At 36.1% G+C, this 72,089-nt stretch overlaps 1 protein-coding gene and 1 long non-coding RNA gene across 4 annotated transcripts in view; one reads left to right on the top strand and one right to left on the bottom strand.

The window, feature by feature from the left end:
- LOC103096231 (uncharacterized) overlaps positions 1-6,488 on the bottom strand; it is a 36,256-nt gene extending 29,768 nt beyond the window's left edge. Inside the window, exon 1 of the long non-coding RNA XR_457942.3 lies at positions 6,318-6,488. This is a non-coding gene — a long non-coding RNA (uncharacterized LOC103096231). The remainder of the gene's footprint in view (positions 1-6,317) is intronic.
- An 8,489-nt stretch (positions 6,489-14,977) lies between these two features.
- On the top strand, positions 14,978-61,702 carry CNOT6 (CCR4-NOT transcription complex subunit 6). 3 transcript variants are annotated; one of them, XM_056811715.1, is made up of 13 exons: positions 14,979-15,358; positions 23,291-23,409; positions 37,506-37,619; positions 40,164-40,350; positions 42,469-42,554; positions 47,046-47,150; positions 47,234-47,302; positions 48,225-48,382; positions 49,292-49,446; positions 50,309-50,463; positions 51,033-51,263; positions 53,139-53,341; positions 57,615-61,702. In XM_056811715.1, exons 3-13 carry the CDS (start codon positions 37,508-37,510, stop codon positions 57,825-57,827), a joined length of 1,674 nt encoding a protein of 557 aa, XP_056667693.1. In that variant the 5' UTR covers positions 14,979-15,358; positions 23,291-23,409; positions 37,506-37,507; the 3' UTR covers positions 57,828-61,702. The 3 variants fall into 3 exon arrangements, with proteins under 3 accessions (XP_007474234.1, XP_056667693.1, XP_007474233.1); XM_007474172.3 differs by lacking the exon at positions 23,291-23,409 and having other exon boundaries at positions 14,978-15,358; positions 47,046-47,135; XM_007474171.3 differs by lacking the exon at positions 23,291-23,409.
- Positions 61,703-72,089: the final 10,387 nt, after the last annotated feature.

Genomic DNA, 72,089 nt, shown 5'->3' with positions numbered 1-72,089 from the left:
GAAGCAAAAACAGGATCTTCAGAAGTAGCTGAGCACAAAGTTCAGAGGAGGTTCAGGTTTACAATGGAGCAAGTATGTAGAACCAAAGTAAATTGTGAAATGTCTTATCAGTGATCCCATTCACTTTATCCCATTATGTTTTGATGGAGTTTATCATCTTCCCTGCAGATTGCACCAGTGAATTTACTGAATCCTGTTTTAAGTTCTTATGTGCTCTTGAGAGGGTCCTGTTTTTATCATTCTTTTTTCATGTAGGAATAAATTACCTGTACTGTGCCTGATTCATATTGTACATTGAGCACATTTTTTACTTTCTCTGTTGGGGAAAGCCTTAGATATAAGCCATAAGTAAGAAATTATCCCTGGAAGTGCCAGGGAGGAATTGAAAAAATTGAAGATGAGAAAAGAAAGCCTTCCTCCCCCATTAGCAGTTAGGACCCCACCCCCACCCCCAAGACCTTAACTTAGCCAATCCCATGCCTGGATCCAAGAGAAGGAAAGATGAGTGCCAAGACATGTTGGTGACTCAGCAGTAGTTCCTCAAGGTTACACATATTTTTATGGCAATTTATTTATCAAATAAATTAAAGCATATGTAACCTGGAGCTTCACTCATCCCTCCCACAATCCTGGTTCCAAGGTTGCTGCTGATTAAATTCCTGATCCTATGGGGTCACCTCCAGCAACTGAAACAGGACAAACAACACAGAACAGAAACAAACATTTCCAGGCCCATTTTTTAGAGGCAGATAAAAGAAAAGGAGCCAGAGAAGGATGTTCCTTACCCTCTCATCAATTCAGTTTATGGTGTCCATATTGGACAAAGGAGATAAAAGTTGCCCAAAAGGAGTAGCAGAAATGGTGAACAGCTGTCTTACCATCCTATTTAAAGATATAGGCAATCAAAAAAAGACTCTCCCCATCCAAATGGTAGGAACTCAGGGACCATAGGCTCTATATTGGCCAAACTGGGAAGGCTCAAAAGGTCTCTCTCAAGGATATTGCCATGTTAGAACTGGATAGGGCCAGAGAAGCTCAGATTGAATGTATAAAATACTTTACAAATGATAAAGCATTGCATAGGTTCATAAATCTAGACCTGGAAGGGACCTCAGAAGTCAGCCATTGTCCAACCCCTTTGTTTTACAAAGGAGGAAACTTATAGACAGCAGTTATTATCCTTATTATCATTATATAGGGTGTAACCAGGAATAGCCTAAAGACATCTCCCCATACTAGGTGGAGACATCCCTGATGAGATGAGTGATGACATCTCCTTAATGGAGTATGAATGTGAAGCTTGCTCAATATGAATAGGCTAGAAAATGAGGTCTTTGCTCTGTCTTTGATTCATCTTCCTATGAAAGGGATAGACATCCCTATTATAACACTTGAAATTCAGGGTAATTGTTGATAGAGCTCTTCTGCTAACATCAGAAAGCATATGTTTACACAGACCAGCCTTCAGACCCTGGAATGTGAAATCTGTACTTTCTCCCAGGAAATCCCTTGGCCACAAAAATGGAAGCTATGGAAAAATAGTGGCATCAAAGCCAAAGAATTCTTGGAGAGGGGAACCATTTGACCCAAGAGGTGCCAGAATCCAGGGGTAGTGGTGGAGTGGGGAGAATTCCTGGACTTAGACTGTTGGAGAGGGGAGAGGAGAATTTCCTGGAAAACTCGAATGTTCCTTATCAAGGCCAAATTCCCATTCTAGAAAAGAAAAAAACAAACAAACATGTGGCATTAGAGCCATAATGTGGAGGCACAAATTTCTATCCTGTCTACCACTTCTACAGTAAATGATGTAAACTGTTCAGGTCCTGTGGAAAAGAGAAACTGACTCGATAGTTACCACTGATACTGTTCTCTTCTGAAGGAGTCTCAACTATAAGGTGTGAGTATCTAGAGGATAGTATAAGACTCTGGAGGAAGGTAAGAGTCACTGGAGAGAGAGAAGAATAGGCTTTCACTCTTTAAGAACTCCTCTTTATCCTTTTTGCAGTTATTCTATGGTATTAAATAAAGGCTATCCTTTAAATTCAATTCAATAAATAGTTGTTATATATCTACTATTTTTCAGGCACTGTGCTAAGTATTGGGATGCAAGTAAGGAAAAGAAATCTGGTCCCCATCCTCAAAGAGTTTACAATCTGATAGAGAAAGACAGGCTACCAGAGATACCTGGCATGAGAGAATGCTGGTCCAGCAGGGCTGCTTTTGAAAAATGGAGAGCTCCATAGAAAGTTCTGAGCTGAGCACTCTCTAAAGAAAAGATCTGGTTGTGGTATATGATGGTAATGGAATACCATTGTGCTGTAAGGAATGATGAACAAGATTTCAGAAAGAACTGGAAAGACCTACATGAACTGATGCAGAGTGAAATAAGAAGAATTAAGAGAACATTATATGGAGGAACTGAAATATTGTGGAATAATAAAATGTGATAGACTTTGCTACTAAGAGTAATACAATGAATGATTCAGGACAATTCTAAGGGACTTATGAAAAAGAATGCTATCTACCTCCAGAGAAAAAACTGTTGGGACTATAATTGTAGATGGAAACATATGATTTATCACTTGTTTATTTGGGTATATGATTTGGGGTTTTGGTTTTATAAGATAATTCACTTACAAAAAATGAATAATATGAGAATATGTTTTGCATGATAACATATTTATAACCCAGATTGAATTGTTTGTCAGCTCCTGGAGGAGAGAGGAAAGAGGGGAGAGAGACAACATATATCATATAACTTCAGAAAACTTATGTGGAAATCTGTTACTAAAATAAAATTAATTCATTTAAAAATAATTAATTAAAAAAACATAAAGGAAAGACTTGGGATGAGTTTAGTGCTCTATCCTCCAGCACTCCAATCAAAGAGGAGAGGCAACTGAGTGAATATGAAAAAGTGAGTCAATCAGTAATGTTGATGAGATTGTAGGTGACCCTGGGAATCCAAAAGATTATCCTGCATATACAATAGATTTTTATAGTTTGAGTGCTTGCATGGGAACAAAGAACGCTTTCATTGTCATCCATATAGACTAAGATGTGAACTGTGTCCTGATGTTCCCGGGGGGATACCCTGGGTAGGGGCACAAGACAAAGACAAATTAGTGATAAGTCTCCCAAATCTGTGTAAACCTGAAGATTGTGGTTCTGGGCCATGGGCTCCAAATATTAAACTTGCAGGCTGTATTTCTATGTACCCCAACCCCTGGTCTTAGGCAGTAATAATGTGTCATGTGGGGAGCAGTGATGTGTCATGGGATGTTACTTAACTTTTTTTTTTAATTAGGAAAAGGTAGTCTATGTGTATTGAGAGTGGGTAGGGATGTTATTGGGAAATTTCTGTAGTAGGAAAAAAAGCAAAATGCTTTTCCAAAATATTTTTAGATGGGGAAAAAAGTGCTACATGCCTTGTGTGCACTTTTTTCAATTCTATACTAGCTGATGCACCATAAAAGCTCTTTATGTTTTAAATATCTAACTTGCTATAGTTTGTGTCCTTCAGACACTGCTGACATAGCACTCTAAGCCAAATCTGGGAAGCTAGCACTTTCACTCACTTTTTGGGAGATAGAACAAATTTCTATACAGGACAAGAAGACCTTGAATCTCCTTAAGGATTCATATCTCTAAGGGAGAGTCACAGAAAGACAATTTGGAACTTTAGCTATGGACAAACCGGAGATTGGCATGACCTAAACACAAGTTTTCACTGTTTCCTAAAATAAGGGAGCTCTTCAGATGGTATCCCAGGAGCACAGAACTTTGCATATAGTAGTCTCTTAATCAATATTTATTGAATTGTTAGGCAAAAAGCAGCTGGGTGGTTGTCACCACAACAAAAAGGGCAGAAAGAAAAGCAAGGGTATATGACTGCCATCCTGTGATTCCTCTTTGAAATTGCTTTGGTTTTATGAAACACAAGAAATTTGAGAAAAAAATAGAAAATCCCCTAGCCGGGGTGTCAGAAGCTCTGGGATTTAGGCCTTTCTTTGACCTCTGATTCACTGTGGGACCTTGAGCAAGCCTCTTCTCTTTCAGCCTCAGTTTCTTCAACTGTAAAAGAAGTGGGGGAAGACTTACCTTTGGTGATTCCCTAAAGTTCTGCTGCTTGTTTATTCTACGGTTGGTGGTGAATTGGGATAAGAGACAAATGACATATTGTCTTGGTAGTGCATGGAGGCCCTACTAAGGTGGGGAGACTCAAGAAATTAGGCTCCCTATTATCACTGCCCCCCCAATGCTATTCACATATGTACTGCCTTTCTGAACATCAGCTAGTCCCCACTAACTTGAAGAACCACAGACAATTGCACCATCTGGTGGCTTTGGGGTAAGATTGCACCATATTCCTTAGCATTTACCAGGTAATAAGAGCAAAACCCCCAAATTTAAATTACATCACTTCTTCCTACAAGGATCCTTGAACTTCGGACATGAGCATGCCCAAAAAAAGAATAGAGAAGCTCTCTGAAGGTGTCATCAAAGTCACAGCTACTACTGATCTCATGGCAAAAAGTCATCATGGTTCAACCCATCAGGATTCCTTCCAGTGAAGACCATGGGAAGCTCACAGCATATTCCAGCATATAAGACTTCACCAAAACAGATTTTGGACAAATTACAAAAGAGCTACCTCAGGAAATAGGGAGCTCCCAACCACTGAAACTTTTCAGGGAAAGACTAGATGACAACTTCTGGAGATATCTGTTCAGGTATAAATTAGAGTAGATTATTTCTGACAAATCTTCCATTTTTGAGATTCTCTGAAGCAGAGGAATTTGTCCAGCATATATGTTCTCTTTTGGCTTCTATTTTATAAAGCTATCATTTATTTTACACACTTGTGTACTATGCCTATCGCCAATTGTGGTTAACACTCAAAACAAGAGAACATTCATAAATTGTTTCTGAATGAAATTTGATGTCTAAACTTAAATACTTATGGAAGAAGTTTTGCCTCTATGATGTAAACCTCAAAATTTCTCAGACTTATGAATGTTGGAAATTTCCCCCATTGGGGAATCTTCTACTTAAAAAGTTCCCTAGCAGATAGTGAGAATTCTACTTGAATGTGAGGGCTCCTTGCCTTGGGAATATCCCTACTCCACCCAACTTAGGACTGCTTTAGGACAGAGAGCTCCTTGAGAACAATTAAAGTGCTTTGGTCCATGCTTATGGAAGGGACAGGAAGTTCTTTGAGTCATGACTATTTTAGAATTGATACAATGGGATACTAAGTACCTATAAAGGTGGGGCAACTTGTAAACTACTTAAACCTAAAAGGGTGATAACTTATTCAGAGGTTTTTTCTTAATGAAATTTGTCGACACAGCAGTATTTTTTTCTGACTTACTAAAGAGATTAAAACTACTCAGCTGTGAATTCAAAATGGGCTGTCCTTTAGAAACATCTACAGTGATTGGTAGATGTAAGGATTTAGGGGAGGTGACATAGGAGATTTTTGCCCTTAAAGATAAGAGCTCAGAGAAGAGCTGGATCTGATTCTGAGGGAGCTCATTTTGAGAAGACTCATTCTGAGGATCACGAATGCTGACTCTCATTCTGAAGGAGAGCTCCTTGAGGAGCTCCTCTGAGGGGCTCTGTAGGAGCTCTGGAGGCTCTTGAGAGAGGCCCTTTGAAACAATCTCTGGCTGGAAGACTCTTTGAGGAAGGACGCTGGCCTGGTGTCACTAGTATCCTTGTTTAGTCAGACCTTGTGGTGAGTGTTAAAAAACTGACTGATTTCTCTTTTAAGACTCAGGTCTAGGCCATATTGGCTTGAGACCCTTCATACTTATTCCTTTCTTTCTCTCTCTTTCCTTGATTACTCATTGTATTGTTAATTAAAATCTCTATAAAACCCAATTGACTTGGGTATTTGAATAATTGGGAATATTTCCCTGGCGACCACCTTATATTTGATTTTAAAACCAAGACACTGTAGTGAAACATATTTCTGCGGTCAAATTTACTCACCCTCTCTTATATCTATCACAATTATATCTTCCACTATTTTAATCACTACAGTTTAAGACCTCAACCATTTTAAATCTCACGATGACACATCTTTAATAAATAAAAACTTGCTTAAAAAAAAAAAAGACCTTACCATAGGGTCACTTAATACAGAGGGATAAATAATAAAATCAGGAAAGGTACACAGGGATAATGGACCCCCTGGGCCTTCACATGATCTACTGGGAAAAGAGTCTTGCCTCTTGACTCTTTCTTGCTCTATGACTAATGAGTGTTAGGCTGAGCTGAATAGGAACCCATTAATGCTATTCTCTCTCTACCTTTTTATCCACTGGCTGTCGCAAGCATCTTTAAGGGGGCCTCCTTCATAGAGTACTCCTCAAATTGACTCTCTTCTCCATCCCTGAAACACCAGTGGTTCTTTGTTAGCTCCTAGATCAAATATAAAAACCTTGATTAATTTCTTAAAATCTTCCTACTTTTCTAGTCTGCTTACACATGATTTTCCTCCACATAATCTGCAATTCAATAACTTTGGCCTCCTAGCGGTTCTTTTCACATAATTCTTCCCCTCCCCATTCTGTGAACATTTTTACTGGCCATTTCTCAAGTAAATTCCTTAAGATCAGGGACTGACTTTTGCTTCTTTTTGTATCTTTGGCACTTAGTGCAGGGCCTGGTCATAGTCAATACTAATAAATGTTTAGTATTGGTTTATTGGAATGCTTTTCCTCCCTCATCCCTACTTCTTGGCTTTCTTAGCTTTCTTCAAGTCTCAATTAAAGTCTCACCTTCTTCAAGAAGTATTCCCTAAGTCTCCTTAATTTCAGTGCCTTCCCACTGAGACTATCTTCAATTTATTCTGTATATATCTTTTTATACATAGTCTCTTCCCTTAGACTTAGAGCATAGACTAGCATTAGCGAACCTTTTAGAGATCATGTGCCCAAACTACGCCTTCAAGCTACCTTTGAGCCCCCCGCAATACCCCAGACAGCAGAGGGAGGAAGTGCTCACACTGGACAGCTGGGCAGAGGGGTGGAGTATGTGAACATTGTCCTCAGGCATGGTGGAGAGGGGGAAAAGAGCAGCCCCCTCTGGCATACTGGGGCACACGCATCGTGCCTTCACCAACATAGGCCTAGACTTTATGACCTTTTTTATCTTTCTTTGTATCCCCAGCACTTAGCACAGTGCCTGGCATGTATTAGTCACTTAATAAGTGTGAAGTGACTGACTAATGACAGTAATTTCTAGTTCCCTAACTTTACAGTTCAATTATATACCTCCTTAATAATGGAAATACAATCAATCTCCTGGAGAGCTTGAGACCAACTCTCAAAGAAGTCTTCCTTCTCCTCAGACCCACATAAGTATTAAGAAATGGAGTTCAGACTCCATGGGAACTATAGTTCTAGTCCAGTCCAGTAGAAATAGTCCTTATAGTAATGGTATTTGATCTTTGTTTGGCTGATTTAAGTGAAGAAAAGGAAAAAAGAGGGGCTGAAGAAAGGAAGATTATAGCACAGAGCTTATATTCTACTTCCTAGAATGTATTTGGGTCTACCATCTGTTCAGAACTACTGCTTCCAAATTCTTACTTTCCTCTGAATTGACCCTTACCCACATAAGAGTTGGACAAATTTAGTAACAATGTAAGAAGAAGAGACAGTGACTTAGAGGAGACTATAAACTAAATAACAAGGAATTCAAATAAGCAAGCATTCTATTATGCACTTCTTAAAACTATCACCTCCCATGCTTCCAGTCCTGAGGGGTGTAATAGCTTGCTTATATCCACTCCCTCCAAACTGCTTCATCAGCACAATACCAAAAAGCCAGGGAACAGAAATGGATGTTAGTGACTCACCTAGGGCATGAATGCTGAAATCTTGGTGCATGAGAGAGCATTGTCTCCAGGCATAGGTACTAGACAAGCATGGGCAAAGCACTATAGGATGGCCTGCCCTGGGACAAGAATATCCCTTTATTTTGAGATTCAAGGAGTGTATGGCATTGGGAGAGCTCAGGTTCCAAAAGAAAATTCCCTCACAGAAGTGGTGAAATGCTATTACTTCAGGCATGATTCTAACACATGACATTTTTACCCTATAACTTTTTGCTCCCCTTTATTATTTTATTGACACTTTGTAAATTTTCTAAAGTAATTTCTACTATTTTAATTAATGGTAATATAGTATTATATTACCATTATCATTATAGTATCACAATCATTGGAAAGCATTTATTAAGTCCTTACCTATGTCAGCCAATAGGCAGTCAAGTTGCTCTCTTTGTGCTAGATACAAGCTCAAGGACTCTGAAGGAACTCAAATTGTAATGGAACCCAACATGCAAATAATGATGTACCTATAAGCTATATACCAGTGATGGCAAACCTTTTAGAGACTGCATGCCATTCCCCACTCCTGACTGAGTGCTGCATGCACCCTGCCCCCCTTTACCCCACAGAGGGGAAGAAGAAAGTGTTCCCATTGGACTGCTGGGAGGAGGGGTGAGTAAAGTAAGGAATGTCTTCAGCACAGGTAAAGAGGGGGAGGGAAGCGGCCCAAATGCCCTGCTCTCTGCTCTCCTCAAGCTCTGCTACCTGTGAGTCACCCACATTACCCACTATGAGCTCCCATTGGGCTGCTGGACAGAGAGGCCAGTAATATGAAAAAATGTTGTCCGCCATGGTGGATAGGGGGAGGGGAGCATCTTTGCCTGAGTTCCTATGTCTTTCTAGTAATGAACTCTGTGGGTTACAGTGTGCATGCCCACAGAGGGCATGCTGCATGCCCTCTTTGGCATGTGCTCCATAGGTTCACCATCACAGCTATATATAGTGCAAATGGATGGTGATCTTAGAGGGAAGGGCCTGAAGGTGAGAGAGAGGGGAGGGGAGGCCTCTTATAGAAAAAAAGTATCAGAGTTGAGTCTTAAAGGAATCCAGAGAAGCTAGGAAATAGAAGTGAGGAGATAGAGCATGCCAGGCATAAAGGATAGTAGTGCAAATGCATAGAATTGGAAAATGAAGTGTCCTGGGTAAGGTACATTAGGTAGATTTTGCTGGATGATAGAATACAGTATATGGAGGGGAATAAAATGTAAGAGGACTAGAAAGGTAGGAAAGGAATGGATTGTGAAGATTTTTAAATGTCAGAGATGAACTTATATTTGATTCTGGAAGCAATGGGGATTCATTGGACTGTATTAATTACTGAGGCTCGTTAATGGGGTGGCATGGGCAGACCTGTGCTTTAGCAAGACCATTCTTTAGCTAAGAGGTAATGGGTTGAAGTAGGGAGAAACTTGAGACAGGGAGACCAATTAGAAGGCTATTGCCTCAACATGCAGAGTAGTAAATGAACCTAGTAACTATGTGTTTGACAAGCCAAAGGATCCAAGCTTTTGGAAGAAGAACTCAGTATTTGGCAAAAACTACTGTGAAAACTAGAAAATGTGGCAGAAACTAGGCACACACCAATACTTCATGCCATATACCAAAGTAAAGTAAAAATGAATAAGTGATTTAGAAATAAAGGATAAGGGCATAAACACATTAGAGAAACATAGAATAGTTTACCTGTAAGATCTATGGATAAGGGAAGAATCTATGTCTAAATAAGACAGAGAATATTATAAAATATAAAATGGATAACTTTGACTACATTAAATTAAAAAGGGTTTGCACAAAAACCCCAATGCAACCAAGGTTAAGAAGGAAAACAACAAACTGCAGGGAAATTTTTATAGCAAGTGTCTCAGACAAAAGCCTCATTTCTCAAATATTTAGAGAACTAAGTCAAATTTATAAGAATACAAAGCATTCCCAATTGACAAATGGTCAAAAGCATTTTTGAACAGGCAAATCTCAGATGAAGAAATTAAAACTATCTTTAGTCTTATGAAAAAATTCTCCAAATTACATTAGAGAAATGCAAATTAAAACAGCTCTGAGGTACTACCTGATACCTATCAGACTTGGCTAATATGACAAACAAGGGAAATAACAAATGTTGGAATAAATGTGAAAAAAAAATTGTTACAATACACTGTTGGAGTTATGAACTGAGATAACCATTCTGGAGAGGAATCTGGAACCATGTTCAACGGGCCACAAAACTGTGCATACCCTTTGACCCAGCAATACCACTACTATGCCTGTATCCCAAATAGATCAAAGATAAGGGGAAAGAACTTGTACAAAAATATTTACAGCAGCTCTTTTTGTGGTAGCAAAGACTGGAAACTTAAGAATCATACATCAGTTGGTTAACGACTGAACAAGCTGTGGTACAGGATTGTAATAAAATACTATTCTACCATAAGAAATGACAAACAAGATGATCACACACACACATGTGTGCATGCAAAACAACAACAACAAAAAACCTGGAAAGACTTATATGTAGTGATGCAGAGTGAAGTGAACAGAACCAAAAGAATGTTGTACACAGTAACAGCGATAAAGTACAATAATCAACTGTGAATGACAATTATCAGCAAAGCAAGGCTCCAGGACAACTCAAAGGAACTTATGACAAAAAAGACTATTCACTGCTATAGAAGGACCTGAGAAAGTCTGAATGCAGATTGAAGCATGCCATTCTTCACTTTATTTCATTTCCTTCATGAATTTTTCTCTAATGTAAGTGATATGGGTCTTCTTTCACAACATGATGAAACTGGAAATATGTATTGTATAATAATTGTATAATTGTATAACAATAATTGTATAACAACCTATATCATATTACCTACCATCTTGGGGAAAGAGCAGGGATGGAGGAGAACACAGATTGAAAAATGTCAGAAAGTTGTTATTTAAAATTGTACCTACGTAATCTGGAAAAAAAAACAAAAAAAATTTTTAAGAAAGGAGATTATTTGAAATAGTCTAGGTGGTATATAGGCCAGAGCCTCTACAAATGTGATAACTATATGAATGGAGAGGAGACATATATAAACAATGTTTTGAAGGTTAAAATGACAAGATTTAACAACAGATTGGAGACAGGATGAGCACAAATGAGAAGATAGTACCAAGGCTGCAAGCTTACATAACTGCAAGGATGGTGGGTGCCTTAGACAGTAATAAGCAAATTAGGAATATGGGAGGATTTAGAGAAAAGATAAGGGGTTTTGTACTCTAAGCTCTGGGGATACAGAGACAAAACAAAACAAAACAAAACAAAAAAACACCAACAATAGTTCCTATCCTTCAGGAGTTTGCATTCTAGCTGGAGAGATGACCTGTACTTATAAAATCATACACTATATTCAAAAATAAATACAAGTTGATTTTGGGTGGAGGAACAGAGCAGATCAGGAAAGGATTTATGTTGGAAGTGAACACCTAAGTAGACCTTTATCCCTCTAGAATTAGACAAATTTGACAACATAGTAAGGAGAAGGGGCATTCATTTAGAGTAGAGTGCAAACTAATTAACAAGGAATTCAAATAAGCAAGCATTCTATTAAGCACTTCTTAAAACTATCACCTCCCATGCCTCCAACCCAGGGGGATAAATAGCTTGCTTGTATCCATCCTCTCCAAGCTGCCTTATCAGCAAAATGCAGCAAAGTCAAGGAACTGGAAAAGGGTGTTAGTGACTCACCTAGGGCATGTACACTGATGTCTTGGTGCTTGAGAGGGAAGGAAACTGGGATCTCCTAGAGGCAGAAGTGAGAGAGGAAATGAAAGAAATGAAGAATTGTTTGAAGTTGAAGGGGGGAGAGAAATAGTAAGGAGAAGAAATGAGGGGAAGAGAAAAAGAAAGGGGAAGGAGAAAGGAAAGGTGAAAAGAAAATAAAAAATCAGAGAAGGGAAGAAAGAAAATTCAATTCTCCCATCTTTAGGCAGCTTGGTGAGCTTTCACTCCAAGAAGCTCACCATATTAGTGTCAAACACGATGTGGATACCCAATTAGCTTAGCCCACTGCAACATAGAAATCTGGTGCTCAAGAGATCTGCTGGCCTCAGTCTCACCTATAGTAGCAGAGATTACAGGCATAGAATTTTGATTATCGGGTTTGAGCTATGATTCTGAAGAAAAAGAGGTGAAATACTAGGTGCTAGGTGCTGGGGACAGAAATCCTTAAGAAAAAAGCATCCTTATCTTCAAAAGGCAAAGGACCCAGCAGTAGCTAATAGAGAATAAAAGTTTGTTGAATTGAAATTTTCCTTTCTAGTGGGGAAGGATGCAATATGTTGAGAGAGAAGTGAAAAAAAGATCATTTGAAGAAAGAGAGCATTAATGAGAAAGGAAGGAAACAGTGCATGTATCAAGCATCTCCTATGTGCCAGGCACAGTGCTAAGCACTTTACAAACATTATCACATTTGAGCTTCACAATAACTTGATAAGGGAGGTGCTATTATTATTCTCATTTTACAATTGAGGATATTGAGATTAAGGATAAGTAACTTGCTCAGGGTCACAGAACAATTAAATGTCTAAGCCTTGATTAGTCACCACTAACCACTCTGTCACCAACTTGCCAAGGAGGGGGATTAAGAAAGGTCTTCTATGGTAGGTAACACCTAAATTTGAAGGAAGTCAAGGATTCTAAGAGGAGGGGTGAAGAGGAAAGGCATTCCAAGAATGAGAAACAGCTTATGCAAGGCTTGGAGGTAGAAGTTATGATGCTGAGTTCTGGTCTACTTGAATGTAGAATGCATGAAGAAGTATAGTGAAAAAGAAGACTATAGTGGTTGGGTAGAATCTGATTCTGAAGGGCTTTAAATGCCAAGCTGAGGAGTCCATTTTATTCCAAAGGGAGCCACTACAGATTTTTGAGTAGGCTGGTGATATGATTAAGGAAGATTGACTTGGCAGTTATGTGGAGAGTGGATTAGAGAGAGATAAGAGTAGATGCAAGGAGATCAATTATTCCAAAAGTTCAGGTGAAAAGGTGATGAGGACCTGAATTACAATGGTGGTCCTGTGCAAGAAGATGGTTATGAGAAATAATGTGGAATAGAATCAACTAGATGTGGTAACTAATTGGATATGGGGGAATCAGAGAGAGTGGAGTCAAAGATGAATCTGAAGTTGCAAAATTGAATTATTATAAGGGTGGCTCAAGAGATGTGAGTTTGAGGGAGAAGTTAATGTATTCCTTTTTGAGTGTGTTGTATTTAAGATGGTTATGAGACATCTTTCTGAAGCTATCTAGCAGGCAATTGATGGACTGGGACTCAAAAAGAAATTAGACCTGTACCTACAGAATTGAAAATCAAGTACATTGTGATGATAAGTGGGAACTGATGGGAAGGCCCAGAACAGAATCTAGGGGGTCTATCTATTAGTTAGGGGGTTAGTCATGGAAAATGACATATAGAAAACTGAAAAGAATAACCATTCTAGACTAGATGGAAAACTGGGAAAGAGCTATGCCATTAAAAATTGAGGGAGAATATGCAAAACTCACAAAGTGACCAGTAGTATTGAAAACAAAAACAAAAAAGCTGTAGAGATTGAAAAGAATAAAAATGATAAAAAGTCATTTGACCTTGGAAAAAAGAACTTTTGTATGGTAGTAGGGCTGGAAACCAGATTGCAAAGTGTTGAGAATTGACTGAGAAGGAGGGAGGTAATCAGCTATTTCTAGGAGTTTGTATGAAAGAAAGGAGAGTTAGAGATAGCTAGAAGTGAAAGATTTTTTCTTTCTTTTTTCCTCTTTCTATTAAAAAAGAGGATTAGGAATAACTGGGTATGTTTAGGAAGGAATCAGTACATAAAGACAGTTTGGAAATTAGATAAAGAGGATGATTCAAGTTAGGATATAAGACCAAAGTGAGAGGGGTTGGCCTTGGAAAGAAGAGCTATATATCTTTGTCAGAGAGAGAGCAGCAAAGGAGTAATGACTGAAGTTAGAGAAGTTTTTATGGCTAGAAAAGGAGGAAAAGGGGGCTCTCCATTGAAGTTCTATTTTCTTAGTAAAATAGGAAGCACTGTTTTCAGCTGGAGGAGGTTTAAAGAGGAGATTTAGAATAGCTGCTGTGAAGAATATTATAGAAAGTAAGTCAGAGATGAATAAAAGAATTATCCTATAGTAGTGAGGATTCAGTTAAGATTATATAACATTAATTTAGCGGAGCATCATTTGAATAGAAACAGAAAAGATGGGAACGCCCCAGGGTTGGGGTTTATTAAAGCATGAGTAGGGATAGAGAAAAAGAAAAAAGGCTATTGGAAGAGTAAAATTTGATTGGTGGAAAGGTGTAGTTCACTATATCGCTAAAGCTGGCTAGAGAAGGAAAGGTGCACTGGGAAAGCAGAAAAGATACAGAATAGTTTTGGGAGCAAGGCCCAGGAAGGAATGAAAGGAAAAGAAGTTATGATGGAAAGAGGTATTTCCGAGTTCTGGATCATAGAAAGACTATGGGAGATGATAAGAGCCAAGTTTATGACTTTCTTAATGCAGCTGAGGTGAAGCAAAGATCAAGTAGAAGAGCCTGAAAAAATTGGAAGGTTAAGGGGTGTGAGGGAACAATAACATGTATTTGAGTCTTCAAGAAACAGGTGTGGAGATAGAGGGAAAAAGGAAATCTCTGTGATCCCTTTTGATAAAGGAGAAGCAATGGCTTTGGAGCAAATACCCTACTATAAATGATCAGATACGGTGATAGAGGGAAGTAACAATAATAATTTACATTTATATACAGCTTTCAGTTACAAAGTGCTTTCTTGAGGGGAGGGGAGGGGAGGGAAGGGAAGGGAAAAGGAGTGTAAGGAAAAAAACGGAAGAGGGAAGAGAAGGGGAGGGAGTAAACAGGGCAGACCAGCTTAACTACAGTCTTTTGGCGGGGGGAACAGAGAAGGCAGAAGCGTTTGTTGTGCTTCTCCCCGAACTGGTCCTCGAATGGTTGCGCCTAGAGCCCGTGGCCAATGGGCGGCGGGGATGTTGGGAGCCGGGGCCGCTGTGTGGGCTCTCGCTGGCTGGGGACGGCGGCCGCCGCCATGATGCTTGTTTGCTTTCAATGAAAACGAGGGGGGTGAGGAGGAGGAGGCGGCGGTGGCGGCGGCGGCGGCGGCGGCGGCGAGGAGGAGACGGCAGCAGGGAAGGCGAAGAGGGCGGCGGCGAAGAAGAAGCAGCGGCGGAGGGGAGGTGCTGGTGGAGGGAGTAGCGGCGGCGGCGGCGGCCGGGCTCCGGGCGGGCGGCCGCGGGGCCCTTGGAGGGAACAAAGAGCAGCGGGAGGCTGAGGCGGCGGCGGCGGCTGAGGCGGGAGCGGCGACGGCGGCAGCGGCGGCGGCGCAGCGGCAGCTGGGGGGACTGGTATGGTGGTTCCACAGGTCAGACCCCGCTGCACTCACAGGGAGGAGGAGGCGGAGGAAGGAGGCGAACCCCGAGAGGTAAGCGCACGGGACCAGGATCCCTCAGCCTAGCCCGGGCGGGGAAGGGGCCGAGGCTGAGGAAAGGCCGGAGCGGGGGGGGGGGGGGTGGAGGCGGGAGGGCTGGGCCCCCCCCTCGCGGGGCTCCCGGGCACCGAGGGTCTTTTTCTTAGCCTTCCCCAGTCACTCCTCCAGGAGCAGTCGTTCGCCCTGGAGAAGTTGTCTGCCCCCGAAACTTCCCATCCCTGACCCGCCCAGGGCCGAGGGGCACATACAGGGCCTCCCCCGCTCTCCTGGGGCTGGGGACCCGTGATGTCGCCGCTGCCCCCGCCGTCGCCGCTGCTGCCACCACCTCTTCAGCGCCCCCTCTGCCTCGCGCTCCTTTTCCTTTCATTCATCACCCCCCTCCCCATAAGCACGGAAGCACCGACACTTTAACAACAACAACAAAACCACAACTTTTTTTTTGTCCCGTGAAAGTGGAAAAAATCCCACCACCACATAGCTGCTTGTTAAAGCAGAGCTGTCGGTTGTTTTGATAAGAATCTGCAACTGCTGTTGCTGTCGCTGCAGGTCGGGATGCTGAGGCCTAGTTGGCACTAAAAAAGCCACCACGGCAGCTAGCAGTCAGAGGCTAAGCCTGAAGCCCACAGGAAAGAGAGTTAGGGCTTTGATTGACACAAAGCACAGGGAAACCAAAGGAAGGTGGGTGGGACTTAGGATGACTAGCAGGTAAGTGGCTGAGACTGAGGCTTACATATGCAAGGAATCTACTGGAGAGGATTTGTTTCCAATTCCTTTCTTTGGGGTAACTCCAAGAACATGTCCGCTGCTCGTAATGTTTTTCTAAAAATCTGAGTGAGTAATTTTGTATCCAGTTAGTAGGCGAGACTGGGCAATAGACTAGGTTTGTAACAAGGACGTAGTAATAACTACTTTTTGGGTAACTTGTGTAACTTTGATTTTCAAGGGAGGGAACTGTATTTGCATTGGCTTCACATACAGATAGGTGTGTGCATGTTTTATATTAATCTTGTATCCAGTGATTCATGGGAGCAGACTGTTTTTAGCTATTAAATGGAAGAGTAACACACTAACTTTATAGAGTATATTATAGATCCTAGCATGTTAGAGCTGGAAGGACTTCTAAGATCCCATAGTCCAACCTCCCTCATTTTGCTTGTTTGAGTACTCATAGCCTACTCAGGATCACCTAAAGAATTGGTGGTAGACCTAGGGCTTCTGAATACAAGGTTAATGTTCTAATTCAAGCTTTTCAACATGAATGTTATGTAATTAGTAATAACAGTTGAAACATTTAGTGTTTATGTGGTTTGCAAAGTACTTAAGTTTTCATTTTACTTTTTCACAACAACTTTGCAAGAGGTAAGTGCTATTATCTCTGTTTTGCAGATAAGGAAACTGAGGCAGCAGCATTAAACTCCTTGCCAAGATCACACAGCTAATAAGTATCTCAGGTGTAATTTTAACCTAAGTCCTTCTGGTTTCTATTTCTGTGCATTCTGGTAATATGGCTCTAGTAGTACAATAATTTTTTTTAATGGCTAACTATTATTATGCCAGTTTGAATCCATTCCCCCCTTTTTTGGAATTGGACATAGACTCAAGACTTGACTTATCAAAACTAATTCAGGAGAATTAAGCATATTTCAAATCGTCATTGTGACATTCTGAGATCTGCAGTGAGAAATTGTGTGTTACATGAACATGTCTAAATTTATGTCAGTGTTATGTACTTTCTACTTGGTTGTATGGACCCAATAAAAGTGGTTTTTCTCTTTGGATTCTTGAAACGTAATTTGAAAGAGGAATAAAAGTAATTGTGTAGAAATAAGAAATATAAATATGAAATATGACTAAGGTTTTGAAACAACTTTTTAAAAAGCCGAAAATAATAGAACTTGTATATAGAAATGGAACTTTTTTTTCCTCTTACAAGGTACTTTGGAAAGTTCTACATTTAGTGATGATTCTGATGCTTAAAACATTTTTAGAATATCTCTTTTGAATCTATCTAGTTCTAAATATATTTAAATGATAGCAATTCTTAGTCAAGTCATAATTATAAAGCTGGTTGTTTTGTTTTTTTAAGAGCTTGAAGGTACCTATGAGCAAATATTCTAATTCCTTCATTTTACAGATGAGAGAACTAAGGCTCAAAAAAGTTGTCACTTACCTAAAGTCACATTAATTAGTATAAGAACTTGGACTAGAATCAAGATCTTGTGACTCTCAGTTCAGTATTCTTTCCATCTTTGAGGGTTTAGTTATTGTCTTAAAATGGCCAAAAGTCTTTCAGAACCACTGAGTCTGGTGGATAAGGTAGGTAAATCAATTGGAAAATTCTGTTTTTTGCTTAGAGGTGTAATTATACAAGAACAAGACCATTTGTTTCTCATAAACTGGTTTTGGTAATAATTCAAAATGTGACTTAAGCTTTATTAGACTATTTTTCCAAACGTATCTGTTTAGGACTCAACCCTTGTATTTTATTCCTATCCTCTATACTACTACTACTACTACTACTACTACTACTACACTGTCAAGTGAAAACACTTCATTAAATGATTATAAAATTTCAGGTTTTTTTCTAGACATAATTCAGTTGATTGTTTAGAAAAAGTTCCAACTCTAAAATAAGATTTTGTTAAATGGAAAAATCTGAAACCATTTGCTACTTTAGAAGAACTCCTTATTTCCTGTTATATATAGTTTGTAAATTCATAAAACTATATTACTATTGATACATTGAGTTTTATGAATACATGTATCATTATTGATGAACTTGTAAGTTTATAGATACATGTATCTTTCATACAACACTGAAAAAACCCAAAACATTTTAGTAGAAGCCATCTATCACCAGACTAAATGACAATGATTTTGGGATTTCTGGGTGAGTATATTTTAAAGTTTTCTTCTGAGTATTGCTTAGTTGTCACAAAGCTCCAATCATAGTTCCAGATCTCTAGTGTCCTTGAAAAGTCAATTTTGCTGACATTTCTTTTAATCTCTTTCTCAAAAGAACTTTTGAAAGATTGCTATGATAATAAAAGGGAGTAGTCTAGTCACATAGTGAGACTGAAGAATAACTCAAGCTATGTAAACACTCGCATAATGTTAAAAGACCTGGAGAGAAGGCCCCCACTGAATTAGTTGCACACCATTTCTTTTCTTCACCTCCCTTCTAATCCCCAGGAATGATTTATGGAAAGACCTGGATATAAGTTGCATAAGATAAAGAGGACTGGATGATTTGAATCTGCCATTAAGAGGATAGGCAACACAAATGTGAAGTCAGTGATTATAAGGAGGCAGTGTGATAACTGGAAAAAATCCATTTTACTTGGAGTAATGAGTCCTGATTTTGAATCCATCTTCATCACTTAATTACATGTTTATCTGTGGACAAGTTGTTTCATCTTTCTGGGCTCCAGTTTCATCATCTGAAAAATGGAGATGATACTTGTATCAACTATCTCACAAAATTGTAGGGAAAGTACTTTGTAAACCTTAAAGTACTATATAAATGCAAGTCGCTGTTAATAATTGTATATGTGATCCAAAGGTAGAAATATCATTTGAGCATAAGGGATTTAAGGTGAGTTATATATCTGGCTTCAATTTTAGTTTCTGTGGTTTTGAATTATTCCACCTGCAACTCACCATTTTAATTTTCTTGGGAAGTTAGTGACAGTTCTTTAAAAGGTGCTGCTTAGTATTTAAAACCAGTTATGGCATTGTTAGATATTAATTAAGATATTAGGAAATCTGCAGGTGTATTTACCTGAATTTTGAAACTAATGTTAGACATAACTCATAACCCTGTTCAAATGTGTAAAATTAAAGAATTATTTAAAACTAAATGAAATGGCATCATATTTGGGGAAAGTTTAGCTAGAACAAAAAACATGATACTCATTAAAAGGAGCTTTTAAACAGCTTTGAGTCATAGGAAAGCAATTAATTCCTGTGCAACTGAAATCGGAACCATAAATTCTTTTAGTTACAAATAACCCCCAATTTTTTTCAAACTTTGGGTGGGGCTGGTTGTCTTTTTGTAAATGAACCAGTAACATTTTAGCCAGGAGAATATAAGTTCCTTGATTTCAGGGCCTTTTTCCTTTTCCTTTTTGTACCTCTGGCATTTGTCTTGGTGCTTTACACATACTAGGCACATAAATATTGGTTGGATTGAAATGTTCGTTTGAGTTATTTTTTTAAAATATATTTTGTTTTGTTAAATATTTCTCAATTATGTGTAATTTTAAAAACATTTCAAACATTTTTTGAGTTCCAAATTCTAATCAACCTACCCCTCCCTTATCCCTTGAGAAGGCAAGTACTATGATATCAATTATACATTTCATTTGGATTGCTAAGAAACCTAAAATAGGCAAGTTTGCCTTTACATGGAATATTGAAACTAAAGTCCTACTGTGCTTTTTCATCTTGGCATGGATTTGTGTCCCTGAGTTCTCAAAAATCATAAGCTGTAGCAAGGCCAGTTAAGCTATGAAGGCTTCAAACATGGTCCTGGTGATGAGCTGTGTCTCTGTCATCCAAGAATTATCCTAGCTAAATGTGAGAAGGCTTATTAGCAGAAGGTTAACATTAGCCAGTGGATCATTTTTTTTTTGACTATAGCAACAAACAAAAAGCATACACTGTGGTGTGTAGATTTTAGTCGAAGAAGGCTGAAGGACCATCTGCACTGCCACACTGATGAAATCCCATCTCTTGGAAATATTGTGATTGGCACATAAATAGTTTTTTAATACTTAAAATTTGCTTTCATGATTCTTAGCTTAAATCTAAATTCAATAATACAGATTTAATATTAAAAAATGGAATTTATGACTCAAAACAGTTGTAATCCTTGTTTCCTTGGGATCTATAGCATGATTTTTTTTTTTGTCACCTGGAACTTTTTTCTGATTTTTTTGTTCATGCTATATTCATTTTTTCTCTCAGAGGTCCAAGGTTAATAAGATTTTCCTTCCAGTGGCTTAATGGTTAGATTTATAAGTATTTGACATAGGATCTTACTTATTTTGTCACTTGACATTTTATTCATCTATGTGATTTTAAAAATAATATAAAAAGAAAAGATCCTCACCAATGGAGGAAGACAGTTCTTAAGTCATTTGTGGTAGTCAGAGATCTTCTGCTATACAAACTGGTTTATATATTTAAGTGAATGCTACTTTTCTTGAATATTAATTTGTTACAGGTGTGTATTATTCTGAATGGTTCATGAGTTGATTGAATATTGTACTCCTTTCAGTAGGAGATAGTAGCATGGGAGAAGTTGGGTTTATAAAAAATCAATTTAAGTTATTTTTATTTAGAATTGCCTGTGCAAATGACAATTTTCTGTCCTCCACAAATGTGCATCATTTGAAAAAACCCATGTGCAAATAATGTGACCATGGATGATGGAGACTTCCAGTTCTCATTAAATGGTCCAGTTAAGTAGTTTCATAATTACAGTATTCAAAGACTATTATAGGTGAAGAAAGTATCTATTAGTAATATCCACAGAATTCTTTCTCTGGTGCTGTTCTGGTATTTATCAGTGATTTAAATAAAAAATAGAAATGGTCTTGCTTAGCAATGATACAAAATTGAGAGTGTTTGATAAAAATAAATTTTATCACTATTTTTCTCCTAACAGAGGCTTTAAAAGTCATTTAGTTCTATTGATAGCTGAAGTCTTCTATGAGAAAGGTGTGTCAGACTTGGTGGACCAGGTTGCTCAAACCAGATTAAAATGTAATTGGGAAATGTTTAACAAAATAAAAATACAAAGTACAATACGACAATGTTAATTTGCAGTTTTTAAAATATGCTGTTCTCAGACATCCCTTTCTTACTTGAGTTTGACAGTGGTACCAAGAGGAAAACTTTTTTTACCAGTGAAGATCACTAAGGGATTGTGACTTTCAAGGATATATCAGAAGTAGTACTTTGAACCTCTGTCTTCCCAATTTTTACACTAGCTTTCTAACCACCACACTAAGTTACTTCTCCTATCAATAATGAATGATCATATAATTTAAAGCTGGAAGCAACTTTAAGAGATCATATAACCAGTAGCTTCTGGTCATCAGTTTATGTAGGAAGTAAGTAAGATTGGAGTTTTACTCAGATTTTCTAACTAATCCAGTCTTCTTTCATTCATACCAGTCTGGTTTATGATTTACAGTTATGATTAAAATGATTTTTATGAGTTACTCTTAGGATGTCCAGAAAGTCTTAGTGCAGTTTAGAGTTTTAATAACTTAAAAATGCTCTGAGACTTTTGGGATACCCTGTATATTTCACTTTATAGCTTCTCAGTTATTAAAAGGCAATGATCATGTATTTTTGATTATCTTCTTCAGGCTGAACCCACACTTCACAGAATCCGTTTGAAAGGGGCATCAGATGTCACCTAGTCAACTTGTACTCAAATATTGTTCCCTTCTACAAGTTCTCCCAATCAAACAGTAATATAATTTCCAGCTAAAGAATTCCAAGGATTAAACAGCACATTATCCTAGATTATACTAATCTTTAAGAACTTTTTCCTTATATTGGCCAAATTTTACCTCTCCCCAAATAGCATTTAGGTTACAGTCCAAGAAAGTGCCCAAATTTTATAGATAAATAATATTGTCTTGTGTTCACTTTGTTGTTCATGATAATTGATCTACTCGGTTGATTTTTAAAAAAAGATTAGCCTGTAGAGTTATAAATTTATGCTTATCCCTATTAAATGGGAAAGGGGAAGGAAATGTACATTTATTAATCACCTGTTGTGTGCCAGGCCTTGTGCTTAGTGCTTTACTACAACTATCTTATTTGATCCTCAAGATAATATCCTGGGAGGTAAATGCTCTTATTATCCCCATTTGAACCATTGGATTGATGAAGTCAGGTTACAGTCACTAGGCTACTTGCCTAGTAACACATAGCTAGTAGGTGTCTGAGACTGGATTTGAACTGGGATATTCCTGACAATGGGTCCATTGCACTACCTAGCTGCCTTTATTAAATTTCATTTTCCTAGATCTGCCTGCTCATTCAAAAATACCCAGTGGCTAATGTGTGCAAGGCATTGTGCCATATACTGAGATATCTGAGGACCAAAACAGGATAGTTCCTGCCTTAGAGGAATATATGCACACATACATACACACGTACGCACACACTTTCTCTAACAGTAAAGATAGGGAGTTTCAGGAAAAGTAGTATATAGGAGGTAGCACCTGAGCTGAGGTTTGAAGGGAGCTCAGTGGAGGTGAGTGGTCCAGAAATGGAGCATATCCAGATCTGCTGGTAGTGGCCAAATTATGTAGCAAGGGTAACTGACAATCAGGGGGACTTTCTAACCAGTTCCATAAATCAGTTAATTGATGGGTTTTTAGATGCCTCCAATGTGCTGAATTGGATAGGTTTCAAGGATTCAAAGACAAAAAGCAGAAACAGAACCCTGCCCTCAAGGAACTTATGTGATTCATAAATGGGAGTTTGTAGATTGAATAGAATAACTAGATGGTAGGAGGATATATTTCCGTTATTTTAAAAGATATGAAATAATATATGTACAGTTTCTGGCACAGGTGCTTAATAAATACTTGTTGAAATAATTGTGGTTGCCAATTTTGTTATTCATTTAATCTTTTGTACCAGATCACAACTTCACAATTATGAAAGCATGTAGATAGAAATGATTCAGTATTTTGGCTATCTAGAGAAGAGGGAAAGCAGGATAAAGAAAATTTGGGAAACTTGCAGGAACATAGTATTTACAATTTATGAGAGTGAATAATGAAGAGTGTCTTATTTCTTGCTTGGCTTTAATTTTATTCCATGATATCCAAATCCATAACTGTGATGTTAGGAACCCAACCTATTTTCCATATTTGATGTTTTTATGCATTTCAGATTAGCATGTCTAGTGGATAGAGGACCAGCCTTGGAGTCAGGAAGACCTGGTTCAAGTCCCACCTCTGATACATACAGTCTGGCCCTGGGCAAATCACTTAATCTCTCAGTGCCCCCAGGTAACTTTAAGACTTTTAAGTTGCAGAACAGTTCTTGATCTGCATTAGTAGACATATTCCTCAAGTTCCCTTACACTAGTGAAATTCAAGGTCTTGACCTAAAATGGTGCAAGTCATTTTTATCAGTTAACTGAGTTTCTTGCAAGTAGGTATTTGTTTCATTCTCTTTGTACTTGAATTTCCAACTCCTAGCACAGTCCTTGGCACAAAGGTGCTTAATAACTGCTTATTTCTATGTCTAATTTCCTCACCCTGTTTTGGGGGATGAAGAGCATCAACTTTCACCAGAAATAACCTCTATATCTTCAGCATTTTTATTTATATTTTACTTAATGAAGTTCTTCATTTATATAGAACTTTGTATTAGGCTTTACTTTTATTTGAGGTTAAGACTAAGCATTATATATCTGTTGAATTTTGTTATAGTTAGTTTTGGAGTGGCCTTTGTAATTCTAATAGATAATTTTACATTAGCAACTAATAAGTTGGTAAAATGGTTGCAAATCTGCATTATAATGCTTTCTCTAAGATTTTGGAGGAGAATTGTGGGTGGATTCAGACATCAAGTCATTTCAGAGAGCCATAAAAATAGAAATAACTTTAAACAATACAGATTTAAGTGTGTATTGTTATCTTCAACAAAGGGAAGGAAATTTTAGAGAAAACAATTGGAAGTGGTTTGGAGAACCTGGATAAGTTTAGATCTTTGAAATAAAGGATTAAGTCAATTTAAATAAAAATGAAATTTGAAGTGACCTTGTCCTTTTAAAGGAAAAATACATTAAGTTTAGGAAAACATTGGCAGGAAGGATTCTACTTAGGTTATAAAAGAAATTCTTTCACCTTGCCAGAAATAAGATATTCTCAATTTCTTTGCATTTAGTCTAAGGAGTATCTTTAGAGCCTGGAGTGTCAAGTCAGATATGAAAATAATTCTCCAAGCAATTTGGTTAAGAGTTTTACATACTATGTTTTGGCTTAAGCCAGGTGTTGTGGAAATCTCAATTAAGAAACATTTATTAATCACCTACTATATTCCAGACACTGCTAGGTGTAGGATACAAAAAGAAAAATGAAATAATTCCTGTCCTGAAAGAATTTATATTCTATTTGGAAACACAACAGTTATATGTTTAAATTTAAGTAGAATAAATGCAAGGTAATATCAGGGAGAGATAGTAGCTGCTGGGAACAAGGGAGGGATCAGAAAAGGCCTAACATAGAAAGTCCAATTGTAGCTAAGTTTTATTTAAAGGATTCCCAGAAACAGAAGTGAGGAGAGAACACATTTCCAGCCATAAAAAAGCCCCTATGTAGTGTCACAGAGGAGGAAACACCGTGTGTATGGAGCAGGGAGAAGGGCAATTTGGCCAGATTCTCAAGAACTAGGTTGTGAGGAGACTTGGAATGCTGAGAAGCATTCTTTGCTTTCTTTAAGACTCACTCAATTTAAACATCATTTTCTGCAGAAGACTTTTCCTCATCCCTTTCAACAGCCACTAATGCTTACGCCTTTAATAATATTCTGCATCAACTTTGTACTTATCTTGTATATGCAAATATACACTTATTACAAAGATATTACAAATACAGTAAACTATAAATTTATTTAAGCTCAAGTGGTCCTTCACTACTGCTAGGCAATCCTTATATACTTTTCTTATGAATTCGCTATATCTACACATCAGCTCTTTTTCAAACCTTTTCATCCCTCTTCAAATCTCCTATCCTCCCACTCTCATCTGAGAACCTTGCCTTATATTTTTCAGAAAATATTGATGCCATATTCTATGAGTTCTATCTTCTCTGTCTCATATCACCCATGCTTTTGACCACTATCTCCTTCACTCCTGTCTCATGATGAGGTGGCCTTACTCCTTACCAAGATTAATCTCTGTTCCTGCCCAAGTGCTATCATTCCATCTTGCCTTCTCCAACAGATTGTCCCTTCTGTTGCCTTCACTTTATCACTTATTTTCAATCTCTTTCTGTCTCATTGCTCATTCCTATTACCTACAAACATTTCCTGTGTCTCTCCATCTGAAAAATTCTTCACTTGATCCCGCCATCCTTATCTCTTATACTTTTTGTAGCTAAACTCCTTTAAAACATTTTCTACAATAAGTGCTTCCACTTTCTTTCCTCTTCTCTTTTTAAACCCGTAACATCTGGCTTCCAGCTGCATCATCCTACTGAAACTGCTTTCTCTAAAGTTACCAATGATCCCTTAGTTGCCAAATCCAGTGGCTTTTTCTTGATACTCATTCTCTGAATATGAACTCTCTGCAGCCTTTGACCCTGTTGATCTCATTAATATATTTTTCTCTCTAGATTTTGGGGGCATCACTCCTGTTTTTCTTATCAGACTACTCCTCAGTCTCTTCTGCTTTGGATTTTCATGCTGTCTATATCCTGCTGGCTTCTGTTCTAGGACTGTCTTCTCTTCTTCCTCCATACTAACTCAGGTGGTGATCTCATCAACATGTTTGAGATTTACAGATGATTCTCAAATCTACCTCTCCTGTCCCAACCTCTCTGCTGCCTTCCAGTCTCACATCTCTATCTGTCTTTCAGATATCTCCAACTGAATGCCCAGTAGACATCTTAAATTCAACATGTGCAAAGCACAACTCATCATCTTTCTCCCTCAACTTACTCCCTTACCTATTACTGTGGAAGGCAACACCATCCTCTCAATCCCTTCAATTTACAACCTAGGAATCATCTTCAGGCCCTCATCTCTTGCTTCCATATCCAATGTTACCATTTCACCTTTGTAGCAACTATTGAATACTGCTTCTTCTCTCCTCTGACACTCTTTATCACTCTAGTGCAAGCTCTTAACCCCTCTATTGCATTATTGCAATAGCCTGCTGGTGAGTATGCCTGCCTGAAGTATCTCCACTCCAATCCATCCTCCACCTAGCCACTAAAGTGGCTTAAATCTTCTTAAATACAAATCTGACCATATTAACCCTCTCCATATCCCTCCCTCTGTCTCTCTGAATCTCAATAAATTCCATTGCTTCCTATCACCTCTAGTATCAAAGATAATCTCTGGCATTCACATCCCTTCCTAACCTAGCCCCCACCTGCCTTTCCAGACTTACTACACTTCCAGTGTGTGCTCTTTGATCTCAGTGATACTGGCCTCCTGACTTCCATGAACAAGACATTCATCTCTGAACTCCAGGAATTTATTCTGACTCTTCCTTAGGCCTGGAATGTTCTCCTTCTTCAGCTTCAACTCCTTAAGTCCCAACTAAAATCCCATCTTTTACAACAAGCCTTTCTAAACTCCTCATTCTAGTGCCTTCTCTTTATTATTTCCTGTTTATCCTGTATTTAGCTTGTTTGTATACATTTGTTTGCATGTTTTCACTCCTTATATTGTGAGCTTCTTGTGAACAGTGATTACCTTTTTTGAATACCCAGCACTTATATAACACAGCACCTGGCATAATGTTTACTGATTGATTGACATATACGTGTTGCCCTTCTATTATAATGTTAACTCTTCAAGGTCAGTAACTTCAATTTTTCCTGGTAACTTCAGTGCTTTGCACAGTACTTAATACATGCTTGTTGATAGTCATTCAGATTAGCTCCCGTTGCCTCAAATGCAGCTTTTCCCCAACTTCTTATTTCTTTTCTTTAGTTTTCTTTAGTTTTTTTAATTAATGCTTTTTGTTTTTTTACATTGTATTCATTTCCAAATATATCCTTCTCCAGCAAGCCACCACTTTTAACACAGATCAAAAAAGAAAGTGGGAAAAACTTGTTCAGCAAAAGCATACAACACATCGAGACTGAGAATAAATTCAGTGTTCCATACGCATAGTCCCTGACCTTTGCAAAATCAGAAAAAAGAGCTTTAAACCACCTGGGAAAGTTCACTTTCTCTGTTTTGTATGTCTCATCTCCTACTAGGATGCTTACCTCCTGGTCTTTGTGTTCCTTCCATTGCCTACGATTACAAAATCCCTTGACTCATTGAACACTTTACCAAGATAAAAATGATTATCATTAGGGGGGTGTCTTGTCTTATTAATTTTCCCTCCTGAAAAACGTAAAGAACAGTCATTTGGAGCAGAAGATCTGGATTTGAATCTTAACTTTGTCATTTGTCTTTATGAGAAGTGAGTTAATTTTTCTGAGCCTTCATTTAACTGTCTATAAAGTGAAGAATAATTATACTTAAACTGTCTACCTTTCAAAGGGATCATCTAAGAAAAATTCTTTGTTAAGCCTTAAGGTGATTTAGATGGGAAATATTATTTATATTTTATGAGAAGTCTTCTCCACTAAAGTCTTTTGATACCTTATATATATAATTTGAATACCCCGCTACAAAAAAGCAAGTTCATTTTTTCCCTTTAAAACTTTTTTAGGTATCTTTCAATTTTTATATATTTTCATTTTCTCATAAATCCCTTTCTACTACCTTACCTAGTGAGTCATACTTTTTAACAAAAAATAAGAGCGGGGGAGATTAGCTCAGCAAAGCATCAAAACATCAATTAAAAATTACATTTTAAACAGTATTCCACAACCATACCCCCTTTCCTCTGTAAAGAATGGAAAGAAGTTCATTTTCTCATTTCTCAGGCCAAACTTGGTTATTGCATAGCATTCAGTTTCTTTTAGCTGTTATTAATGTTTTTGTAATCATGTTATTATTTTTCTAAATTCTTTTTATTCTGTATCCATTCATATAAGTCTTCCCATGCTCCTGAATTCTTATTATTCTTTTTTTCATTATAATAGAGTAATAATTCTATTCGTGTACCATACTGCTAACCATTCTCAGTTGAGGGGCATCTACTTATTTCTAGATCTTTGATACTACAAAACGTGTTACTCTGAGTATTTGTATACCTCCTTTTTTGTCTTTGATCTTTGGGGGAATGTATTCCTAATAGACCCTGAAGATTTTTTAAGAGTGCTGGTAGAGTGCAAACTCTGGCAAGATTCTACCAATCTAGAAACTATATGTGTCGTGTCTGTATTTGTTAGCCTAGCACCAACAAGAGAGTCATCCCCACCCAGGTTGATTGCAAGGTAGATTTTTTGTTTGTTTTTTTGACTATAGAAACTCTAAAAGGCTCAGTCAATTAAATTATATAAAGTGATGTGGGGGAGTGACCACACTGATGAAATCATATCCTTGAAGAAAGGATCTTATTTTCATCTCTTTGTATTTTTTGCCTATTGGTCCTATTACATGACTTCTAGCCCTTTAAGTAAAATTAGTAGGGACAAATACAGAATGATGCATTTGAGAAAGAACTGTTGCTAAAATGCAAGAAAAAATAAATGGCTTTAGTCAAGTATGTCATTTTAAAATGTTTTCCTTTTGATTCTTATGAACTTGACAAATACTAATTACAAAAAACAAAAAACACATGAAATAGTGTTTTTATTATAAACAGCTTGCTTGAGAGGGGATATAATTTAATTAACATGGTAGTTCAAAACTGCCTTATCTAAATATCCTTCTGAAATTGTCTCTTTTTTAAAATGGTTTGTTAATAATCATTTATTAAGCTTCTCCTATGTACCAGGCCCTGGAGTAAGTGCTGGGGAAACAAAGGCAAAAGATAGTCCTTATTCTTAGAGAGCTTTAATGGAGCCTAATGGAGGAGATGGCATATAAATTACTTTGTACAAACAAGGTGTATGCAAGATAAGTTGGAGATAATCCAGAGGGCAAGGACTAACATTAGGAGGGAATCAGAAAAACTTCTTGTGGAAGGTGGGGTTTTAGCAGGGATTTCAGGACAGCCAAAAAGAGGAGATGAAGAAGGACAGCCCAGAGTTAGGAAATAGTGTCAGGTGGGAGGAACAGTAAAGAGGCCAATATCAAAGGATTGCATAATTTAGGGAAGGAAAGAAGTCATAAGAAGAGTATAAAGGTAGAAGGGGGGGGGCACCAAGTTGGGAAGGGCTTTGAACACCTGGGTGTGACAGGGAGCCACTAGAATATATAATGTTTGAAGGGAAATGGGATGTATTTTAGGAAGATTGATTTGACAGCTGAGTGAAGGATGGACAGAAATGGGGAGAGAAGAGGCAGAGAGTAACTAACAAGCTATTTTAGTAGTCCATATGTGAAGGGCTGCACCAGGAAGGTGTCCCCACCAGAAGAAAGTGGTATGCACAAAAGTTACTGATGCAGAAAAACAGGACTTAGCAGTGATTGGAGATGAAGGAAGAGGAGTGAGAGTAGGGATTGATGATGATACCTAGGCTTTGAACTTAGGTGACTAGAGAGATGGTGGTTAACTGAAAAATAGGAATTTTTCAGGTTCATCCCACTAGCGGAAACGGGCTTAGTGACCCCTAAACAGTGTGGACTCCTATACTCTGAGTTCTTCAGAATGAGGGTTTGGATTTTGTTCCCTGAATCCCTTGCTAGAATTTTATTTGAAACAGAAGATAGCCCTAAAAGTCTGAATGTCTCAAATTTACCTCCTTTGCTAACTCATGGATCTATAAAATATATTATGTTTTTTTCTCTCTCATAAACTTCCAAATTTCTCAGTTCTTGATCTAGATCAGCACTTGAGTTTCAATGTTTAAAAAATACTTTTAAGGAATAGTGTATTTTTTAAACTGCACTTTTTACAGTTAATTTCCTAATTCTGTTGGCCATTTAAGATGGTTAGAATCTTTTCAGATTGAGAATTAGGTATCAAACCATTATTTACATGACCTTTTTTCAAATAGTGAATTTACTAGAGACAAAGAATACAGTTATTAGAATTTTGCATTTGTGCTAAATAGCAATACATGAGAAAAGAATGCACATTAGTATCTTATGTTATGAACTGCTTATATTTTAGTCTCTTCTTACAAGAGTCCTCTTAAGAAACCAGTTTCTATTCATGCCTTTAAATTTAATGAATTTTTTTTCTTATTTGGGAAGATTGAAACTTTGATCTGTGCCCTATTTTTTCCTCCTTTACTTTTAGTCTTTGAAGAGGTGGCAGCTGTTGCTAAGGCTAATCCTATCTCTACATGTACCTAGATCCTATTCCTCTCCTTCCATATCAATTTCTCTGCCCCCTCCCAAATAATTCCTTCCCCATTTCTCACAGAGCCTCACTTGGTCCTGTCAGACTCATTTTATCTCTCTTCCCCTTCAAAGTAAAAAAAAGTTGTGTATTCTTTTTAACCTCCACTTCCTGGTTTCTCACTACTCAGCCCTTTGCAGTCTAGCTTTTATAGCCCCATTACTCAGAATAATATGCTCTCTTCAAAGATATCAATGATCTCAACTGCTAAATCTAATGACCTCTTAAAAATCCTTACCTTTTTTCACCTCTGTAGACAATCCTCTCTGTATACTCTCTTGACACTGCTCTCTTGATTTTTTTCATTTCGTGTCTGATCTCTTATCCAGGCTCTTTTGCTACATCATCCACCATCCATAGTTTAGCTGCAAACCATGGTTTGGTTTTATGCTAAGGTTCTTTCTTGGACTCTTCTCTACACTCACTCACTTGGTGACCTCATGGGTTTGATTATATCAGTACAGACATAACTCATTTATATGTTCTTTCTTATCTCTCCTGAGCATCAGTTCTATGTTACCACATTTTGAACTGGATATACATACCACAGCATCTTAGATTTAATATGTCCAAAATAGAGCTCATAATTTTACCCCTAAGCCCATGGCTCTTCCATACTTTCCTTTTTCCATTGAGGTCCCCACCATGCTTCCCAAGTACTGATGTTCATAACCTTTATGTCATTCTTGATTCCTCTCTCTTACCCAACTTATCCAGTCAGTTGCCAGATCTTTACATTTATACATCTCTCACATCCATCCCCTTCTTTACTTATAGCTACTGTTCTTGTTCAGACTCTCATCAACTTTTACCTGGAATACTGCAGCAGTCTTCTTATTGGTCTCCCTGCCTCAAGTCTATCCTCATTCTAATCCATTCTCCACATAGGTGCTAAAGTTATTTTTCTGGTATAATCATATACCCCACTCATTCTCTACTACTTTTATTTCTAAAATTAAATTTAGATTTCTCATTTTTTTAATTCAGAGCTTTTCATAGCCTCATTCTAACTTAATTTTCCAGCCTTATTATGTGTTACATGTCCTTGATGCACCGTGGTTTGGCAAAACTTACCTTCTTATTGTTGGTCATATACAACACCGCGTCTCTCGTCTTTATGCTTCTTCCCCATGCCTGGAATGCATTTACTCCTCACTTTCACCTCTAACAATCTCTGGTTTCCTTCAAAACTCAGCTCCTATACCACCCAACTACTAGTGTTTTTCTTGCCAATAATTACCTTTTGTCTTCTTTTTATCTGTTTTGTACATACTACATTTAGCTACCCTATAGAATATAAGCTTATGCTTCTTGAGCTCAGGAACCTTTTTTTTTTCTTCTTTGTTTACTCAGGACAGGTCCTGTTATATACTGGGTTAATAGATAAATGATTGATTATTAATTAAGCTTATAAAAATCATGTAAAATACCAAATATCTTAAGTCTACTTCTGAATATTCCCTCATAGTTGTAGTTTTCAAACTATTTTGTGGAAACACAAGTTCCTACAAAGTATTTGTAGTTTTTTAAATGGGTGGTAATCCTGGTCAATGTTTAACAGGTATTGGCTTTGACACCTCCAGGCTCTTTGCAAAAATTTAAATTATGGGTTGAAGCCATTTGTACTTGACCTTAAATATTGAATGTCCTTTTGCACATATGCAGAGCACCTTCAAAAACCCTAGCAGGAGCTGAATTACATACATACATTGTAGGAGAAAGAAAAGTTAGTGAATATAAAGCTATGAGAAAATGTTTTATCTTAAAATAGACATTTTCTTTAACTGAACTGAGATTGACTTTACTCTGTATTAAGTCTTAAGTATGCATCAGCAAAGTATTGGGAAAATTTAAGTGGGAGGATTTTGGTGTTTTATCCATTAGAAAAACATTTTGGTTTAAAAGTCTTAGGTAAAATTGATACAAATAAAATTTAATTTATAATTATTTAATGTACAGTATTTGGTTAGAGAGTTTATAAAGTTGCTACTTGACCAGTACATTCCTTCACTTGAATTTTTGTCACTAAGCAAGATTTCTGATATGATTAAATATAATACCTTGTATTTTAATTTGGTTCAGAGCCCTTCCACACATAAAGGCAAATCCTTTCGCATCATTGTTGTCTTAAATTAGCTTGTGGTTGTGGAAATGAAATTAGAGACTATTATGAACACGTCTAGCAAACTTCATAATTGCATTTGTGAGATAACTTTAAACATTTTAAATAATCTTAATTCAAGTAATGATAATTTGTTTTTCAGCTTTCTGCAGCCCCTTTTTACAAAGTTGGTATAAACTATAAATTATCATATATATGTTGGTGTGTGTAGATATATATCTGCACACACAAATGCACAAACTGCAAGTGATTGGTAGACATACATTTAATATTTTCATATGCTTGATATAACTAGATATTAGATGTGTTCCATCTTTAGATCATTAAATATCAGGCACTCCATGTTGCCTAAACAAACAGTATTCCCTGATATACTACAATACAGCTTAAGTGCTAGAGAATAATTCCTGCAAAGTGGTTCTACTATGAAATCAAGCGCTGTGAAATTTTATCTATCTGTGCAATAAGATTCAGATGTATCTGAGTTAAACATTTATTATATACCTAATTTTTCCTATAGGTTTTTTTTAGAGGAGAGTTTATGGGTAGAAGAGGAAGAACTAATGCAATCTCATTGAATCCTCTGTGCTGTGCGTTTTAAACTGGCTTTTTTCCCAAAGAGGATGTTATGACAGAAGTACTATAGCAATGTTCGTATATGTTTTATATCTTTAAAATATTATGCATTTTTAATTTAGAATAACATTCTGAAAGCTGAAAAGAGATCATAGTAGATCAGCTTTCTAATAAAAAATGTAATCATCTATACAACAAACTTAACAAATGATCATGTCGTTTTTCCTTTAACCATTCTAGTAATGAGAAATCTTACTACATTGTTAGATATCCCATTATAGTTCTGGACAGCTCCAGTGTAAAACTCTAAAATTATTTTTATTGATGCCTTCTGTTTCTCCTCTTTTTTCATAAATCTTTCCTTCAGACAGCTAAAACCAACCAGCAGAATGATCATATGTGACAAAATATGCACCATTGAGATATTCTTCATCTGTGGTGTCCCTTTTTTCTCCAAAGGGGAGAGGTACTTCCTCTTCTTTAGGGCTATGTTTGGACATTATAATCATCTTACATTCATTTTATTGTTCTCATTTGCATTATGTAGGCACTGTATGATTTTCTTAGCTGCTTGATTAAATCTGTCAGTTCATATAGGTCATACCATATTTCTTTAAACTCATTCATTTCTAGTTAAATTATATATATATATAATATAAATTGTGCTTATGTACTGTTTATTTACTGCAATTTGTCTAGCCATTCTCCAGTTCAGAAGCATTCACTATGAATAGTTTGATATTTTATAGCACCTTGGGATATCTTTGAGATATTTGCCCAGCTGTGGGATCTCTAGGTCAAAGGACATGAATGTCTATTAGTGATAGACAGCTTAACAGCTCTAATTTTTAGAAATTTCTCTTTCTATCCGAGACTCTTGTGCCTGCAGGAATTAACAAAAGAAAACTTTTCTTTTGTACATGGTAGACCTTGAACTATTTTTTTCTTTCTTCTCCTAGCTCAATATCCTCCATTCTTTCAAGAAGTCCTTCACATGATGGAGGTCTCTAAGCAGTTCACCATCTTGGTCGTCTTTCTGCGTTTTTATTCTTAAATTTGTCAAGGTTCTTTTAAAAATGAAGTACTTGGAACTGAGCATGTGTTTGATCTGAATAGCATATTGTATTATGGGACTATATTACCATCTTTGTTCTAAACACTGTTCTTATATTGATGTAGCCTAAAATTTTATTAACTTTTTTTTAGAGACAACCTACAATTAATAAATCACACAAACTACTCGAGTAATTTCTCCCCTTTCCTATCTTTGTGCAATTGATTTTTTTGAAATTTGAGAAGGAACTTTGCACTTTGTTATAATATTGAAGAACAGTATGACATCATGAATAGAGAGCTAGCCAGTTTGGGAATAGGAAGATCTGGGATCAAATCCTACCTCTGATACATATTAGCTATGTGACAAAGGGCTTATGCTTAGTTTTTTGTTGCCTTAGTTGAGTTGCTTAAAACTATAAATTGTAGAGAAAGAGCAAAGTAGCATGGGTAGAGAGCTTTGGGTTTCTCATCCAAGAGTTCTCTATACTAATTAAATCTCTAGTACCTATATTCTATAACTAAATATATATTTATCATTTGTTAAAATAGCTAAATTTTTGAATTTTTGTTTTCCCACAATATGCCAGCTATTCCTTATTGCTTAGCCCCCTACAGATTGAGTAGAAAATCTTTTCTACATCTTCAAGTCCTTGATAATTTTAAATAGAACAAGGCCCAAATATTGTGGGCCCTTTGGTATATGTAAATACATACTAGCTTTGATAATGGGCTTTATTTGTTCCAAAACTTCCTATGCATTTGATATCATACTTGCCCATATTTTCCTTTTTTTTTTTTTTAAGTTGGGAACCCTGTCCATCTCTAATTCCTCTTAGCTCTGTGATCAGGTCTCCTTCTCTGGTACCCTGGGATATAATTCTGCTGAATATAGAGGCTTGAATTTATTAAAGTAATGGGTATTCTGGAGGAGAAGTAAAAGTATTCTTTTTAGTTTAACATATTTGAGCATCTACTAAATGTAAAATATTTGTGGAGAGAGTGATATAGAAATATCCAATCTGAATTAAGATTACCCTCTTTTTTTTTTTAATCCTTACCTTCCATCTTAGAATCAATACTGTGTATTGGTTCTAAGTCAGAAGAGTAGTAAGGGCTAGGCAATGGGGATTAAGTGACTTGCCCAGGGTCACACAACTGGGAAGTGTCTGTGGTCATATTTGAACCCAGCCCCTCCCGTCTCTAGGTCTGGCTCTCAATCCACTGAGCCACCCAGCTGCCCCCTGAGGTTTCCCTCTTGAAAGAATTTATAATGGGAGAGATGAAATGAGTGAAATAAAATGTGATAGCTGCTAAAAGTGTTTAGAATATTTAAATAGGGAAATTTTAAGCTGTAATATCTTTATGGTTCTCTATTTTTCCAATCAGAAGATTTTCATTGTCATAGATGAAAGTAACAACTTGGGAATTTTCCTTTTTGTCATTTTACTTGAACAATATAGCCTATGCTTCATTTTATCTTTTCTTTTAATATGACTAAAAATGGTTTTTTATATCTTTAGCCCCCTTCCACCTTGGCATGCTATCAGCATTTGCTTTTCTGATGTTTTAGAAATTTGTGCCATTTGACATATTCTAGATTATGTCTTCCTTCCATTTTATTTTATTCTTCTGCAGTGCTTTAGTGAAAGTTATGCTTTCTTTAAATTTCCTTACTCTTTTCTTCCTCCCTGGGATAATTTATATAGTAAGAATTCTGTCTTTTAGAACTTTTTATAAGCCTTGACTTATATTTTTTGAATATTCATTTTACTATCCCTAGATATTTTTTCCTTTGTTACTATTAATTTTATGATGCTGTAGTCGCATCCCACAGACCCTATATCACTTTAATATCACCAATAAATTCGCCATTCATAACCAGTAGTATTCTTAGCATAGTGGCTGCTAGGATCATTTGGGACATTATTGTATATTTGAATTTAAAGTAAATATTCTCATTTCAACTTCGCTATATTACCTTAAACTTTAAAAACTTGTATTATTCCTAGTTACATATCTTTGAAGCATTTTATAAAACTAGAAGAAACTATTTTTTCTGATGGGTATAAGTAATTTTCTTTGGGTAGACAACTTGGGTGAAATCTTTCTATGTGGAATTGCTCTAAAATTGTATGGAGCCTTTAATATTAAAATCCCCAAACTAGGATAGTAAGTTTTTTGTTTGTTTATTTGCTTTTGTGGTTTAGGATGTACTGTTGCCCCTGAAACAATTGTGGTTGCTAATTATGGTAACAATATATAATAGAAGACAGTTTAGCATTCTTTTGAAACTTTTTAACTAGAATACCTCAATGAGTATAATTGTGTTTACAGGTCAAAATCATAGAATCTTTTAAGAAACTTTTAAGTTAGTATAGCCTGGCCCATACTTTTTATAATTTTAAACCTAGTTACTGCTGCCACATGATCTTCCATACTCCTTTCCCCATCAGGATTTTCCAAAGTTCCTGATAAGATATATTGCAACTGGCAATGATGCCCCTTCTATCACTCTTCTCAGAGCTTTATTGCTATTATTTTGTCTTTTCTTTCTCCATGCCCATTCAGGGATTTAGCTGTGGCATCTTATCTGTGACTCACAAGTGTTCTTAAGACTTTGGCAATATTAGGGGTCTAAAACACACAAGATGGTAGTACTTTAGATTGTACTTAATAATGAATTATGTCAAAGTAGTTTTCTTTACTTCATGATAGTCATGGATTTAAACAGAAGTGTTACAAAGATGCTATAAACACACACACACACTCTCTCTCTCCCCCTCTCCCTCTCTTAAATTATTCCCTCCTTCCTTCCTTTTGGTCATTTTATTTCATTGTTGAGTTTTTTTTTCCCAAAACAAGTGAAAAAGGATTAGTAATCATTGAATGAATAGAATTCCCTTCCTAAAAACTTTTCAGTGCTTTCTAATATATAGGGTATTCTAAAAGTCTTAGTGTACCAAGTCTTTAGTATACTAGTACTTATTATATTTAGTATTCCAAAGTACTTAATACACCAAGGCTTTTCAAAAACCCTGAATATGAAGAAAGGAATTTTAAAGCTTTCAAATCTTTTTCTCTTAAAGTTATTGCTTTTGTTTTCAAGTATATATATTATCCTTTTTAACTTGAGTTTAAAATTTAGGGCATGATTTTAGTACATCTAAGCATAAGTAAAACCAATGATAATTTTTCTATATTTTAATTAATATGCTAATTATACACATTCATATAACTATACATATTGTTTTCTTTTAATTCAACAGGCATGCCCAAAGAAAAGTACGATCCACCTGACCCCCGGAGGATGTACACAATTATGTCCTCAGAGGAAGCAGCCAATGGGAAGAAATCACACTGGGCAGAGCTTGAAATAAGTGGTAAGCCTTGGTGAAATGAATTATGAAAATTATTGAACTATATAAAGCTTAAGATAGGTTTTTTTTTAATTGTATGTGTATATATGTGCTCACATATGTAAATATCTGGCTAAAGAGATCATTTTGTGATGAAGGGCAACTTTAAGCTTTTGGAGTATCAGGAAATAGAATCCCAATTGACAAGCTAGCAAAAACATTTTAGTGTAGAAGTACTTTATGGAGGGGCAGCTAGGTAGCATAGTGGATAGAGCACCAGGCCTTTGGTCAGGAAGATCCAGGTTTAAATCTGGCCTCAGATACTGCTAAGCTGTGTGACCTTGAGCAGGTCACTTAACCCCAGTTGCCTAGCCCTTACCACTCTTCTTAACTTAGAATTGATACTAAGGCAATAGGAAAAGGTTAAAAAAAAAATAGTAGTATTGTGCATGATTATCTTTCCCCATTCCCCATTGTCAACTCCTTTTCTTTATCCTGGAACTGTATTCACAGAAACATCCTGATTTAGATATTAGTATTTAAATTAAAAGTGTATGTGTTGTTTTTATATCATTTTAATTGCCAAATATTTATTTCCCCCTTTGTCTCCAACCCCTCCCCAGCTATCCCTCATAGCAAAGGATAAAACATTTCAACTAAATGTAACATACTGATTTTTTTTTTTCAGTAGCTGCATTGAAGTATTAAGCTTGTAGCCAACTAAAATCCCCATATCCTTTTCACATGACCTACTCAGCCAGGGCACACTTAAGTTTCTTCCTGTGCTGTTTCAGTATAATAGGACTGAATGAGGCTTTCTAATTTAGTTAGTAACTGACCAGAAAAATGGTTAGCATTTGAGCCTTGTTCTCTAAAGGATGGTAGATGGAAGCAAAACAGACTTTTTGTGCTTGAGATTTTTCTGTGTCTCCCAACAGCTGTATTTGAAAAGATCTTGAACTTTTCTATGAAGATAAGCCATTGCATATGCTTCAATGATATAAAATTTATTTTTTTCCCCTCTAACTGTCATATTTTTCTACTTACCTCCTTCCTGACTTGTATTATCTTTTCTACTTGGGAAATTTTCTAGCTAATTCTCTAAAGAATTTCCCTTATCCTCTTTAGTAAACCACAATATAAAAATATATTCTTTAAATCTTTTATCTTTCATGCAGGGAAGCTAGTTATAACATTGCTAGTGATTTACTTCATAGGAGAAAACACATTAACATCATATAGTGACAGTTTGTGGTAGTCTGAATTTCGTGAATCCTTAGATAAATAAAAATCTTTTTTAGTTTCTACAGAAAACTTCCTTTTTCTGTATTTCATGGTTCCCAGATGCTCTTGCAAAGGATGCTTTTTAAATTGTGGTTTAATATTGAATGCTATTATTTCACATAATTTACCCCCTCCAAAATCGGCTTCATGAGGAACCAGAACCTATTTTTATATTTCTTTGTATCCTTTACAGCACCTAGTACACAGCAAGTGCTCTCATGTTTTTGTTGAATGAACAAAATTCTTAAAATGCATTTTTGGCAATTATAAACTGCTCTGAAATGTTTTATTGCTAATTTTTATTTATATGCTTAGCATTTTCCAATATACCTCTTCATTGACTCTTCTCTTACAATAAAGGAAAACAGTTCAACAAGACTTACTGATCAGAATAGCAACTTTACCTGACAGTGCATCATACAAATTACTGTGGCACTCCTTTCTAAATGTTGTATAATAGAGAAAATAATTCTCAGATTTGAGATAGTCTTGAGGTTTTCAAAAATTGGTTCTCTAAAGCTAGCATTCTTCCATATGATCTTATCTCAAACACCAGTGACCACCAAAGATTCTGTGGTGGTTCTAAAGAGATTATGGAAACCAGAGGTAGATTGTATTCATCTTGAACCCAGGGATCAGACTTGATACTCTCTGGAAGTATAATTGTTTCTTCGATTCCATATACTGACTTATAGTATTTCAGCTTTATGGCTTATCTTCAATTTACCAGTCAAATATATCTATTTTCAGAAAGCTACTTGTTTCTGGTACTGTTTTCAGTATAAGCTTAGGGTTAGGGTTCTTAATGAGTTGTTGATGCAGGTGTCACATGCTCTTGGCAGCCTGGATCTGGTAATCAAGTAGGAGCATTACTATTAAGTTGAAGTTTCTCTCCCTACCCTTCCCCCATATAGGAATATGCACAGCAGAGTCTAGTGATCTCAAGTTATTCTTGATATGAATATACGATGAAATTTATGTCCAAGTGTGGTGGAGCTTATTATAGAAATAAATGATTAATTTCTACTTAAAATATTGATAAATATCTAGTCAATTAAATGATAGGTTATTTTCTGTTTTACTCTGGGAAGTGAGGACAGATAGTACTGCTAAAATTTTTAGTGTACCCTTGACAGTTCATAATGTTAGTTTGGATTTAAAGTAAGTTAGAATATATGACTACTTAAAGGTGGTTTGTTAAACACCAGTTTTTGTTTCATTTTAGAACTAAAGGTTGAGGGAAAATGATATGATATCTTTAGATTACTTTTTTTTCTTTTATAGGAAAAGTAAGAAGCTTAAGCTCATCTTTATGGTCACTGACCCACTTGACAGCTTTGCATCTTAGTGACAATTCTTTATCCCGAATTCCTTCAGACATTGCCAAGCTTCAAAATTTGGTTTATCTGGACATGTCCTCTAATAAAATCCGTAGTTTACCAGCAGAACTCGGAAACATGGTGTCACTCAGGTAAATATTTAACTTAATGTAAAATCAGGTACCCTTAGACACATTGCTACAGCACAAATAATCTTGAAAACAATTAAAATGCATTTATTAGTAGTTCTTTACCTTAAATGTTTTTAAAAGCATGACTCATTCTTTCTGGAGTTTTATAATAGTTTTCATAACAAATGGATGCCACATTCTCTGAAATTATGTAGCAGGCCCTTTATATTGTGGAACGGACTGTCATGCTTTGTGTAATACTTGAACTAAATGTATTTTTTTAATTCAATTGAATAGTTAGACTTAAATTTTTCTACTATACTATTCTTAATCCCTATAACAAGCTTAGATTTGGAGATAACTTCTGTGAACAGAAGGTGTCCAAGCTATGATACTTTGTCAAACTGAGTTTTTTATATTGTTTCCAAAAAGTGAATGGGCTTTGGTCTGGCATTTCTACCTAGCCCTTGCACACAGACATTGTTTTACAACTATTTCCTAAAATTAGAATGCCTGTTTCTCCTCCCAGTGCCTACTCTGCTCTACTTTTCATAAGCCTAGGTCCAACCTAGCTGAGACTTTTACTGTTCTCTTCAGCCCCACCACCCCTGGCCCAAGGCTTTACTTCTTAACACTTGACCTTTTTCTATATGTTACTCTGTGTCATAGTTACTGTATGAGTATTTTATAATACTGCGTATTTATGTACTTGTTTTAGTCTTCCTCCTAGATTAAAAACTCAATGAGAGTAGGGATTATGCCTCTATCTTTGTATTTCTGCTAGTGCCTAGAACACTGCTTTGTACAAATAAATAGTTGTTGAATGAATCTGTACCCACTTCTTGTGATTCCATTTTACTTGATTCATATCATGATCCTTTTTAAAGGACAGGAGCAAAGTTTTGCTGGCTCTACTTTAGCTTTAATAGGGTAGGCTCTAGCCTTGTGTAAGAAGAAAATCGATTTTAAGAAAAATATACAAATGGAAAATTAAAATTCTTAAAAGTTCACAGTTTTATAGTTTTTTGACTAGGAAAGGGAACTGAATCAAATATATTTATGGTCTAAGACAGTGATGGTGAACCTTCTAGAGCTAGAGTGCCAGATCCTGTCCCCAGACCAAGTGCCATGACCGCTTGCCCTAGAGACCACATGCCGTGCTCCTTTCCCTCACTCAGTGCAAGGTATACCTTCCCCCAACCCCTCTCCTAGGGAAAGGAGGGCAAATGGGCAGAGGGACAGGTGAAGTGAAGAATGTCTTCAGCTAGTATAGAGAGGGGAAGGAAAGTAGCCTTCCTGCTCTGTTCCCCATTCCATTCTGCCGCCTATGAGCTACCCACCTTACCTACTGTGTGCTCCCATTCTCTGCTGGGCAGAGGGATAGGGGATGTGAAAAAAATGTCAGACAACATGGAGATGGGGAGACAATCAGCTATGTCTGAGGCCCTCTGCCTTTCTAGTAATGAACTCTGGGAGTGGGGGAGAAGGAAAGAGGGTGGCTAAGTGCCCACAGAGAGCACTCTTCATGCCATCTTTGGCACTCGTACCATAGGTTTGCCATCACTGATCTGTGAGATATGGAACTGACTACTTGCTGTCCTTATTCAAAATCCAGTTATTCTTGCTCTTTTTCAAGTAGAATCCATTAATTTTACTTATTATGGAGTGATTTAAAACATAAACAAAAGTACCAAGGATTACAGGAATAGACCTGTTGGATATTTATAAAAGAATAATATTGTGTTGCAAGAGTTTGCCTTTATGATATTCCTATTGCTTATTCTTCTTAGTAGCACTCATTGTCCCTTCATGAATGATTTTAACAATATATAAAACAGCCTGATGTATTTGTAAACCTTAGTGAATGTTGAGAAAATTTGAAGAATAATTTGCCACACAAGTGTAATCTGAACATTCTCAATGTCATTGCAAGGCTATGTGACCTTTTTTTGAACCCTCCATAATCTAAACTGTTTCATTACTTAGTCTTTGTATTTTGTGTGCTAGACTAGTCAGACTAGAATACTTTAAAAAAATGGGTTGTCTAAAGAGATTATTTCCCAGAGAATAAATTTTTAAAACCTAAAGTGAAGCCTAATGTTGACTTCCAACTGCCTGAAACTTTCATTTTTCCAACAGGGAACTCCATTTAAACAACAACCTGTTACGAGTTCTACCTTTTGAGCTGGGAAAACTGTTTCAGTTGCAGACTTTAGGTCTAAAAGGTATGCTTTTTTTATTTTTGCATTTGCTTTGTTTTCTCAGTGGGTAAAAGTTGAGAAGTAGTTGAAATTTTTGAAATTAAAGAGAAAGTTTAGAAAAATATGAAAAAAATCTAAGGAAAAGGGAATAAATGCTCTTTTTTTTCCACCACCTAGAAAGAGCTCCAGATTTTTTATTTGATAATTACCTTCAGTCCTAGTTAAGTATTCCTATCTCATTTACATTTATCTGTGCAAAGTTTCTTCTCCCCATCAGTTAGTTCGTATTTGATATCTTTTCTCTCTCCATCATTGTTCTAATTTCTTCATTTACCTTAGTTCTTAATCTGCTATGCCTCCCATCTTTTCCTCCTCCTTTAATAATTTTTTTTTAGCCTATAAAACAGTTTTTGACTCTACACTTTGATCATTTTGACACATGGGTTTTAGCTACTTTTTCTCACAATAGGAAGAGCCCTCAAAAATTAAGAATGGTTAATAGAATTTTAAGAGTTGAAGTAATGTCAAATGTTACTTAGAATCTCATACTACATACAGCAGAAGTCCCTTCTCCAAAATCTCTCAAAGAGATCCCCCTTTGTTTGAATACTTCTAGTGACAGAGTATATTATCTAATAATTCAACATTCTGGGGGGATTGTTTTTAAAAAATCTTAGTTATGAAAAAATTCTTTATATTCAACCCACATATTCCTTCTTATAATGTCTACCCATCAGTACTATTTCTTCCTTCTTGACTATATAGAATAATTCTTTTCTGCTTCCACACAACTGCCTTTTAGATATTTAAAAACAGCTTTCAAGTCCTTCATGGTCTTCTCTTATCCAGCTTAACCTTGTCCAGTTCCTTTTTACATGTAACATGTTAGATGATTTCCAGACCAAACATCCTAGTTAGCTTTCTCTGGACATGCTTAACTCTGTCAATGACCTCTTTAGAATTTAGTACTCAGATTTTTAAAAGAATATTCCAAATCTTTTCTTAATATACATGATGCATTTTCTTCCCCATTTGTTCTTTATGCTATACTTTTCTTAATATAGTCCAAGAATGCCATAAATTTTTTTTGTCAGTCAAGTTACACAGTTGGTTCATTTTAGGGTTATTATAAAACTTCTAGGTCTTTTTCACATGATCTATTGATTCATCATAGAATGCCTTAGTGGATAGAAAAGCAGCTTTGGAGCTCTAACTGAGTTCAGGTCCTGCCTCTGATACATGTTAGGACTCTGACCCTGAACAAATCAAATCACTTGACCTCTTGGTTTTCTAGCCAATTCTCTAAAACTCATGTTGCAGAGAAGATGCCATCTTGTGTTGTTAGCAAGAATTTCCTTACTCCCAGTTCCTTATACTAGTAGAGTTTTTTTCAGTATATATATGTGTGTGTGTATGTATATGTGTATATATATATACATATATATATATATAAACACTTTAACAAGATAATAATTAAAGTGACATATTTCAAAACATACTATAGGAGTAGCTATGTGGCATAGTGTATAGAGGGTCAGGTCTGGAGTTGGGAGGAGCTGGGTTCAAATCTAACCTCAGGAATTTCCTAGCTATATGACCATGGGCAAATCACTTAACCCCAATTGCCTAGCACTTGTACTTCTGTTTTAGAGTTGTTACTCAGACAGAAAGTAAAGGTAAAAAGAAATCATGTGGACCATTTTGATTGTACTTTTGTACATATATACTGTTGGGGAAAGATATTTGCATTAAATATATCTGATTAACACTATTATCTAAAATACATAGGCATTTAACAAAAATAATCTCCACTTATTAAGTAGTCAAAAAATGTGAACAAAAAGACTTCAAAAGAATTTCAGACTATTAACAACCATATGAAAGATAGATCCAAATTACAACTAATAAAAATAGGTTTGCTTTACACTAGTAGTTTGTCAAAGATTACAAACAGTGGAAGTAATCAATATTGGAAGGGTTGCAAAAAGATGAGCACACTATATACTCTGCACAATTAATTGATCCAAACATCTGGAAGGCAATTTGGGATTATGCTTCAAACTTACACTTTGACCCAGAGATTTCATAGTTAAGCATAAATACCTGATGAAAGGCAAAAAATAGAAAGATCCAATATAGGCTAGGATACTCATAATAGATCTTTTTGTGGTGGCAAAGAAGTGGAAGTAGGAGCCTGTCAATTGCTGAATAGCTATATAATTTGTAGTTCAAGAATGTAATGGAATTACTGTCCTAAGAAACATCAATCAATAAACAGTATGTATTATGTGCCAGGTCCTGGGGATACAAGTACAAAGAATGAAATGATCCCTACTCGACATGAGCTTCATTCTAGACTTAGGAACTGATGGAGAGTGAAATAAGCAGAAGCAGGAGAACCATTTGCTCAATGACTGCAGCAATGTAAATGGAAGAACAACAACCAAGAAAAATAAAAGCTCTGACCTGAATGCTATGTAATTATAATGACCAAACTTGACTCCAAAAAAAAAGATGAGAAAATACATCCCTTTTTTTTTTTCTGGGAATGAGAAAGGGGGTGGGAGACTGATGGACTACTGCATATATTGTCAGACACTACAGACAGGTTGACATTGATTTTCCTGAATAATCTTTTCTCTTTTTTGTTTTTTTTTTCTTAAAAAGGGATGGCTTATACAGGAGAGGGGGAAAAGATATATTTGAAAATGAAAGCAATATAGAAACAAAAAACAAATAATTTTTTTCAAAGACCCAAAAGAAACTTTTATTTGGTTCTATATCCAACTTTTGAACTTTTTTTTTCCTTCTGTGTCTTTTTCAAAATTTTATCTTGGCATTGGTTAATTTATGTAGTCAGAGTATATATTGTTCTGACTCCGCTTTCTTCAGTTTGCATCACTGCATATGCCTTCTTAAATTTTTATTTTTTAGATATGCCATTTTTGTACATGATAGTATTTCCTTTGTAGAACATCACCTAATCATTGGCCGCATGGTTTGTTTCTAGTTTTTGGTATTACAAATGATGTAGCTAGAAATATTTTATGTAGAATATTTTTTTTTCCCCATTACTAATATCCCTAAGGTATAGTTTTAGCCTTGGAATCACTAGGTCAAAAGTTATGGACAGTTCTGTAATTATTATTATTGCATACTGCCATTTTTCTTTTCAAAAAGGTTGTACCAATTCAGAATTCTACCAATTGTGTAATAATATACTTGTTTCATCATAACCTTGCTAACATTAAATTTTATTTCTTTTAAGCTACTTTTACTAATTTAATGGGTATGAGGCCAAAAGATTTGCATTAATTGATATTTCATTCGATATAAGAGCATTTAAAGCAATTTTCATATAGTTAATGGTAATTGGTCTTCTGAGCACTTTTGTATTGGATGATGAATTTTACTCTTATAACGGTGTCAATTTGGGGTTTTTATTAGAAGTATTTAAGACAGAGTTAGACCCTCTCCCTTCACCCTGTCTCTTAAACAATTTTTTATTTGTTTAATTCTATATTTCCTCATGATTAGATAAGAATATTCCTTTTCCAAATAGTTGCTATTAGTTTTCATATTAAAAATTTTTTTATCTTTAGATCACTAATGTATTGGGAATATATTATGGCATAATGTTTGAGAAGTGAAAGAAATCCTATTTTTTCACCATGCTGCCATCCTGTACTTTTTTATTTTAAATTTTAAAAAAACAACACAACTTTACATCTACAAAATAATTATTGGAAATGTCTTTACATTTACCATGTTAAATTTCATCATGTTAAAATGAGCCTGTCATTTCAGTTTGTCAAGATCTTGTTTAGATCCTGATTCTATTTAGTGCATGAGCTGTACACACTTATACTTTTGTGGCATTTTTGAAGTTGATAAATATAGCAACTAGGCCCTTCAAAGTCACTGATAGTGATAAAAGAGTTCACTTTTATATATTTTCAGTTTTTTACAAATCATGTTCTTTACCACAGCTAGGTATGTAAATATTATCTGTAGATGAATAAAATAAGGGCCAGAAAGGTTTTGACTTCTAACTTTAACACCAATTAAGTAAGTGCTAGAATCACAGCTTCCAAATAAGATCCTTTGGCAACTAGGTTCATTACTCATCGTTCTTTACTATAGTGAGCCAAAATTAATCCATTAGTTTTTGTTAACTAACTTACCTACCAGATGAGAGAATACCATAACCTGAGAAGCAAACATGTTTAATTCCAATGCATTAATTACTTTTACTTTCTCATTTAATTTGGTTAAAAATCTAAAGAGAGGGGAAAATGGGTTTCATCTCTGAGTTTTAGTCCTTGTTTATCAAGGTTTTTTTTTTTTTTTGGTGACCAAAATTTTATTTAAAATAATTTAGGCTGATTCGGTTTATGAAACTTAAAAGTTTCATATTAATTAATTTCATAGTTTCATACTAATTAATATTCAGAGTTTTTTTATATCTCTTAATTGAATACTCATAAGTCTTTTATTTTTTAAAAATACCTCAAGGAAATCCACTTACACAAGATATATTGAACCTCTATCAGGAACCAGATGGAACAAGAAGGCTATTGAACTATTTGCTTGATAATTTGGCAGGTACTGGAAAAACAAGTAAGTGGTAATTAGTTTAGATTATTTTATTGGGAGACAAATAGAAATATTGTCATTTCATTTTGTGTTAAATATTCCACTAGTGGCAACAGAACAACCACCTCCAAGATCTTGGATTATGTTACAAGAACCAGACAGAACAAGGCCAACTGGTTGGTAGCATTGTTTTTGTTTGCTTATTTTTTTACTAGTTATTACCAAATATAATTGAAGTTATGATATACTAGTAATTGTAGTCCTTAAGGTATTCTTTGTAAGAAACCCATCTACAGTTAACTCTAATTGTGGAAAATACAATAATTATATTTTTGAAAATTAAACTTCTCCATATAGACCTGCTTGACCTTTGTAGTACAGAGAACGTGTCCTATAAAATACAGCCAAATATAATTACAGCAAAAGGGTATTAGTATGATGTAAAGAAAAGAATACTAACTTTGAATTTGGTAGATTTTTGTTCTAGCTCTAGTTCTCTTGCTTTGGGATCAGGTCTCACTTTTCTGTGATTTTGCATGATATTTGAGGTCCTTTTATTGCTAACATTATTTGATAGGCATTGAATTAAAATCTTCCAAGACCTAGGTAACTCTCCTACTGTTTAAAGCAACATTTGATTTAGTAGACTTTCAGAACATCAGAATTCTTAGCTAAGTAAAAAATTTGCCAGTTAACTTTTAAAGTTTTGAAATTCTTTATAATTAGTTTGTAATTGGACTTCACTTATGCTTTTGCATGAGTCAACTTTGTAGTTTTTTAAAAGTGAATCAGATTTGGCTTTTAATATAACTTTACTTGTTTCAGCTTCACCTATTTCTCCATGAGTGTTATGTGTGGTGGTATGTGTTTGTTTGGGGGTGGCCCCTCAGAAATAGAGGGGGAATATAGAGGGCATGGAAAATTGCATTTTAGAGGCTAACCTATTAAATATCTAAAGGCCACGCCTGAACTGTTTTATGAAGATAACATTGTGTTTTCCTCTTAATTATGATGCTTTAAATCAAAGTTTAGTACTAAAGAACATAAAAGGTCTTTTTTTAGAAATTTATGTAAATATGTGATTTTTTCCCCCTACAGCTTTGTTTTCTGTGATGTGCTACAATGTTCTTTGTGATAAGTATGCAACTCGGCAGTTATATGGCTATTGTCCATCATGGGCACTTACTTGGGAATACAGAAAAAAGGCCATTATGCAGGAAATCTTAAGCTGCAATGCTGACATCATAAGTCTTCAGGTAATTTATAGAGAAACACTTTGTTTCCATGTATAAAATCCCATCTTTCAGAATTTCCACTTTAAGGAACAAAGAAAGTATACATTAATGGGCATTTTTCAGTTGACAGGATTTTGAATTCCTATCTTTATAGGTTCCCTATAATCTCTTTATAAATTTCCTATAATCCAGCTTCAGCATTAATCCTTTGGGTTCTAGATGTGGTGGGCAAACTGACTATCAGCTTCCCACTGCAAACCTGTACTGCCCTGGTGAGTTAACTTCAATCATGTTGTCCTCACTGTTACAACAGACATTAGTCTGAAGTGCCTAGAAAAATGGAGCTACATATATGGGATTTTTCTTTTTTATTTTAGCACCATCTTAAATTGGGGTACATTTATTTAATATAGGGAAAAGTATATGGTGCTTACATACTAGTCTCTGGAATGACGTAATGATTACTTAAAAATTGCCTGGGTAAAACAACATCTTTACATCTTAGGTTTTTTTCTCTGTTCCTGGGTACCAAAAGAATTGATCTGGGCAGTTTGTACTTGTAAAATGAAAAAACAAGCAGGTGAGAAAATGTATTGTAAAAAGGGGATGGGCCTTTGCTGTTCTGACCTCTATAACTCAAGTACAACACTTCTATGAATAACCTGTGGGTATATAGGTATACCCTCTGTAAGGTTGCCCTGACCAATGCCTTTTTTCAGTAAAAAGGCTAATGTGTTTTAACTAAAGTCAGCCATAATATCATCATCCATTAACAATAGTGTTCCTTTGATACTGACTGCCCCTTTTCACCTAACATTGTTTAATATAACCAATTAATTATGGTAGGCAGGGTATGTTTATAATAGTTTGTGTGTCATAATGAATTTGTTTTTAGGGAACTGAAATACTATACTGTTTATGATTTTTCAGGAGGTTGAAACTGAACAGTATTACAGTTTTTTTCTGGTAGAGCTAAAGGAACGCGGCTATAATGGATTCTTTAGTCCAAAATCTAGAGCTAGGACAATGTCAGAACAGGAAAGAAAACATGTTGATGGTTGTGCAATATTCTTCAAGACAGAAAAGTAAGTAAGCTGTCTCCCTTGCAAACATAATACATTTAACTCTCCATTCAAGGTGGACTTTTTTGAGGGGGTTTAATTCATTTATTGATTGAATAAGATAAAGAAATTGAATTATTAATGAAAATAAAAGTGAAAATTACTACCATAAGTTTTTCCTAATAAATTTAGAGTTCATTTGTATGTGTATACATACATATATTTTGTGTATATGTTTGTGTGTGTATCACACATCTATCTATATATTTTCTCTTTTCTGTTATTGTTGGGGTTTAACTCATGTCAATAGAAGCACCATACACCTTCCTGTGTATTCCCAAAGAACTTTTTAACTTAACTTATCTTGAACCTGATCCTTGGGAAAGTGTGGTATAGGAGTTATGGGAAGAGATTTTGTGTGTTATGGTTAAGTAATATTTAAGTTCAGAGAAGAGAACCTCCTTGTTAGCTGTGCAGAGCTCTAAAACCCTATGTGTATCAGGGCTAAACCAAAATTAATTTAAGAACTGATTTTAGAAAGTTGCTGTTAAATGTGGAGAATCTGTTTTTGAGTGATTTCAGCTCCATGAAACGTACATAAACATACATAAAGTTAGAAATTTTTTTATCTAGTATACCCCTCGGCTTTCAAATTATATAGAATTTTTGTCCTAGAGAGAGGAGCCAGACCAAATCTTGTTATTCATAAGATGGGGAAACAAAAAGTCTCAGAGAGAAAGAGTACCTTACCAAAGTAATATGTCAGAGTAGGGACATAAGGCGTGGCCTCCTGATTCTTGATCCCAGACTCATTCCTTTATACCATGCTACTTCTCCTGAGGATGCATTTTCTCAACTATGCTTTTTATTTATTTGTTTTGTTTAGATTCACATTGGTTCAAAAACACACTGTTGAATTCAATCAACTAGCAATGGCAAATTCAGAAGGGTCTGAAGCTATGCTGAACAGAGTTATGACAAAAGATAACATTGGAGTTGCAGTGCTACTAGAACTTCGAAAAGAATTGATTGAAATGTCATGTAAGTGACTAACTTTTGATGAAGTTGGGGTCTGAAATATGTGTGTTATCTTGACAGCTTTGAAAAGAGTAGAAATCCAAAAATAGTCGGATCATATTTTAATTATCTTGACTAATACCTCAGAAAAGTAGAAATTTCAGTCTTTTCTAAAATGTCAAATAATTTCTCCTACTCACAAAGTTCAAGATATAGGGGAGTTTTCTAGGAAAGCCTTATAAGAAATGAGTGAAAAGCAAAAAGCCTTCATTATTTGCTTTTTTAAGGCATTCTTGATTTGAAAGAAATATAAAGCTGGATATGAAATGAAATAGCTATTCATACACTGAACTTCAACATTTTCCCTTTTTCTTTTTCTTTCTTTTTTTTTTTGGCAGCAAAGGTAAATTGGACGTAGTCTCCCTTTACTTTTGAGGTTGTGGGGTTTTTTGCCTTTTTTTTTTCCTGTAGGCTCTTGAGACTATGTAGATACTAAGGATGTTTTAAAATGAAACAAGCCATTTAAAATCATGTGCTTTTAGTCATAAGGTTGCATGAAATGAAGTGTTTGGTTTCTTGTCCTCTAATTTTAGCTGGAAAACCACATCTTGGAACAGAAAAGCAGCTTATTCTTGTTGCTAATGCACATATGCATTGGGATCCTGAATATTCTGATGTGAAATTGGTACAAACTATGATGTTCCTCTCTGAAGTAAAGAACATTATTGACAAAGCCTCTCGGAGTCTCAAGTCCAACGTACTGGGAGAATTTGGAACCATTCCACTTGTGCTATGTGCAGATCTCAATTCTTTGCCAGATTCTGGTAAAAACAATATTTTGTAGAATACAAATTTTTTTCTGTAAATGCATGAATTGCTGTAAATGCATGAATTGAAGGTGATGTTATTGATTTGACTTAGCATTTGAGAATATCAACTTCAAATATTTACCATGAATGATTTTGTAAATTTTTAAAATGAAATAGCATAATGAAAATCCTAGTATGTTCTCTCCTCTTGGATGATAAGCACATAGTCTAAATAGAGAATGACCTAATTAAAATTTAGGTGTCTGAATTAAATGTTCTTAAATGGGGGTTCTTAACCTTTTTTGTCATAGACACCATAGGCAGGTTTGGTGGTGCCTTTGGATTCTGTCTTCAGAATGTTTTCAGATGCACAAAATTAATTACATACATACAAAGGAAATGAATTACATTGAAACATGGTTATCAAATATTAAATTCACAAACCCCAGGTTAAGATTCCCTGTCTTAATTGATGATAATACTTTAACTTAATATTAAAATGTATTCATCCTGGGGACAGCTAGGTGACTCAGTGGACTGATCCATGACTAGAGATGGGAAGACCTGGGTTCAGATTTGGATTTAGACACGTCCAAGCTGTGTGACTTGAGCAAGTCACTTAATTCCTGTTGTTTAACTCTTACCACTCTTCTGCCTTGGAACCAGTAAGTAGTATTGATTCTAAGGTGGAAGGTAAGGGTTTTTAATTTTAAATTTAAAAACATGTATTCTTACTGCATTTTCAATATCATTGAATAATATATCATTATCCTACATTTTGTTCTATGAAGAGCAGGGAACCCTAGCTTAATTATTTTTGTGTTTTTTCCCCTTGCTGTACTCTGCACCCAGTGAATTATTAAATGATAGTTAATAGAAGTAATCATTTACAATTCTGTTCTTATCTTTGTTATGTATACAATTAAAGTTGTTTACTTTAGTAATAAAAATTGATAATTGTTTTTATCCCTTATTATCCGTATATTGAGAATAAGCTGAGAAGGTTATTAACATACCTCTTTTAGGTTCCAACCATCCTTTCACAGGATCTCAAATAGAATATCTTTTATCAGCATATAGGGTAGGCTAAATTAGTTTTTATTTTTTATTTGTAAAATTCTAGGAAATTAACTTCAGTCAAGTTGGGTAAATGAGTTAGACTATACTTGAAATGCTGTTTGGTATGTAATGCAACAATTATGTGGTAAAGTGGAAACAATGTTAGGTTTTGAATCAGCCCAGGTTCAAAGTCTGGCTTTGCTGTTTGTTTATCCTTGTGACCTAAAATAAGTTATTTCGTTTCCCAGGCCTCAGTTTCCTTATCTTGTAAAATAAAAGGATTGGACTAACAGCCTCCAAGTTCTTTCTACTTCTAAATCTTTCATCCTATAAGCCCTTTTAAATGATTGTAAAGCTTGTAGTGCCAGACTAGAACATACTATATTTGTCTACATTTCTCCTGTATTTCCACCCTCTTCCATCAACACAAATACAGTACAAGAATATTTTTTTTGATTTGGAAGAGTAAATATAATATCAAGTAATTTGCTTAGTAAACTTTAAGGGCAGCTAGAGAAGTGAACTTTATATCAAATGTTTTTCCCTCTACAGTTGATCTTGTAAAAGCTTGCAATTACTCTTATTAATTCCAGTTGAGAATTATGTTCTGGAAATATCACTATATAATATCCTCCAATTTTAGCAGTAAAGTATCCAGAAAGTGTGGAGATGTGGTATTAAAATATGAGTTAAACATAATTTTTAAGATTTTTTTATAAATAGTATTTTTAAAGCATTTATTCACATTATATGTTGGTATAAGGCAACTGTGTAAGTCTGACAACTTTAATAACTTCAAAATTAATTAGTATATTTTTTTGTTTATTATAGGTGTTGTAGAATATTTGAGTACTGGTGGAGTAGAAACAAATCATAAGGACTTCAAAGAACTGAGATACAATGAAAGTCTTACTAACTTCAGCTGTAATGGGAAAAATGGAACAACAAATGGAAGGATTACACATGGTTTCAAGTTAAAGAGTGCCTATGAGAATGGCCTAATGCCTTATACAAATTACACATTTGATTTCAAGGTGAGAATTTGGACTTGAAAGCATCTATTTCCAAATCCTAGTCTTTTCAATTAAAATAATAAAATAGGAGCAGCTGGGTGGCTCAATGGATTGAGAGCCAGGCCTAGAGATGGGATGTCCTAAGTTCAAATCTGGCCTCAGCTACTTCCTAGCTGTGTGACCCTGGGCAAGTCACTTGACCCCCATTGTACTCTTCTGCCTTAGAACCAATGACAGTATTGATTCTAAGATGGAAGATAAGGGTTTTTTAAAAAAGTAATAAAAAACGTGTCTTGAAAACATGGACATTTTAAAATTGGGGGTAAAAGACTCATGTAATGTTTTTGTAGAATACTGAGTATTGGCAAGTCCTTTGATAAAAGTTTGTGTGACATGTGCTTCACACTTCATCACATGCTTATTTGAAAGGTATTTCTAGCCTAAAAATATGTGACCATCAGTAAAAAGGGAATTTTCACTATAGATTTGTGTTATAATGACCCCCCCTTCTCTTGTTGAGATTTGAGGTATTCCATAGCAGTGAACAGTTTAGATTCTGAATGAGGGACTGTTCCTGAGAGGAAAGTTCTTGCATTTCAGTATGTATATTTTGAAAATATCTGTTTTCTAAAAAACTTCAAAGACTATGCTTCCTTTTAATTCAGCTCTGTTTTGTATAGTTGAGGTATTAGTATATCAATGGATGTGTTGAACTGATCTTTAAAAAATGGTTACCAGATCTCATATGGCAAAGTTTTTAAACTGAGGTATCTGTTGCTTTACTGTCAGAATTAAGTGAAGTCAGATATACTTTAGAACATTAAGGTAATGGTAAAGTTTATTATCACTGAACCTTTTGATTTTTGTGCTGGGATTACTCAAAGATGCAGCTTTGAAAGTTCAAGTTGAAAAATGATTCTTATGTCCAAGGTGTAACTTAATTGGTTTTGCTAGAATTTTTCATTAAATCATTTTGCCCAACTGCTTAAGTAAGGGTAGGGGTAGTAAGATGGGTGACTAGTTTGAAAAGGGATGTATTCTTGTTTTTTATGCCAACTTTTAAACCAAATCTTTTTGTCTAACAAGCAGAGTATTAGAACTGAAGTCTGTTGGTGTCTTACAATTGAAATTCCATAGTAAACTCTAGATTCATAGATTTTTAAAGTGCTAGAGCTTAAAGGAAAGTGTAGAGATTATCTAGTTCCCCACTCCCTTCATCTTACAACAGAAGAACCTGAGAACCAGAGAAATTGTGGCTTGCCCATAGACACACAGCTGAGTTCTAGCTGAGCTGGAACTCAAACATGGTCACATGGTCCCCTTGACTCCCATGCCAATGTTCTTTATACTAAATATTGCTGTCTCTATGTAAATTTAAAATTTAAAGGAGTAAGAATACAGTAGTGGATTTGTTTTAAGTTAGAAAAAGACTTGGTCTTTACACTTAACTTAACACATGCTTATTTAAATGGAATCTCTAGAATAAAAATATATAATCAAAATGTTTGACCTTAATAAGGGGAGGGAGGTCATCTTCTTTTACATTGGTAATATAATAACACTTGATTTCTATGTGAAACTAACAGAAAATGGTCTGCTTTCATAAACTGTATTGTCTAGAAGATGATGCCATTCCTGAGACACCACAATTTGTATGCATTCTATTTTTAAAATTGATATTTGTTTTTTTTTTTAACCCTAACCTTTTTGTCTTGGAATCAATACTGTGTATTGGTTCCAAGACAGAAGAGTGGTAAGGGCTAGGCAATGGGGGTTAAGTGACTTGCCCAGGGTCACACAACTGGGAAGTGTCTGAGGTCAGATTTGAACCCAGGACCTCCTGTCTCTAGGCCTGGTTCTCAATCCACTGAGCTACCCAGCTGCTCCCCTAGAGGATAGTTTTTAACCAAAATTTTCAACTGATAAATCTTATTTCTTGAGCCGTTCTTGGTACATTTATAGTAATCCTATATTAGCTATATGTTCTGTTATCAAAGTAGACTGCTGGCCCCAATATTAGTTTCATTCCCAGCTTATTGCCTGTTAAAAACTCTATGTAGGAATTATTACTTTTTACTTTGTTTTATTTATTTTATTTTTTTAATTTTGGAGTCTTCCATCTTAAAATCAATTCTTGTGTATTGGTTCCAAGGCAGAAGAGTGCAATGGGGGTTAAATGATTTGCCCAGGGTCACATAGCTAGGAAGTAGCTGAGGCCAGATTTGAACCCAGGACCGCCTGTCTCTAGGACTATTGCTTTTATTTTAACTAGAAGACACAGCGAACAGAACACTTGGCCTGAAGTCAGGAAGGCCTAAATTCAGATCACTCAGACACTTACTGGCTTTGTGATCTTGGACATATCATTGCCTTAATTTCCTCAACTATAAAAGGGAATAAACATAACACCTATTTCCCTGGGTTGTTATGAGGCTCAAATGAGGTTATGCTAGTAAGTTGATTAGCATAATACCTGGTGTGTCATAGATGTTTAATAAATGCTTGTCTCCCACCTCCCCCTGCCCCACCAAACTTTTTAACATGAGTGCATTTGTGTTATTGCTTATATGGGAGGATTTATCGATGGAACTGTCAGGGTAATGGCAAACTACCCTTTAAAACTTTGGATTTCCATATCTTTTAAACAACAACAGCAAAAAAGGGAAAATCTTTCTGAATGTAGAGGAGAAATAAGAATAAATCATCAGAAGACAAGTGTAAAAAAGCATCTGGTACATTGGAGATTAAACCTGGAAGCACAAAAGAAACTGAAGACATTTAATTTATGATGGTGTTGATACTTTACTTGCTGTCTTTTTCTGCTTTCAGCAGTATCTTTCATGTTCTTTTCTTTGCTGAATTTGTTGTATACTCATTTGCTTCTTCACCCTAGCATTCTGCCTTGACTTTGATTTTTCTGCTTTCATTGTCTTTCCCCATTAAGAATGTTAGTCAAAATTGACTTCTCCCAGTAGCCTCTCCAGATTTATGTTGTGAGTAAGGAGCCTAGAGATCAGTCTTCCTTTTTTTAATAAGAAGGCTTCATGCTATAATGGAAAAAGCACTGGTCTTGGAGTTTGAAGACCTGGATTCATATCTGAATTCCAGCAATTACTCTGTGACCCAAGCAAATAAGATAATCTCTCTGAGCCTCAGTTTCCTCATTTGTTAAATGAGGTTAATTGCAAAAATACCTCTATTATAAGATTAAGAATAAATGAGTGAATGTGCATAGATCTTTTATAGGTCTTAAAGTTCTGTATAAATGTCAGTTATTACCAAGAATAATCCTATCTCTTCCCTATATAATTAGCTGCAGCAATGAAGTAGGAGGAGCCAGGTATTTTTGGTTACTTACCAAGGCACCTGATTTCATTTTAAAAAGTAAAGATGCCTTAGTGAACCAATCTGTGTCTTTCTGAAAGTATTGCTATTATGTTGAGATGGGCCTAACTCACAGAATGGCTTATCCTACCTATTTAGAGATTTTGTGGATTATTTACCTGCATGCAGAATACTTATGTATTTGTGAATTATAAATTATTTACACCCTAATCCTCCAATAGGATGTTTTCCATGTCTTTCTTACCATTTCATTTCAAAAGAGTCATCAGTATTATATCGCTTATCAAGATCAGTGCAGATTGCAGCTCTTCAACATGTACTGCACAGTTCTTTGTCAATTTCTGTAGCCAAAAAAAATCATCACCTGACATAGTGGCCCACCTGCTGCTTATGAATTCCTCTACATTTATCTAAGGTAGTTTTCAGATGAGACACAATCTGTCACTGTGCTTTGTAGGACTTATCAATCAATCTGTAGGCATAATCTTTGAGAATTCTTAATAGGCTTGGGAGTTAGTACTTTATTTTCAAGAAAAGAGAACTTTCAGGTAAATGTTTCTATGATTTATTTCCTGATAAAGAGCCAGCTAGTCAACTCTGTTACCTCTGTTACTTCTGTTATTCTACGGGGTACTAGATTAGTGACAGTACTGAATCAGGATGGGTCTCAAGAGCTAGGATTTATGTTGATTGCATTCTAAAGCTAAATAGCATAATCTAGAAAGCATTTTTATATCTTTTTCCGTCCTATCATTCACTGGAATCAAATCCTCATAATGATTTGTTATCCTTAGTTTCTTTGACTGGTTATGCAAATGATTTTGTTTATGATGGTAATATCAATATGATGATAAATTGTAACAGTATTATGAGTGATAAAACTATGTTCCCTAAAGAAAGCCCTTGATGTTTCAATACCTTATGGGTTTTGTTTTTGTTTGCTTTCCAGGGTATAATTGACTACATCTTCTACTCTAAACCTCAGCTGAACATCCTAGGCATTCTTGGACCTCTGGATCACCATTGGCTAATAGAGAACAATATAAGCGGCTGTCCACATCCACTCATCCCTTCTGACCACTTCTCACTTTTTGCACAACTGGAGCTCTTACTACCCTTCCTGCCCCCAGTCAATGGTATCCACCTTCCTGGCAGAAGGTAGTCAAGTACATTGAGAGGGCAACCTCAATCTGATTTGTAAAATTGTAAAATCTGAATATAGAGGAGTTGAGGTATGGCCAACAGGGATTTTTTTCTTAATGATAATTTGAATTTTAAATCTTGATTATTTGGTAAAGACATAATAAAAGCCAGGTGCTATCAACAGATAAAAAAAATTCTGAGCCCAATCTGCTTTATATACTGTTAGACAGGGATTGGTGCATTTGCACCTGTCTTTAATTTGTTACAAGTAATCTTCCTATTTCTTCTATCCAGCATAATATTTTCATGCCTTGAAATAGGGTAATGTTTATACAGCATATTCTCTTTGCACAGAAATCTGTAGCACTACTTTTTGAGGCCAGTAGTAACATCCAGAGACCATTACTTCTGTACTTCACTCCTTCCTTTTTCAGACTTGTTTGTAAAATATAGAATTTGAATTTAGCCTTTATGCTTGTATATGAACTACAGAAGACCTGATTTATGAGATTTTGTACTTTAAAAAATCAGATTTGGAAATGATTGTATTATAAACTAAGGCTAAATTTTTATCGGTTTCATGTGTTAGGCCAGCTTGTAAGTAAAAGAAGCTGCCACAGGCTTTCTCTGCTAAGGATTTGCACTGTTAGGGTTGTGTTGGCCCTCTTGAACTACTTTATTTTTAAATTGAGAACATTGCTTTTTAAATCAAAATCTGTTTAAAGCTTAAGACATTACTCTGACCAGAGATAACCAGAGTTATCCATGCATTTCTGAATTGTATGAAAAAATATGACTCCCAGGACAGATAAGCTAAGCAGTGAATGATCAGTAGACTTCTATGGGCTAATGCGTGTACATTCTAATATTTTTAAATCTTTAACTTTTTTAAGTTAAGAAAAATTAGGGATGCTTATGTACAGCTTCTTAACTTCTGTTTAAAATACTACTTGTCCTATCTCCACTGTGCCTGCTCTTATTTGTTCTCAACAAGCACTGCCTGTGCATGCAGAGAGAATCTGTGCATCCTCTTTTATATTTTTAAAAAATACTGTTAACATTTGTGAAAATTTTATGAAAATGCTTTTGTAGAAACTGTGGCATTTTTTTCCTTTTGTGAAGCATTGAATATCACATATTTGAACATGTTCAGAATGTGGGTCCCCAATTCCTAGCTCACCAAACCCAAGCACTGCTCACAGAGAGTCATTGCATAGTGCTGCCTGTCACTCAAAATACTACTATCATGTGAATTCTTTTCAGTTTCGGTGTGTTCCTGTCTCCAAGAAAGAGAATATCATTCCTTGAAAAAAAAGTAATGTTTTCTCATTTATGAAGCAGTGTAAATTAGATGTATATTCAGAACAGGTTCCCAAGACAATTCTTCAGATCATTTTAAAGTGACCAAGTCTTATTTTAGTGTGTCAAGCAAGACTTAAGTTATATCATATCCTGTATGCGTTGCTCATAGTGCCATTAGTAGATTAGAGATGTAAAGCCAACTATAACTTGAAAAATTAACTTATCTTTTCTTTCCCCATTTTCTCGTCTTTAAAAATCAATTAAATGAATTCCAAAAGAGCTTGGTCTAACTGCTTTTGTTTCAACTGCAGGCAGGGAAGCAAAAGGGCACTGTATGAATATTAAGGGAAAAATTGCTGTAATGCTGTGAGCATTTTTAATACAGTGGATGAGTCATTGTCAATAATGACTTAAAATTTTATTATAAAATCCCAGCACTTAAATGTGTGCTTAACCATTTTAGGATAAAAAACATGACATAGTATGTAAATTCTAATATTTTCACTTTAAATTTCTAAAGTCTTGATCTTGAATTCTTGTCTGGGACCTGGTTTTTGTTTGAGGTGTTTTTTTTTTTTTGGTTTTGGTTTTTAAAGTTGTGCAGACATCAAACATGTCCAGTTTATAATCAGTACATTGAAAAGCAGGTAGAATTGGTGTATAGAGTCAATGCATAACTTTATGTTCTTTTTTTGTTTTTGGTTTTTTTGTAAAGTGTGAATAAAAGGTGTTTACTCATGTTTCCTTAACAATGTGTTGGTAATGTGCATCATGACAATTTCCAGTGAAGATGAGCTGGTTGGGCTCATCAAATTGAGTAAACTATTTTTCTGATGATCTGGATTATGTAATAATAAGTCCAGAAAGCTTTATGGCAGGTTTGGGGGAAGCACTTAATTCATTTTGTATTTGTTAGTAGGGGATATTTTACTTTAATAGATGCTGGAGCTGGAGTGCACTTGTTAGATTCTTAAAGGTTTGAGCTTTACTCATATTTCACCTGTATTTGTTACTGTCTTAAATAGATTTGAATTTATGGCAGCAGAGTAAAATATTATGACCTGTTGTGTCTTAAACATACTTGTTCTTTCCTAGATCAGACACACAGCAATCTTTGAATCACTTTGGGTACTTTTCCGCTTTTTAGATAGTGATAAATTGAATTGTGAGAATCTACTAAAGGTTTACATCTGTAACTTCCAAGAAATATTTTGAATCTAAAGGGAAAGAACAATTACACCCAAAGTGAATTGAGATGCTTTTGTCAAACAAGTTTTGTGTTTAAAAATATTTTCCTGTGTCATGAATCTTAATATCAACATCATTTCCAACAAACCGTACCCCAAAAAATGCAATAAAATTCGTATGTTTTCACAGTGCAGATTTTTTTTTCTTCAAAAGCTCTATGACAAACATTAATGAAATACAGTTTTGGTGTTGCCATAATAGGCCTTCAGTGTTCTTTCTAAATAAATAAGCACATCATACAAATGTTGTTTAAAGTGGTGGGTGGGGAAGGGAAGGGAGAAGGGTTAGAGTTTCCTCTTACAGGAAAACAGATATTTGGGGCCATTAAATTCCATGCTGTAAAATGTCTTGAAGCTCAGGACAGTCTGCAGTATTTATGGAGATTATTTATCTTTTGAGAAAATAATGTTCATCTAAATTAGCTTGTGGCACAATTTAAAGTAAAGCTGTGGAAATATTAACCAATTGAAACTTTTAAAAACAAATAGTAACATTAGTTAGGCAAAGAAGACCACTAGGAAATTCGTTGTTATTTTGTGAAACTCGGTGATATCCAGTAAGCCTTAGTTTGGCCTAATGGTTTTAAATCTAGGGAAATTGTTCTCCTGAATGTTGGATTTTAAAGTCAAATTCAAGTTTTTTTTTTTCTAAGATGCAAATTCACAACAGGTTTCAGTATTCCTTTTTTTTTTTTAAGCTATATATGGCATGACTCTAAAGTAATAAGGCTGGATTTCTATAAGTTACATAAAATCAGTCTCACTACATTAGAGTCCCACTTCTAGTAAGGAAGTAAACCACCCAAGACAAAAGAATTTCTACAATTTATCTTTAAAGCAATCCACCAAACTGTATAACTTCTTTGTTATTATTTGAGGCAACTGCTCCTGTAGGCATTTCTTACCCAGCCTGAAACAGTATTTTAGTATATGTTAACTTTGCAAATTTTTTTTGGCTACATATATTTTAATAACACATAGATGTCTTGGTATGTTCAAGTAGTGTCTAAAATAGAATATCTAGTCTTTCTTCACAGTACTTCTGTATAATGTGTGATGCACTGGACTATCTCTTGTTTACCATTCATGTAATACAAACCAGCACATTATCAGCATTAAGCTCAAAGAATGTTGCATTTGTCTAGGCAGCTCTTTAATAAGATTATTGGGAAACTGAATATGGTCTGATGGTAAACAAGGGCTTTTACTGTTCTCTTCAGTGGAACTTTCTTCTTGGTCAAATTGTAACTAGCTAGTATTATATTTATATACAGGGTCTTTTTTCTTTACCAATGTATTTTCCTACTCATAGCTGACCAATAAATTCATTATCTGTTTCAAACTATTTTTATGTGTAATTTCTATAGCCACTGTATACCAGTATCAAGAACAATAAATATTGATCTGCTTCAGTATCTTCCTATGTGAAATAAAGGGGCTGGGCTGGATGCCAGAGCTTTTTCAGCTTTAGATCTGAGATCTTATGATCTAAGGAACAAGCTTCAAATCTTACTGTCCCAACACAAGACCCAGCTCTCTTAATTTCACAGGCATTTGGTAAACACCAATCATGAAGCCATTTGATAAATTGAACGTTTTCCAGGGAAGACTTGGGGCATGCAGTATGTACATTTCAGGATATATTAAAACAATCACTAGGTATAGCACTGGTATCTTTACTGAAGCTTGTTGCCCCATCCCTAGAGGTCTTCAGGCTAGATGAAGACTTACTGATATTTTAGAAGGAATTCATACTTCAGGTATAAGTGAGATTAGTTTACTCCTTGTAACTCTAAAGGGACTATCTTTAGAGAACAGGACTTTAGACTTGGAATTTTAAAAAATTAATTTCATTGACCTCTAATAGACTAAATACGTACTCATCATCCTGTTGGGAAGGGAATAGTCATTACATTTTAAAAATAGATGTCTGTCTTTATGCCTTTCAAGCAGGATTGAAAGCAGCAAAATTTCTGTGATTTCTGTTCTCACACATAATGGAGGTGAAGGTCATATAGATTATTCCACAGACCTGGCATCCCATATATTTTGTATTGTGAAAAGGGTTTTGAACATATTTATGCCATCTCAACCACAGTCATTTGGAGAGAGAAATTATTTTCCCAAGTCTGCTTCTAATAATGGTTTTTATAGATTTTTGTGTGCTTTTTAAATATTCATTTGTAATTGAAATGTTTATCAGGATTATTAGGAGACGATTCAAATAAAATGGATGTATGCCAAAACTTTCAATTTTGTTTTTGCAGTCTACTCAGTCTTAAGGAGTAAGACTTTCTTTTATTGTTTTTCTGTTTCGGAAAAGCGGCATTCTTTTTTCCGTATTTGACAAAATATTAGTGTAAAGACTGGTTAAAGCAATAGCATCCATATAATTTTTTTCAGTTATCTTTGTCTTTAAATTTTTTTTTCATCTTTACAGTATACAGTTGGTACCAGGTTTTCACAGAAAGGCCATATTCTACTATGTGCTGATAAACAAAATTTTAGTAGTGTGATTTATAAGAGAGTCATGGACTTTAGGTGAATTTTCATCTGTTCTAGACATAATTTGTTCATAACGTATATGTTGCTATACATCCTCATAATTCTGAATACTTACAGAACTTTCATAATTCTGAGTTGGCAACATTTAAAAAATTTAAAAATGCTTAAATTCACTTTAGTTTACCTACTTTATTTTTTGCTAATAGGCTGAAAAATAGTTTTGTAAATTTTATAAGAATCTGATCCATTTCAGGCTAAAATAAACCAGGGTAGTACATTATTTGAAAATTCTCAAATCTGGGTTCTAATTCTATCTGCCATTAACTGGTAATTTTGGCAAATCACTTTACCTCTCTGACCCTCATCCATGAAATGGAAAGGTTGGGCTTGTGTAATTAGAATGTTGTACCCTAAAGACTCCGTTTCCCAGAATTCCTTGAATTATGTTCCCTACTTTGCATCCTTACATTTTGTAAATATGTTTGCTATAATTTCACCTTTTTTGGGATGGGGGGAGGGCTCTCTTCCTGTGCTCTCCTCTTTCCCAGACCTTAGTCAGTTTATCTCTCTCGTAGCTTTTTATTTCCTTTACTTCAAGTTATTATTAATAAATTCTTATAAAATATAGTACTTGGAGTATTGGATATAATTTTTTATCTTATAGGGTTTATTATCTCTAAGGTCTCTTATAGTTCTAAATATCTGAATTTTATACATACAGTTTTAAGTTAAACATATAGGTAAACCCAGAAAATCAAATAATAGGAACTCATAAGCAATTATTACAAATAACAGAATTATATAGCCTTAAACAAGTATCAGTAGTTCTGAGATAGGTAGTAATCTCCAAAATGCTTCCTTCACAACTCCAGGAAGCAGGTATTAAAAGTAGTATTAGAAGCTGCTTCCTAAATACTGTTTCCTACCTTCTCTTGTGAACTTTAGATTACTCCACCCTACTTAGTCTAACAAAATCAGGAATGTCTACACCCATACTTAAGGATTAAAGTATTTTAGAGGATGGCCTATGACAGATGTGCTAGCAAATGATAAAAAAGAAACAATTGACAGACCCCTGGGCTGTCCAAAGTCAAGCCTAAGATATCATTGGTACACGTGAGATGCAGGAAAGTGATATAAAACCATCTATATATTTCACGTCACATCCTCTTCGGCTTCTTTGATGGTGGAGAGGTGGCTTGCAGAAGCTTGCTGAGCGTGGAGGCTGCTATTGCCTGGGTTTAGCAGTGAGTTTTCCTTGATACCATACTGGAAGAAGCCTAGTAACCTAGTTCAGTGAGGCTCTTCTCTGAGATCTCTCCTTTACCTTCCAAATACTATCCTCTTAGAGAAGCCTCTAATCTTCAAGGACCTCATGGCTCACCTGGCACAGGCTAGGTGGGAGAAATCCTATACCTTTTCCCTCTCTCTCCTCCTTGATTTCTTCCCCATACATTGATTAAACCACCATATATTTCCAAACTGACTTGGGTATTTTATTTGGGATATCCCCTGGCGACCAAAAATCAAATTTTGATTAGGTCACAACTCTAACTTATCCTTACAGTCTTTTTTCGAACATGTGAATTTAAATTCAGATCTGACTCAGTCTAGTTCTGCACATAACATATTTAACTAGACAGGGAGGTTTTAAAGAATTTTGTATTTTCTCAATCTTTTGTGACTCAGTATAAAAATCAACTCCAAACGGATATATCATTCCAGGTACTCTGCATTTAGAAATGACTACCAATGGTCAAATGTCTCTTTTAGAAGACATTTCTTTTTGTTAGTATTTGAAATAGTTCAGGATTATTGCAAATTTCTCAAATCACTGATCTACTAGCCTTTCAACCACTCGGTTGTGTGAATTGTTAGATTCATTAAGGTGGCATGGTGGGCCATGCATCAAGTATACTACAAATGTTTTTTAACCTGAGGTAGTACTTAGAAGTTCTTGCAGGTTTTTGGTCATGACCCAGCCTTACAACTTGACCAGCAAAAGTGAACTAGATTGCCATGCTACTGCCTAATTTGTAAAAAAGTTAAAAATGTAACCAATCCAGCAACTCGCCCACCACTTTCTGGCAATAATAGAAGCTTTAGACCAACCTCCATTTCGTTAGGAAGGTTCCTACTGAGGCTAGAGCACCGAATTTAGTGTTGGAGGACATGCAAAGTTTAGATCTTACACTAGTCTGTCCCCAAGTAAAGAAGACCTTTTGGTCTTTCTCAATAATGCTTAAAGCCACTTAATAATTGATGAGTTCCATTGTCTTCAAATCTAAATGTCCTTAAAACTTGACACCTGCCCAAGGTTTCAAAGGCTGGTTTGGGTAAGGGAAATAGGCCAGTCAGCCATACAGATAAAATTTGTTAAACCTTTAACATTGAGAACCATCAACATGTTTGAACACTTGATCAACTGAACTGTTGGGTAGCTAGTGTTATTGTATATCCTAGCTTTCATCCAGTTGGACCATTGTGACTTTTAAAAACCATTATTAGTTTTCACTATAATGGCTTCTCTCGCTGTTGACAAATGTAGAGAAGACGTTTCTTGGCCAGTGATTTTTAAGAATGGAATTTGAACAGCTGGAGAAGTATATAAAAAAGAGAAGTTTCAGTAACTTGAGGTCAACCATGAGTGGGAAGGAGGGTTACAGGTGTGGTATATCTGTTTAATCTTGAATTACAGCATTTTAATAGAAAATAGCTAAGAACCAACTTAATATAGACAATCTTGCAAAACATTGTTCTCTTAGAACAGATGCAAAAGGAGGGAGGGAAGAATAAATGGTGTGAGAAATAATGAAAATTCATTTAAATGGTTAAATGTCACAGTTCTGTCTTCTATTTCACAGAGCCCTTCAGTAGAATCATTGTGAGTTCTCATTGTCATGGATCCCCAGGGCTTAAATTAACTGCTCTTTGCAAGTCTATTAAACTCAGACTAAAAAGATGGTTCAGTCAATGTAAAGAGAAGTAGATGAATAAAGATCTAATATACATATTTTTAAAATAAGAATTTGGGAACAGATCTCATATAGACAAAATCTTGTGCTCTTTCTTCCCATCTTTACCTGCCCATATGAACTTGATATCTAGAGTCTTTTTTAAACAACTGGCTATATTCCTACTCATAGCTGACCAATAAATTTATTATCTGTTTAAAACTTTTTTCAGGGTGGTTTCTGTAGCAGCTATGTAGCAATACATCTGTAAAATGAGGACCTCTTGAAGACTTTTGCAATTCTACCGCTCTGACCTATGATGCATGCCAAGAAATACTGTTGTGAATTCAGTGGCAAAGGTTATATTTGGTCATTTGAGATGTGCCCCTACAAAGGCTTTGTTTTGAGGTTTCTACTTCAAGTTTTCTAAAGATTCAGTCACTGTTTATTATACAAATTCTAAAGCATGACATTTATGACCCCCCAGCTTTAGGCCACAAATTACCTTTCAATCCAAATTCCCACTATTTTTTGTGTATACTCCATATTAGCAGTTTTCAGAGAATATGCTGAGGCACAGTAAATCCTGTCCAGGTGTGCTATGAATTGTAATAGAATTTACACTTAAAATCACATGCTAGTTTCTCACAGCAAGCAATAAGACTGCCGTGAGCAAAAAATTTGAGCAAAAGATGTCACAGCTTGATCATTTAGCTGTGCTAGCAGGGCGCCTTTACTCTTACTCAACCTGAAATGCCTTACCTCTTACCTTTACCCCCATTGTTTCTATCAAACTCTTACCCATCTCCGATATTCCTTTCACAATGCCATCCCTAATCTTCTCTTTACCCGTCACTGGAGTGACAACCTCCCTTCAACTTTCATAAGCACATTCTTTCTCCTATGTATATGTATGCAGCTAGCTTCCAAATATATATCTCCAGCTCCAACCTTCTAGAAATCCTGCCTTTGATCTATTAATTGCCTATCTAAAGAAACTGATCTATTTATAGAAATCTACCCAAATGTTCCCCTGTCATCTTAAACTTCCTAATTCCAAAACAAAGCTTTTATTTTTCCTCCAACACCTGCTCCCCCCACTCCACTTCTCTATTTCAATGTAAAGTACCTTATCCCTTTGCTCATCCAGGCCCATTATTGCAGTCACCAATAATAAATCTCTTTCCTTCATGAACTCTGATTCACTCATTTCTTTTACAAACTGAAAATTTCTTCACCCAAATTATAGTTCCAATTACGTGGACCAGAGCTTCTTTGGGAGGGGAGAGACAGACAAAGGGAGAGAAGGGACATCTAAAGAACACCTGAGTCAGGGAATCTAGTAATTGGAGTTTGTTGGCCAGTTAAACAACTACCTTTGGAATTGGGGCTGCAGTTTACTATGTCCCTTCCTATACTCATTCAAGGAATATACATAAGGTAATAGGGTATTGGAGCAGATCAGGATTTGTTGAAACTATTTCCTATAAACTAGCTGGTCCTTTTCCTCACAGAAGCTCTGTGTGTGTGTGTGTGTGTGTGTGTGTGTGTGTGTGTGTGTATTGAGAGTCAGGCCTAAAGAGAGGAGCATTGAGCAACCTAGCCACTCCCCATAGTATTGATTCTAAGGAAGGTAAAGGTTTAAAAAAGAAGCGCTGTGTGTCCTTCAGGGCTGGTCAAATTTAAGAACCTTCTTTTCTATGAAATTTTATATCCTATTCCTCCTATTATCATCTATAATGTGGGATTTTGTAAACAGCTTTATTTTTTGTCACCCTAAAGGTCTATGTCTACGTTGCCTGGCATATTTGTCCACTGTACTCCAAAGGCTCTTGCAGCTATTATTAAATTTCATATTTATACAAATTTATATTTAAATTTGATTTTACTTATTTCTTGTTTGGGCCACTTTTTAAAAAATTAAGCAGTGACTTGAATGAGGCAGAGATGACATGCTTGTCAGAGTTGCAAATATAAAAGTAGATCTTATGCCTGAGTAAGCATGTCAGGATCTAAAAAGATCTTTACCAAAACTAAATATAATATGAAACCTAATAGGGATGAATGTTAATTCTTAGTGGGTAACTGGGTGGCTCAGTGGATTGAGAACCAAGCCTAGAGACAGGAGGTTGTGGGTTCAAATCTGAATGAAGACACTTCCTAGCTGTATGACCCTGGGCAAGTCAGTTACCCCCCCCCCCCCCCACTGCCCAATTGTTACGGCTTTTCTACCTTGTAACCAATACATAGTATTGACTCTAAGGTGGAAGGTGGAAGGGCTTTTAAAAAATGTGAATTCTCAAATATGGGTTCAAAAAAATCACCTTCAAGAGCACCAAAATAGGGAGTATGGCTAAATAACACTAGTTCCTTTGAAGAAGATCCAGGACTTTTAATAGCTGGTAAGTTCAGTAGAAGGTTAATTAGGTGCAGTAGTGACCAAAAAACTGATGCAAAATGAGGTTGCATTGAGAGACAGTGGCTAATGTCTGCCCTCTTCAGAATACTTTTAAAGTTGTGTTAAATTCTGTGTGTCCCATTTTACAGGGGACGTATAAACTGTAGTGTGTTCAGAAGGTAAGCAGGACAGTAAAGGATCTGAAGGCCATGCTGTCTGAGAACTGAGGAAGGAATTAAGGAAAGAGAAAAGATGACTTCTAGAAGTCATGAAACTTCAGATATTTGAAGGAATTAATTTTATTTGTTTGTTTTAAACCCTTACCTTTGTAAGGGTTAAAAATAGTTTGACTAAATTTATGAGTTATAAAAGTTGTGGTACTGCTGGGTTTGTACCCCAAAGAGATAATAAGGAAAAAGACATGTACAAGAATATTCATAGCTGAGCTCTTTGTGGTGGCCAAAAATTGGAAAACGAGATGATGCCCTTCAATTGAGGAATGGCTGAACAAATTGTGGTATATGTTGGTGATGGAATACTATTGTACTCAAAGGAATAATAAAGTGGAGGAATTCTATGGAGACTGGAACAACCTCCAGGAAGTGATGCAGAGCGAGAGGAGCAGAACCAGGAGAACATTGTACACAGAGACTGATACACTGTGGTACAATTGAATGTAATGGACTCCAATACTAGCAGCAGTGCAATGGATCCAGGACAGTTCTGAGGGACTTGTGAGAAAGAGCACTATCCACATCCAGAGGAAGAACTGTGGGAGCAGAAACAGAAGAAAAACAACTGCTTGACTACATGGGTCAAGGGGATATGACTGAGGAGAGATTCTAAACATGCTAGTGCAAACATCAACAACATGGAAATAGGTCTTGATCAATGATAAACATAAAAACCCAGTGGAATTGCACATTGGCTACAGGAAGGGGGAGGGAGGAAGGGAGGGAAAGAACATGAATTATGTAACCATGGAAAAATTTTCTTAAATAAAATTTTAAAAAAAGATATGGTAGTTACTGTTTATAAAAATTAAACTATGATTCAGTAGGCTGTTTAGTAGCTTTATTTACAGCTAGGTAGAGATATTAAAGTGGGAGATATAGGAAGGTGGTAGAAAATATCACCTAGCTAAAAAGATCCTAAGTCCTAATCGTAGGGCGTCCAGACCACGAATTCAAATTTGAATCTCACCAGTCCACCAGAGTGTCTCCAGTCAGGTGTACCCCGCAGAAGAGGCTGAGCCATAAAGGGCAGAATCTCACACCAAGGAGGCAAGAGTCTCCTTAACCAAGTTAGTGTCCCTCTTCAGCCCGAGTCTCCCAACGTAGGAAGCCAAATAAATCTTCACCAGAATCCAAAGTCCGGATCAGGAAGCCAAAATCCAGAGCCAAAAGACGCTGAAAACCTCTTGAGAACCTTCGCCAAGAATCCCACCGGAGTTCACCCTCCTGAGGCTAAGAGCCGCCAAGAATGAGTCAAGAAGAATATCTCCCATAGGCTATGGGACGGGTGGTGGGGAAAAAGAAAATGATCTTTGTTTCCAATGAATAATGTTTGAAAATGACCAAATAAAATAATGTTTAAAAAGAAAGAAAAAAAATCTCTCAGGCTCCTGCTTATATGCAGTTTTCTCCAGCCATCAGCTCTACTCCTCACACCTCAGGAATTAATCACAGCCTTTCAATTTGCCTAGCACTGCTTGGGGGGGGGGGGGGGGGTGCTTGTGACCTTTTCAGGTGTGAATTTTCTTTGTTAGTGACTAAGTGTTAACATGGGGTACTTTTAAGATCTTGATTGGTTAACTTAAAATAAGACAAAGGGAATAAAAATTCCCTTTCACACCTTCCATCTTTAGAATCAATACTATTTAGAATTAATATTATTGGTTCCAAGGTAGAAGAGTGGTAAAGACTAGGAAATTTGGGTGAAATGACTTGCCCAGGGTCACACAGCTAGGAAGCATCTGAGGCCACATTTGAACCCAGGACCTCTGGTCTCTAGATTTGGCTCCCAGTCCACTCAGCCACCCAGCTGCCCCTGTGAAGGAATTATTTAAAGCAAACATCCAGTACTGTCTATGTGCCAGGTACCGGGGATGGATGGATTAGAACCATTTTTTAAAAATCTCCCAAAGATCTTCCATTCTAATAAGAGAACCATGAGCAATGAGTGGAAGTGGCAAAGAGCAGATTTTGATTTAATGTCAAGAAAAAAAAAATTCTTTTCAATGAATAGAATGGGCTGCCTCGGGAGGTTGTAGAGCCTTTAAGCAGAGCTGAATGACAACTTGTCAGGTGTATTGTAGAGGGGATACATGGTCAGATGGGGCTCAGACGACAGGGCTTCTGAGGTCGCTTCTGGCTCAGCTATTCTGGGATTTTAATATGCATGAATATTCAAGAAACTGAAAATACCAACCAAACCCATACAGCAGAGGGGCTTGTCTTCCCTTCAGCCACTAGGTGGCAGCCTATTCAAAGGGGAAGATACTGGAATCAAGAAAAGCTGTATGTTTCCTAATCCTCACCTTGTCCGCTTTTCCATCTTCCCTAAAAAAATCCCAGTTTCCTTGAGTACAAACGGCCCCTCTGATCCTCAGAAGTCACTCCTGGCTTGTGCCCAAAGCAGAAAATCTCAGGGGACAGAGGGATGACCTGTTTCAGGGACTGACAGAGGCTAATTCTATTTCCTCCCCCCACAACTCTCCAGCAGACAGACAGAGCCCAAAGACTCCAGCCTTCCCATCCTTCTATCTTCCCAGGCCAGAAATACTCAGTTGGTGGTCAGGGCCAGCCTCGTAGCTCTCTTCTTGACCTATTGCCGTCTAGGTCCCTTTTCTCCAAACACCCCTACTTCTAATGATCTGATATCTAGCCTGGGTGAGCAGCAGGAAAACGTCTCTCTAGAGCATCCCTGACAAGCGCTCACCTGGCCTCTGCTTGAAAATCTCCCTAGTGATTTCCACCTCACAAGGCAACCTTTTTAGTGTTGGGCAGCTATAGCTGTTAGGAATAGAGAGTAAGTACCTGCTGGTCTCCAGAAAACGGATCTGAGAGTATGTGGTTCCTGGAAATGGTTCTGGGACTATCTCAGAGCATGACTAAAGGGGGGGGGCAGTGGATTGAGAGCCAAGTCTAGAGACAGGAGGTCCTGGGTTCAAATCTGACCTCAGACACTTCTCAGCTATGTGACCCTGGGCAAGTCACTTAACACTGTTTGCCTCAGTTTCTTCATCTGTGAAATGATCTGGAGAAGGAAATGACAAACCACTCCAGTAAAGAAAAGCCAAGAAAACCCCAAATGGGGTGAAAAAGAGTTGGACATGACTGAAACAAATGAACAAAAATAGAAGGAGGCCCTTGAGCTGAGTTTTGAAAGATGTTATTTCCAAGAAGTGTCAGTGAGAAGAGAGAGTCTGCATTCCAGGAATAGTGGACAATGTGAGCAAAGTCACAGAGGCAGGAGATGGAATGTCATGTAGGAAGAGCAGTGTGCAAGTCGATTTGCCCAAAGCATGGAGTATAAAAGGGGAAACAGGAGAGAAATCCAAACTCTGATAGTGCTGCCTGCCAGAACTTTGCACTTAGACACTGCCCAGTGGGGCGGGCGGAGGGGTGGTGAGTGTGAAATGTTTATGGGCGTCTATAACTTTTGTCTCCAGCTGGACATAAGCTCCTGGAGGGCAAGAAATAAGCCATATTCTTTTTATATCCCTGCCTCTTCCTACTCTTTGAGCCTCTATTATATGTCCAGCCTGATGTACAGAACTGGAAACATACTAGATGCTCAAAGTATTAGAATTGTAAAATGTCAGAGCTGCAAAGGACCACAGAGGACATCTTTCATTTTATAGATCTGTAAAG

This window comes from Monodelphis domestica, chromosome 1, assembly GCF_027887165.1.
Source record: "Monodelphis domestica isolate mMonDom1 chromosome 1, mMonDom1.pri, whole genome shotgun sequence".
NCBI classification, from domain to species: Eukaryota; Metazoa; Chordata; class Mammalia; order Didelphimorphia; family Didelphidae; genus Monodelphis; species Monodelphis domestica.
Note: the sequence above shows the minus strand (reverse complement) of the source record. Positions and strands in the feature narration are given on the sequence as shown.

What these genes read in the sequence shown, in the direction of transcription:
- CNOT6 (XM_007474171.3), top strand. Translation starts at nt 37,508, where the DNA reads ATGCCCAAAGAAAAGTACGATCCACCTGACCCCCGGAGGATGTACACA. An exon ending in GGAAACATGGTGTCACTCAG is followed by an intron (nt 40,351 to 42,468) that starts GTAAATATTTAA and finishes TTTTTCCAACAG; the next exon opens with GGAACTCCATTTAAACAACA. An exon ending in GGCAGGTACTGGAAAAACAA is followed by an intron (nt 47,151 to 47,233) that starts GTAAGTGGTAAT and finishes ATATTCCACTAG; the next exon opens with TGGCAACAGAACAACCACCT.